Below are 72,089 nucleotides of genomic sequence, written 5' to 3'. Positions count from 1 at the left end.
GAAAATCAAGGAGTATACGAAATCCCATGCACCACTTGTCCCACCACATACATCGGACAAACCAACAGAAGAATAAGTGCACGCATTGAAGAACATAAGAACTCAGTCAAAAAAGAGGAACCAACATCTTCCCTGGTCCAACACCTTAAAGCCACAGGACACGAAATTGACTTTAAAAATACCAGAACCATTGCCAAAAGTGAACATTTTAATAACAGAATAATCAGAGAAGCCATCGAGATAGAAAAACGCCCACACAGCATGAACAAGCGAGATGATACCTCCCGCCTACCAGCCATTTGGAAACCTGCCCTTATTGACAAACGACTCCCTAACCCCAAAATCTTAAACCCCTCTGCAACTCAGACTAACCTGAGCACAACCAAACAGAACACTCCCCCAGCCAATCAGAGCACAGCCAAGCCCCTAACCATTCAGAACACACCTCCACCCAATCAGAACACAGCCAAGCTCCCATCCAATCAGTTCATACCCTCACTGGCAGTTAAAAGGAAGAAACAGCTAAAACCACACATTGCTGCTCAAAGCAAGAAGCTAAAAACACCAGCCTGAAGATGACGAATGTGACTTCGTCGAAACGTTGCCAAGACACTTCCAATTTTACGCGGGAGAAAACCCGAACAACCAAAGACCTATATACAAATACCCGCGAAAACCTCAGAAAACAAATATATATATATATATATATATATATATATATATATATATATATATATATATTTACATTGCCCCCAACAATCTGGGTCCTCATTTTACCTACCTCAGAAGGATGGAAGGCTGAGTCAACCTTGAGCCAGTGAGATTTGAACCGCTGACCTGCTGAACACAGTCAGCTAAAGTGGCCTGCAGTACTGCACTCTAACTGCTGCGCCACCTCGACTATATCCATACTAATGTATTCTGCTTGAGATAGGATGACCATCTTAAAATTTCTTTTGATTCAAACTTGATCTCTAGTGACTTTATGAATATATTCATGTAGGTTTTTATATATATATATATTGCAACAATGTGGAAGGAATGTCAATAATGCCAATAATGTTTTTCATCTTTCTCTTCGAACCTTTAATCCTGAAATTCCCCAGCGGCATCCTATTCAAGTACAGCAAGCTAAGCCCTGCTTAACTTCAAAGTCCAGAAAACTCAGCTGGATTCCACCCCATGCTCAGATAGTATCATCCTAGTTTGATCCTATTCTGAAAATTAGGATGTTGCACAGGAAAAAAAAATCCCAGCATTGTTAAAATAAACAGTTCTTATAGTGGCTGCAAATGCAGCAGTTTTAGGCAGAATTCCTCTGTCATCAGTTACTGAATTATACCTTCTAATATTCATCATCCAGTGCTGAAAAAGAAAGGAGGGAATGGGTTGCTTTTTACAGCTGCCCCCCTCTTCCATCTACTTATTTTACTGCTACCTAACTGGGAAGGATGTTGTGAAGGATATGTAGAAATAAGAGTGGAAAAGCCCATGTTTCTCTCCAGATACTGGAAGGGAGAAAGGCTCATTGCAATTCAGGATGACAGTGGGAAGACCTTTGGAGAACTTATTCCTCTGTAAATTTTAATTTCATTCCTTCACAGGATCAATGGAACTCCCTTCCCAGAATATGTAAAATACTCAACATATATCTTAATCTAACAAACCCATCAGGCACACTGTTACAGTAAAAACGACTGCAAACTTAGTTTCACAGGACAACCAAATATCGTGTTTCCCTGAAAATAAGACCAGGTCATTTTTATTTATTTATTTATTTATTTGCCTACAATAGAGGTACCAGATCTTATTTTTGGGATAGGTCTTACCAAACCTCCAGCACCGACAGCCCCACCCAGCTGGTCCACCTCTTCTGGGGCTGAGGTTCTGCAGCTGAATTCCAACCTGCATTTTGCAGTCAGGCCTTTCTAGAAGGCCTAAGCAGCTGAGTAGGCCTTCCGGAAAGCCCTGCGTCTGAGAAATGCAGGCCTGGCTGCAAAAGAAGCCTCAGAAGAAGTGGGCCAGCAAGGAGCGGCCTGGCTGCAAGGTAAGTGGGTGCAGGGCAGGTGGGGCAGCCCTCACCCCCATCCTAGCTTGATTTTTAGGTATGTGCCTCGCTCCAAAACTAGAGCCTATTTTTGGGATAGGCCCACCCCAAAAATCAAGCTAGGGCTTATTGTTGGTAGGGTATGTACAAGTATGTACATAGTACCTAGCCTCCACCTGCAAAGACATTCATTGCCACCAGAATCAAATTTATAATATATAGCTAGATATCCAGGAATTTTGTGGCCTCACTTTTTTCGTCATGATGGAGAGTTCTAATTTTAAAAGATCCTGAGTTTGACACGTATAATTTCCATGCTGTTTTTTTATTAAGACTATAGCTACTAGTTCTGAGTTTTAAGACTCAAGCCAACTCCTAAAGTCTATCAAAGAGATCTCTGTTGCTATCTATTTGGGCAGAAAAGATTTGGGAGCCCTGTTATAGATTACTGCCAACAACATGACCTCTTTGTAAAGCATTGGCTGAAATGAAATTGCAAGCAGCAAGAACCTTTGACGAGAGACTAACAGTAACACACATGCCTTGCAGGCAGAAGGTCTTCTTGGCCATCTCATCAAAAACCAGCCTATTAAATGAATGACCTCTGTTTCAGATTGAAGAAAGCTGCAGCCAACTGAGTAACTAATAAGAGATAGGACGAACTAACTTGGAGCTTCTTATGCTTCAATTAACCAGAGTATCAATGCAATCTACTTCATCTATTTTATCTAATCCATCCATAAGAATACACAGCCAAAATTGGAAAATGCAAAAATTAAGTGGTACAGTTATTAGTTTTTTTAAAAAAAATCAGTTAAGAATTTAATTAGCTGAATAAATCTAATTTACTGAAATCAACTATAAGCTGTTAAAAAGGTACTTTTAAGGTCAATCCTATGCTCTCCTTAGAGACAACTCTGTGTTATCGATACTTCTTACAGCCCTTAATGATTCCCCCCATCATAAAAATAAAAAACGTAACTTCTGATCTCAGAAACAATTATCCTTTCAAGACTTTATTGCAGCGGCCCCCAATCTTTTGGGCACCAGGGACTGGTTCCATGGAGAAAGGTTTTTTTGCAGACCGGAAGGGGAGGCGTAGTTTCATGTGCTGCCTGCATCCACGATGGGGCTGCACTTGTTTGTGCGGCCCAGTTGCCAGCATGCCGCAGACTGGTGCAGATCCACAGACCAGGGGTTGGGGACCCCTGCTTTATTGTTTGTTTAAGCCAGTTAGCAATTATGCTTTACAGCTTTGCATCTTTATGAATTTGGCCAATTGCAACTTATCTAGAAAGCCATGGATAACTAATCCATAACTTAGCAAAATAATACAATCACAGTTTCCCTTCAAGTGATGGCTTGGTACTATATGCAGGAAAAAAAATGCACAGGCAGCACAGTTAGGTAAAGCTTTGAAGCAGCGTGACTCAGATGCAAGTACAACTCAAGTGATGCATACAACACTATTTGCTTATGCTTTCTTTAATGGGTTTACAGATGCAGCTTAGCTATCTTCATCAAGTCCTGCTGTGTTGAAACAGTATTTGAATATATCTATGCATTGTTTCCCCTGCAATCTTATCTTAAAACGTTTTGCAGTTGAAAATAATAATGTAAATACATTACAATAAATTAAACAATAGTTAATTTCAGCAACCACCAGCTCAATTCAAGGTGCTGGCCACCACCTAAAGGATCTTTTATGGTTTGAGCTTTTGCTGTCTTTGAGATCTGCATCAGTTGGAAAACGTCCATCCAATATATATTGGCAGGACAGAAATGTTTCAGATTACTACACCCTGCAATTTAGGGAGACTGATCCAGGGAGGATGGCCAAGAAATCTTACAAGCATACAAATTATTGTATACATAAATAAAAACTGAAAATCGTTTAGTAGAGGGTGGGGGGCAAAAATAACCATTTATCCAAAGGTGTTCTGGATAAAGAGAGACATAAAAAAGATGGAATTTATACCAATTTACACATTTCAGATGGGGAAAGCATTCCAAAATGGGGAAGCCCCCACAGAGAAGCCCAAGATGCCATAAGATAAAATAACACAACACTCTTGGGTCAATATTCCGCATCTCCAATCTAGACTTTTAATCTCCTGCTCTGTTTAAGGACCAGATCAGAAAATAAATGATGAACAATGGATGGGAAAGGCAATGGGGAAATGACACAGGGATAAGAGAACCTAAGTGAGACAGAGAAGTTCAACTCTCAAAAACTATTGTCTTTATGAGAGAAAAGATGGAGGTAGAGAACCAAGCATAATGTATTATTAAACCTCTATGGTGCCCATCTTGTCAAGATGACTCTAAGAGGCTTGAGCTTCAAACAAAAGTTATAAACTAAACAAAATTGAGATAATGAAAAGATGAATAGGCAATAGCAAGCTATTTAGAGGGTCAAATTTAAAGAGAAAAGGCAAGAAAACTAACCAGCAGAAAGGACAGAATAACTGGAAAAAGGAAAAGCAGCATAATAATAATAATAATAATACAAGAAAGACCAAATGAAGAACAGAATAGAGGCATGGGAAGACAAAGCACTACATGGCCAATACATTAAAAAATTAGCTGGGAAAGCAGATAATAACAAGATCTGGCAATGGCTAAGAGCAGGAAAATTGAAGAAAGAAACTGAGGGACTAATTCTGGCTGCACAAGACCAAGCCTTAAGGACAAATGCATATAAAGTCAAAATTGAGAAGACAGCAACAGAAAGTAAGTGCCGCCTATGCAAAGAAGCTGAAGAAACAGTGGACCACCTGGTAAGCTGTTGCAAGAAGATTGTACAGACTGACTACAAGCAGCGGCATGACAAAGTAGCAACAATGGTGTATTGGAAGATCTGCAAAAAATATCATTTGCCTGTAAGAAAAAACTGGTGGGAATCATAAAATAGAGAAAGTCATAGAAAATGATAAAATTAAAGTGCTCTGGGACTTCAGAATTCAAACAGACAAGCACCTGCAACATAACACCCCAGACTTCACAATTGTCGATAAGAAAGACAAAAAAGTCTGGATAGTGGACGTGGCAGTGCCTGGAGACAGCAGAATAGACGAGAAAGAACTGGAGAAGATAACAAAATACAAAGACCTACAAATAGAAATGGAAAGACTGTGGCAAAAGCAAGCAAGGGGAGTACCAATAGTAATAGGCTCTTTGGGTGCAATCCCAAAACAACTGGAGCACCACTTGGACACCATTGGCATTGACAAATTCGCTATTAGTCAATTGCAAAAGGCGGCCTTACTAGGAACTGCTTCTATCCTGCGATGATATCTGTAATACCATCAAACATCCACATCTGCCTATCCCAGGTCCTGGGTAAGGACTCAATAGGTAGACAAAATGCCAAATCCAGTCTGAACATCTGGCTGACTGTGCGATGATCCATAATAATAATAATAAAAAAGTTGGAAGGGACCTTGGAGGTCATCTGGTCCAATCCCTGCTCAGGCAGGAAACACTATACCATTTCAGACAAATGGCTGTCTAGTCTATTCTTAAAAACTCCCAGTGTTGGAGCATTCACTGCTTCTAGAGGCAGGTTGTTCCACTGGTTAATTGTTCTAACTGTCAGGAAGTTTCTCCTTAGTTCTAGGTTGCTTCTCTCCTTGATTAGTTTCCATCCGTTGCTTCTTGTCCTGCCTTCAGGTGCTTTGGAAAATAGCTTCACTCCCTCTTCTTTGTGGCAGCCCCTGAGATACTGGAACACTGCTATTATGTTCCCCCTCATCCTTCTCTTCATTAACTAGACATACCCAATTCCAGCAGCCGTTCCTTATATGCTTTAGCCTCCAGTCCCCTAATCATCTTTGCTGCTCTTCTCTGTACTCTTTCTAGAGTCTCAACATCTTTTTTACATCGTGGTGACCAAAACTGGATGCAGTATTCCAAGTGTGGCCTTACCAAGGTATTGTAAAGTGGTATTAATACTTCACGTGATCTTGATTCTATCCCTGTTAATGCAGCCTAACACTGTGTTGGCCTTTTTGGCAGCTGCAGTACACTGCTGGCTCATATTTAAATGATTGTCTACTAGGACTCCAAGGTCCCTCTCACAATTACTACTATTGAGCAAGGTACCCCCTATATTATACCTGTGCATTTGTTTTTTCTTGCCTAAATGTAGAACCTTACTTTTTTCCACCATTGTATTTCATTTTGTTAGATAGTGCCCAGTGTTCAAATCTGTCCAGGTCCTCCTGTATCTTAAGCCTGTCTTCTGGAATGTTGGCTATTCCTGCCAGCTTGATGTCATCTGCAAATTTGATGATTTCAGCATCTATCCCCTCGTCCAAATCGTTGATGAAGAGGTTGAAGAACACTGGGCCCAGAACAGAGCCATGGGGCACCCCACTACACACTTCCCTCCATATAGATGTGGTTCCATTGAGGACCACATGCTGAGTACAGCCAGTCAGCCAGCTACGGATCCATCTGGTGGTGATGCTGTCTAACCCACATTTTTCTATCTTATCAAGTGAGTAGGTTATGATCTACTTTATCAAATGCCTCACTGAAATCCAAGTAAATTATATCCACAGCATTTCTCTGATCCACTAATTTTGTCACTTGGTCAAAGAATGCAATAAGATTTGTCTGGCATCATCTGTTTTTGGCAAACCCATGTTGGCTTTTAGTAATGACTTTGTTTGCCTGTAGGTGTTTGCTGATTCGTTGTTTGATTATCTTTTCCAGAATCTTCCCAGGTATTGAGGTCAGGCTGATAGGTCTGTAATTTCCTGGGTCCATTTTTTTCCTTTTTTGAAGATGGGAACTACATCAGCTCTTTTCCAGTCCTTCGGTAGTTCAATGGTTCTGAGATCACATCTGCCAGTTCCTTGAGAACCTTGGGGTGTAATCCATCTGGTCCTGGTGATCTGAATTCGTCTAGGCTGGACATTTTCTTGCCTATCTTAACTTGCGTTTCTATTCTGCTTTTATGGCACTATTTTTGGTAGGTTGGTCTGTTTTTTCCCCCATTGTGTAAAGACAGATGCAAAAAATGAATTAAATAATTCTGCTTTCTCCCTGTTGCTTGTCACCTTCTTGCCACTTTCACCCACTAATGGACTAATCGTTTCCTTCACTTTTTTCTTGTTTTTTACATGTTGAAAGAAGGTTTTTTTTTGTTATTTTTGACTTTGGTCACAAGCCTTAGTTCATTTTGAGCCTTAGCTTTCCATCTTTGCAGGCTCAGTCTATTTGCTGATATTCTGACTTAGTTATGTGCCCCTCTTTCCACTTTCTATACTTGTCCTTTTTATCTTTCAATTTATCAGAGAGTTCTTTATGCAGCCATGCTGGTTTCTTTTGAGAGCTGTTATTTTTCCTCTTTGTTGGTATTGTGCTAGACTGGGCTTTTATTATCTCACTTTTCAAAATTTCCCAAGCTTCTTGAGTTGTTTTCCCCTTGAGGATTCTCGTCCATGGAATCCTTCCAAAGCTCTCTCTAAGTTTACTGAAATTAGCTCTCTTAAAGTCCAAGACTCTAGTTTGACTGTGTTCTATTACTTGTACTTCCATAATGTTGAATTCCAATATTGCATGATCACTTCCTACCACTGCTTCATAAAGTGATAGTCCCTGACTTGTAACCATTTGCTTAATGAGTGCTTGAAGTTACCATTTGAAATTATGATAGACATCCACCCCCAAAAAAGCTACTTACAACCCAGTTTTGGCTATGGCCACTGCTGCACCCTTGGAGTTATATTTACAAAATTAAGGTAATTTACCCTTACAAGTGACCGCAGGGATGCTATAGCACACACACACATGCACACACACACCGCCTATCTCTTCCCCATTGTTGCCTCATATTTTAGGCTTATTAGCATTTTAAAAGGTGATATTAGCACTTTTAACATGGCAATCTGGGCCTCTTTTTTAACTTCAAGCAAGCATGTGTTTCCCTTCTTAGCCAAGACCATTTCTTTGGTATGTGTAGTTTTTCAGCAACTACAACTTCAGAGCATATACATTTGCAACTTTCAAGAAAGATACAAACCTAGCTGGGGAAAAAATTGTCACTTGTGGAATGTTATTTAGAATCAATGTTTTCTATTGTTCAAATTTCACAAGCGTTCAATGTATTTTATAATTTGATCATTTGCTTACTGATGTACCAATGTACTGAATGTACAGTATGTATCATCTGTCTTTATATCCTATAAAAAGACTTGACACCCCCATTAATAAATACTTTTTTGATTTCTGTGAATTACCCCTTTGCAAATTTAAAAATGTTTTCTCTCCCAAATTTAGAAAATAAGTCTTCAGCTCCACACACTTGGGGTACCTGAAGTTTGAAGCAACACCATCCAAGCCAACATGTCCCTGCAGGCCTTGGGTCTGCTTCCCACCTCACCAGGTCCCACCCCATCCTCCCCAGACCGATCACCAATCACTCCCTTACCTTTTGTAGAGCTCCAAATTGGGGAAGAGAAGTAGGCCACTCTGCCTCTTGATATCTCTAGACCGTGTGGGTCTATCCCAGAAGCAGGTGCCATTCTTAGAACAGTCACAATGATTTATGGCCATGCCAAAAATGGTTCCCTCTACTGAGATTGCACCACACAACTTGTAAACATGACGGGATAGAGAGGCTTGCTCCCCTTCCTCAAGGCAAGCTTTACATGTTGAAAGAAGATAAGGGAGCAATTGGGGAATAGGGACAAAAGTGTGGGTGGCCACATCCCTTCTGTGGATCTGTGGTTGTTCCAGAGATCTATCAAAAGCGAGCAACCAGTGACAGAAGGTGGAGAGCGGTTGTCAGACCTGGTGAGTGATAAAGCACGCCCAAGGCCATTAGGGACACCAAAAGGCTGAAAATGAGGTAAAGGGTAAAACGGGTGGGAGATCTGGAGGGATATGGGAAGGGCAGGGCTGGGCTTGCATTAGGCCTCCCAGGGCTTTTTCCATCCCTGAGGCACTTGTGCTCCACTTAACCACCCAAGTGGTCACTTAACAGCCCAACTGTGAGAGCACTGGTCGGGATCATTAAGTGAAGCAATCACAATAGCTTTCTTAACAACCATCATGACTTACAGGCATAATGGGCAAGATCCATTACTCTCATATCTCAAAGACTACCTATACTGCTTTTGATTGCTGATCATGCATCTTTTTGAAGGTCTCATCAACATTCTTAATCTAAATCAATTTTCTACTTGACCCAATCAACCTTCTTTCATGTATCCCTTCTTCCATCTGATCCTTATTTGTGTCCTGTATACAATAAACCACTTCAACTTTTTCCTGGTCAATCACAATTGTCTTCAGTCCATTTTCATTCAATGCTATTTATTCTTTTTTTGTAAATCTGTCACATTTTGGGGATCAACTCAAATGTGAATATACTATGGTGAACATACTTAATGCTCCTACTTCCTATTTTCCCCACAATAACAACTGTGTGAAGTGGTTTGAGTGAGAGAAATGACTGGCCCAAGGTCACTCAGTTGGCATTTATGCCTTAAGGAAGTTTAGAACTCATAACTTTATTTATAGACCAGGATCTTAACCATTACATCAAACTGGCTCTCTTTATGTTTACCCCACTTAATACTACATTCTACATTCTCATGGCATTGAACCTACTTTTACATTTCACCAAGCATATTCAACTTTCACTTCCAAGTAACAAAGCAGAAACACATTATCACATATAGCCATTTTTGCCTTCTTCACAACAAACCATATACTATCTACAAACATTTGTATACCTTATAATTTCTCCATCTATTTTTCTATGTTTAATAAACCATCTATCAAGGTACCCAAATATATATACTAGCTCAGGGGTTCTCAACCAGGGACGCTCGCATAATAATATGCATAAGGGTACGAGAATATGTCAGAAGCGTTCTAGGGCTGCGGGATATAAAAAAGGTTGGGAACCACTGTACTAGCTCTACTTTTTTACCATTTGTGGATAATTTAAAAGCATTCACTCATCTTCTCTGTCTAAAAATCTAACTTGCTTTTTGGCACACTGATCCACATTCCTTGTGGTATCATATAGTCTACTTAATACTCATGGCAGATAATTCATGTTCCGCCAAGAGCACTACATTATCTGCATACAAAAGTTCACAATCATAAAGTACATTTATTCATAAATGTAGTAAACCAACTGGACATTTCAGGTCATTGTCTTACTTCCAGCTCAGTTTGAACCATTTCCTAGCAATTCCACTTTTTCTTGCTTTAGTTGTTCATCAGGCTTTATTCTTGCTAGCTGGAGAATTCTGGGAAGCAAAGTCCATACCCCATAAAATGACCAAGTTTGAAAAATATTGGTTTAGTTCCATCATACACTTTTCCTATCACATTCAGCAACAAACCATCATCTCTATATTAATGCAAAAATTTCAATAATTCATGCCTAGTCACATCATAAGCTTTTTTGAGGTACAAAAACTCTATTTTTTACAATCATACATTTTTCAATGTCTTGCAAAGTAGCAAAACTCTGCTCGGTAATCCTCCTGGCCACATAATTATCCTTCTCAGATTTTGTTCATCATCATGTCTTGAACGCTTTGGATCAAAATTCTCTCAAATGCTTCCCAAACCCTTAATAAGCTAATTTCTCATGGTTTTTTAATTCTCTCTTGCTATCTTTCCTTTTGCACAGAGAACAATAATGCTTTTTCCCAATCCTTAAGCAAATTCAGTTTTCACACATTAAATAAATAATGCAGCAATTCCAATAGCAAACTACATCCATATATTAATCTTTCTTCAACTGCATTATCTATACCTGCAGCCTTATCATTTTTTTTCTGGGCATTAGCATTTGTAGTATTTATTTCAATTCCACTTGTTGATGCATCAATATTATTCTCTAAAGTTCTCCTAGCATTCCCTCACTTCGGTTTCATTCTAAATCATTACTTTGTTAAGGTTTAATTCCATTCACTCTGCTAGAAGCTGGTAAGATAGTCCAGACCGCTATTAAGAAGTGTTATGTGAAAGCATGATTTTCTCTCTACTTTTATTATGTTCAGAATGGCCAACGTGGGTACAGAAGAGCAATGTTTGTATGACTGGTTTAACTACTAGACCAATAAAAGACCTACTGGCTGAATTTGCCAAATATGTAAAACTGGGGTGAACAGGGAGCTTATAAACCCAAGCAGTTTCAAAAATAGAGTTGCTGGGAGTCAGGTGGCATAGACACACATACCAACCAACCTACCTGTCTAAATAAATAAATCCAGTGTTTTTGTGCAAACCACAATATGGAATGAATCTACTGTACAATCAAGCTACACAAAAGCAATCAATATATATTTCAATAAGGAGATATTATATTTTTTCTTTCTTTGTCTCTTCATTTACTGAAGTTTACTTGGTTAAAATGTTTTCAATAAAACACATTTTCCTCAACTTAGGTCCCTGTATATATGCTGAACAGCAGCCAGGATTCCTGGCCGGGAATTATGGGAGCTAAAATCCATCCCTTGGGACCAGGATGGAGAAAGGCAGAAAAATATGAATGTTATTTTTGTTCAAAGGCTTAACTTTAACTCTCCAGAACTTCTCAAGGCTTTTCCTCAAGTCACTGTTTCTTAATCTCAACAATTTTTATATGTGTGGACTTCAATTCTCCAAATTCCCCAGCCAGCATGCAAAGACCAAAGCATGCTGTATGGAGAAGTTTAGGACATAAAGTACCCACATCTTAAAACTGTTGAAGATGAGAAGCATCACCTTAAGTCATGGTGAAATAATGCATGTGAGCAGGTGCAGAGTGCATTTCCTGGATGGTGGGCAAGGAACCATAATAGATCTGACATAAAACAAACATCACAGACTTCTTGTAAAATTAAACGCTGATTTCAGTGTAGCCTTTGGTTTTGGACCGGATGGCAGCAATGAAGCAAATATTTCTATCCATTCATTACCATTTACTGGTTTCCCGGATGTTCTCAGCCCTCGCCCGGGAGCCGTTTCGTTTCAGCGTTCACATCATCCCGGAAACACGAATGTTTATCTCAACTACAGCGTGGATGCTCTGCTCGCCCAGCTGGACGAGAGAGTGCGCCCTGAAAGCGCATCGGGACGAGGAAGCACCGAGGAAGCGGCTGAACTCTCGCTTCCCCCAAGGAAATAAGGTTCCCAAGTAGCCCCTCGCCTCTACATGACAAAAGAACTTCCCGGCCAAAGCAGAAAAACACGATTCGCGGCAAGCATAGTATCTCTAAAGCGAAGCAGAGATTTTCCCACCGCCACGAACATCCTCTCCTCTCCTTGAACAGTTTGAAAAATTACGTCCCTCTCACTAGGCAAGGCACAGGAAAGAGGTCGCAGCGAGGAGAGGGCGGGTTGGCTTTATGGTTCAGGCAAAAGCGAAGCCCGAGGAGGTTCAAGGGCGCCAGAAGATGCGCGCGCGCTCCCTCCCCCCCAGCCCAGGCCAAGTCCGGCCTGGTCAGCGCTTGGAGCGCTTCGCCGCGGCCAAGCGCTTGCTTGCACGCCCGCCCCGATCCCACTGCAATGTTACCCGTAGGAGGAGCGACGATCCGCGCTCGCTTGCTTGGGGCCCCCTTCCTCCGTGTCACTTTGGGTGGCGTCGGGCCGCTGCCAGCTCTCGCTGGGCTTCTCGTCTCGTGGGGCGCGCCTCGCTCATGCGCTTCGCGGCGGTGGCGGTACTTGCGCGCTGTGTGCGTGGAAGAATAGGCAGCCCCCTCCTCCCGGGTATGGCCCTCCCCCTTTTGTTCTACGCCGGGCGGAGAGCACTGGCCACGCAGGCTCTGCTCGACCTTTCTCGCTCTCTCTGCCCCGGGAGTCGCGCCTCCAATCGGTCAAAACAGCTCCGCCGCTCGCCAAGCAAGCGAGGGTGATAGCACTGCAAATACTGTATTCCTTAGGGTAATCCCACGCACGCTTAGCTGGGAATCACCCTTATTGAATACGACGGAATATACTTCCGAGTCAAGGCCACATAAGGTTACGATTTACGGTTCTGATTTAGTGTTTGGAGGCTAATTATTTTCTTCGTTCCCTTTCATTTCTTCATTTCTTCCCGGCTTTCTGCTTCCTCATTTCTGCATTTGACTTCCTCCTCTTTATAAGATAGACTGAATTCTCTGGCCAAGATTAAGATAGAGAGATGGGACACCTTCCCATTCAGTCTATCATCCTCAACAGAAAGCTTTGTGCAGACTCTAGCCATTCATTAATGAGGAATCCCCTTGACATGAAAACAAGAAAAACGTATAGCATTTTTCCTTTCAAGACAAACTCAATAATCCTCAACAATCTTATAACTTCCAGGTATGTTTAGTATGGTTCCCTCTACAACCCTATAGTGATAAGAAGGTTGGAGATTCGTTTTTGTTTTTATAGTATTGATGTTAAAATTAATGTGTAATCGGTATCTTATGTGCCGGTATGTACACACATATAGAGACACGGACTTGTTTTAAGGCTATATTTGTTTGATTTCCAGTTTTAAAAATTCCAGCAACTTAATATTAATAGCCTGGATGATTTTCTCCTTTTTCCACTAAAAATAATCAAGGGAAAGGTGTAGTCCTGGAATTCCATACCAGTATGCATGGAAAGTTGATAAATGAACTGAACTCACTGTACAATTTATACTGCATTGAACTTGTGCAATGATGTTTCTGCAGCCCCAGGCATTAATTGCTTGACTTGGTTTGTGATGCCACAGCATAATCAGAAATAATTAACAACATCAAAGCTCTTACATTTACTGTTTGCTTTTCAGAGAAAAGCAGAAATATAATTTTGGTTGGCTCTGATACCATGAAAACTGCCAAAACAGAATCATATCTTACAATTTCTTGCTTTAACAAGAAGTGAGACCTAAGCAAAACAGCATGTTAAGATGCAGAGGGAAGTGGGATAAATATATTTTACATACCACTGTAAGTTAATGGGAAGAGCAAACTACAGGTTCAGTCAAGAGCAGAATATTTCTGGTTACAAGTAAAAAAAGTGAGTATCAATAATCAAAAAGTAACATCCGTGATAATTTATTTAGTCTGATTCACCAATCACATATGCTTTATGGGTATGCATTCTTCAAAAAAGCTGAAAACTTCAAGTATTACAACTGCTTTTGTTCCCTTAACACATTGGTGTCAAACTCACGACATCACGTGATGTGTCACGACATATTGCGACTCCCCCCCCCCGTTTCCAGTAATGGGGTGGGTGCGGTTTTGGCGGTTTTGGCATCCAGTCCACAGGCCAGCGGTTTGACACCCCTGCCTTAACACTTCAAAAATATATGATCATTCTACAGCAACACAACTAGATCAACTATTTAATAACCATGGAACTCTACTTGCTTCATTTACTAAGGAGTAATTATTATATCTAAATACAGAGAATCCCATAGCCTATAGCATGGCCAATAATTCTCTTTGAACATCCTTACAGTTTGATATATGTTTTTTATGTGACCGATAATGTCCCTATTTCTTCCATTATTTTCCCTTATATAAATGTTTATTTCTCTGAAAATCTGCAAGAGTTGCCCAAAAATGGTATGTGGAGTCAGGCTTATCTCAAGGGAAAGTTTATCTTCAGATCATTCATGAACAAGGAAAGTTGTACAATTCAGACTCACTGAACTTTCTTACCACATCACATTCGACAAAAGAGATTTAAATGACACAAATATCACTAGAGTGTTTGGGCTGAGCACATACTCCATTCTTTTGCAATATATCACTCTTCCCTTTATCCTATAATAGCAAAGTATCATCCAGGGGTCCAAAGAGATGTGAGTAATCCATGATACAGTTTTCAGTAGGGCCATTGCATGAAGGATGCCAGGAATTGTAGTATTAACACATGTGGGAGGGGGGGGTTGGTTCTCATTTCCAGGATTATAAGTCTTGGGTCAACTTCATATCCAATCTATTATTTTTTTCTCTCCTCAGATAGCTTATAATGGAGAATACCACATTAATCTTTTGGAAGGAAAGATCACAATAACAAGAGAAAACATGATGGAGAATAGCCTTGAATTGATGTACACTTAGGATGCTAAGAAATCGCCTCCAGCAGAGAGAATGGAATTAAAAATAGAAAAGATAAAATAATTTAGAATGAAATGTGAGGGGATGCTGGAAGGAGCATTTTAGAAGTCTGTATGCTAATGTTAGTGGTATAGCAAAGAGTGGAACTAAAATGAAAGCCATAAATATTAAGAGAAAAAATGATGAAAATGAAGTAATAGAAGTTGTGAGAAGCCTGAGAATGGCAAGGTTGCAAATATAGGTGGCATAACTAAACAAATACTAAAATATAAATAAGTTTGATTATGGAGTGGACAATTTCTTTAGCATATTCATGAGGATGGCACTGAAGACTGGAAGAATGGAAAGCAATGGAAAGGTATCAAGAGTGAATGCAGAAACCATAGAGGAATTAGCTTGTTAAGTAGGCTTGGGAAGATGTTTGGTAGTATTCTGAATGAAAGGGAATAAGAAATTTAGGAAATGCGATAAGGGTGGATAAAGGGTACAAAGATCCCATTTTTGCTTTGAGAAGTATATGTATGCACATAATTGAATTTATTATATGCTTATTGACGTAGCTTAATAAAGTGAATAGGCATGAATAATGGATGTTTTACAGAAATACTGAAAGTTGCTTACTGAGTACAATAAGAGAAGTATATAATAGAAGTAAACTATGCATGAGTGCCTAAGACAGTGATGGTGAAGCTTTTGGCCTTGGCATGTCAAAAACTTGAAACATGTCTAACTTTGCTGGCATGTCACTCCCCTCCCTCCGCCCCAGACAAAAGAGAAACAATTCATAACAAACAGTAATAAATTAAATTATTTACATTTATAAATAATAAATAAATGTAAATGTTTTTTGAAATGTTAACTCAAGGCAACCTTGGGTCACATGAGATGTGGAGAATGCTCTTGTGTGGCCTTGCAGCCTCCAAAAGGAGCTGGAAAACATGCCTCACCCACTTTGGGTGAGCCCCCCCCCCCCGGGGCTTCGAGAGAGCAGGGTTCTCTTGAATAACCTCCAGAGGATCTAGAGGCTTGGCATGTCACCAAAAATGGTATGGCGTGTCACCATCACTGGCCTATGAAACAGCTCAGTGCTGAGCTAGAAATAACACAAGGAGATGTGGTTGCACTCTGTTGTTACTTCTGTAACATTTCCTGAACACATGAATTTTCCTGAGTCTGTGTAGCAACTATGATAGGACAGGAAATGATGCAGGATGCTTTAAGGAACTGCCAATAATTCCTACTGAATCTGAAGCATCCTTCTAATAACAATATTGCATTCTTCTCAATCTGAAAACTAGATGTTGAATGACATAAATATGGTGGAAGTAAAGGCTACATGAAAATAAATAGCATGTTTAAGGAATGGTTCAACAATGAATAAGACAAGGATGTGTGATGTCCCCATGTACTTTTAAAAAAATAAATATATGGCTAAACATATAATAATTGCTTGGGATGATATTGAAGGGGTCTTCATTGGGGATATTAATGTACCACACGTTTATAAGCTGTGTTGTTGGATGGATGGATGGATGGATGGATGGATGGATGGATGGATGGATGGAGAGAGACAGACAGACAGATAACCTTTATTGTCATTTTTTACTGTGGGCACAATGGCACACATTAAAAATGAAATTTAGTTACTGCTCTCAAAGTGTACACATACATAATACACATTTAAACATACTATATACAACATATGTATAGACCTACACCCTTACATATAAGTAACATGTAAATATAAATATTTGAGATCCCAAATGTATAGTGATACAGATATAGATATCATATATAATAGTGATATGGATTGTATGATGCAATATATTGGATCAAATGGCAGCAAACCAAAGTAGCCAAATTCAGTTGATCCAAAAGAAGAAAAGCAGGGTCAGTTTGGACTAGTACTTAGATAGGAGTCCACTAGGATATTCCAGATTTAGATTTAAAAAAAATACTCAAACAAGACAATGACAAATCATTTCTCTATTTCTGCTATGGAATCACATGGAATTGAGCTTGGCTTAAAGCAATCTTTATCTTTAAATTCTGTTTTCAGGATAGTATTTTGTTCTATTTATTTTACCTTCTTGTATCTCTGCAATTATTTTGTTACAGCTGGCTGGTAAGATAATATTAGTGGCTATGTCTTCGCAGCAGCAAATGTTCCACTATAAGTTGCTCTTTTTCTTTTGTAGCATTAAAATATGTTATGTGGTGTTTCATCTTCCATGCATGAATTTTGCTAACTTGTTTTATAACCAAGTTCCTTCTATCCTGTATTAACTTCATTGTGGATTCATTGTGATTTTTTTTCTGTTTCAAATCAAGTGGCAGAAAATAATACTTTTTTAAAAATCTGCTTTTTGTTCTACTATGGAGCAAAATAAATAAATAAATAGACTCTGCTTCCAGAAATGATATGTCATCTGTATATGTTTATTTGGTATATAGCAGTTTATTCTGCATCCAATCTGGCAAGTTTTTTTGCAGGGCCTTTAAAAATTGCAGAATTAGCTTGATGATCAGGTTACTGCCTGGTCAGCCCTGTATATATTGCATGAGTAACACAATTTTATTTGGGTTCAGTAATTTCCAGTATATTTTAATTTGAAGCTACATGGTTAATTTCTCTAAGAGGGCAAAACTTCCATAAAGAAACAAAAATCAAATTACAACAATGATAGCATTTTGGTTGAATTATGAGCGAGGGGAGGGGTAGAAGAACAATGCATCTCGGTTTCTGGAATGGTTACCATGTGAGGGAACCTGTGCTACTGAAAATAAATAAATAAATTTTCATGGTTTTATTTTTTTTTCTCCCAATCTGGTCTCTTGAAATGTATCTTGATGATTAGTTACAAGAGAGATATAGTCAAAGATTTGGCTGAAAGGGTTACCATAGAGTTCTTCCATAGTAGCTATCAATTTTGCTCATCTTGTTTCTCTCTTTATCATGGGGATTTCCTGGCTACAGAGCAACTCTCTGATCTCCATTTGTGCATTGAAGTTTTTAGCAACAGGAAATAATGGTCTCCTGCTTTCATCAGATCTCTTCAAGAAGTTCCAGTCCTTAGTTTCTGGCAACTGCTGCAGTTCTCCAATCTAAATATCATGTAAGTGGCAGATTGGATTATCCATTTAAGAATTCTCTGTTAAGACTACTCACAAAGAAATATGCAGCTGTCATGTTTTTCCCTTTTGGCAAGTAACAGCATTCATCTAATCAAAGTAACCAGTCTGAATTTGTTGGAAATTAGTTGCCACACCTGCGTTCATGGCCACAACAATTCTTCCTTTCCTCTATCAAGTCCAGCTTCCTTTGCATTTCTTTTCTCTAAAACAATGGCAGAATGCTTTTTTGTCTTCTTGCTTGAGTGTCCAACTTGACAAATGCCTGGAAAAATGGTTGAGATTTTATTCTTTGATATTTTAAGAGGAAGACTAGGGTCAATGAAATGCATTGCTGGCTTCTTGTTAAAAAACAACAAGAGAAGCAGGTATTTCTACTCCGCTGCCCATTTTTGTCATGGAACTTCATTTTCTGAATGTCTCTTTCCATAACACAAACAGATATACCTACAGCTAGTTAGCTGAGTATTGCTCAAAATCTTTGAACTGGAATCAGTATAAGCCAGCATGACTTCAATCAGATTTCCCTAAGTCAGAGATGGACATCCTGTGAATTCTGGTTTTAGTGGCTTTTCAATTCTCCTCTGAACACAGTGATTAAAAAACTAACTATCCTCTCATTTTGATACAGGAAATACAGTAACTGTGGAGTATATCTGAAAATAAAGTTAAAAACAGTCCCAAACTCTCCCCCAAAATAAAAAAGAAAATGGGAATCCATTTTGCATGGTAACCATCAATTGTGTGCTTTACTCTTCCCCAAAAATGTTGCAAACAATTCCCAGCCACTAGATGTTTGCCTAGCCCTTACTAAAGTTTCCATTCTTTATAGGCTCAGGATCTCATATTCAGTAGTCACAAATGTTTGCCAGCAGACAAATAAAAAGTCTTAGGCCACAGGCAGAGGCTGATTCTTTTAAGAACACTCCCCATTTACCAATGGGCAACTGGTTGAAGAAGGAGCAAAAGTCCAGAGTTACCTTGGCAGGATGGGCGGCATAGAAGTCTAATAATAAAAGCTTAAAGCTAGTTGAAGCAAGAATGTATGGAGCTCTCCAGGGTCCTGCAACTCCTATTGGATTCCATCTGATTGGTTTAATTCTTTTCCCCTGCTGGCCTCCATCCTAGTCAAAGCAAGACAATATCTTATTCTGTACTGCCAAGGGAGGGGGACCTTTAAGGGAACATATGGGTAAAACTTTGAGTGTATTATGTATATATTATTAGAGCAACCTTCGCTAGCATGCTGTCCTCCAGACATACTGGATTTGTAAAATTGGCCAAAGACTACTGTTACACCTATATGTTTCTCAACCAATCTGCCTTAATCACTCATCACTTGCTTGGAAAAAAATAATTTATTTTCATCACTTGGTTGTTCAGTTTATGTATTTCCAAAATACACAAGAGAATCATCCAGTCTAGGACTTCATTATAAGTTCCTCTTGTCTTGAACTTGTCTAATCACAAGCGCACTGGGGTCTGCAGGGGGAAACAACAAATTCCCTCATTCCATCAAGACCTGCTTATCTATCATGAATTTGACAACCAAATGCAAAATGTTAACATCCAGTCATGGTTAGATCCCATTTGTTTTGACAATTCCTTCCATAGAGCGTCTTGATGCAGATTTATAACACACTCCTTGAAAAGCCTCATTAATCCCTGCAGTTGCAGACTCAGCAGATGAATGCCAATGGGATTATGAACTAAAAATCCCCTTGGAAACAAAAAAGAGGAATCAGTATGTCTTAGGGGAAAAAAATAGGGGAAGATATAAGGGAACAACAGATAAACACCCACATCCTAGCAAAGAACACCATGCTCAGTAAAAACACAGTATTGTATATTTGTGGGAATTGAAAGTAAAAAATCAGAAATGCCTAAAATAGTGTGTCTTGAACAGTATTTTAATTAACCAAAAGGCAATTTGGTAATCCTGAATTTAAACAATACTGCCCTCCCCACTTTTCAGGGAGATTAGAAAAGCTAATAGTTGTGTTTACTGTAATGTATTCTCATTTATCCTAAGATGATCCTATCACAGTCACTTATTTTGGAAAACATAGTATTTCTATAGGTTCATACAGCAGCATACATATGAAGTAGCTACTTAAAATTCTGAAAAGAAATCCTTCTATAGGCCAAATCATTGCTGCATTTTCAACTTTTAATTATTGTTGTCACAGCTATTCATGCTCCAGTGACTACCAGATTAGATTAGTATGTTATTCTCTGCATAGGAGGTGGCTTTAGAACAGTGTTTTTCAAACTTGGCAAAGTTAAGAGGTGTGAACTTCAACTCCCAGAGCATGCTGGGTGGGGAATTCTGGAGTTGAAGTTCACTTCTCTTAAAGTTGTCAAGTTTGAAAAATTGCCTAACACACTCCAAAACATGATATGAACTATAACAAACCATTCCAATTATAGACCAATTTCCAATGTTGGCAATGGTTACTAGATTTGTTTCCTGAGTATATCACAATGCTTCTTTCGACTCCTAACAGTTGGCGTGGTTTAGAGCTGTGATTCATAATCTGTTTTTTCCCTATATGGGGACTCACAATTTTAATATCTACCAGCAGTGTTTTCCTCCCAAAACCAATCCCCCGGGGTTTTGAGATTACTTTCTACACCTAGCAAAGTCCTTTTGGTGCTTTCTTTCCAACACAGCGCAGTATACTTTAAAGATTAGAATTCATAAAATGGAAGGTTTTTCTAATGAAATGTATTTACTAAATTCATGGAACTAATACAGAGAGAGGGAGGGAGGGAGGGAGGGAGAGGGAGAGAGAGAGACTATATATAAAACTTGCCATTTTCACTCCACCACATATTAAGGACAATAATGGAAGTCAGATTAAATTTTAAAATCTTTAGCTTATGGAAACAGTTACAAGATAGCAAAGAAAATGTGGTTAATCAATAAGGTAATTTATTTCATTTCCTTGACAGAAAATAACTTCATTAGCACAGAAACAGAAGCTGAGTTCACAGATTGTGCCAAGCTTTAGTTAGTTTTAATTCTGATTTGTAGAACAAGTTATAGTAGCTTGGAACAGACGCCTTGGCTTTCAAATACAGTGGCTATCTTCACACATAATGCTATATCCAAATCAAAACATTGCATTATGGTTTGGTGTAATGTATGAATCAGGCAAGAGTGGAATCAGGGTGGCACTTTCCAGAGCAAGCAAATCCAGCAGGAATATTTTGGGATGCACGAATAATAAGAAATGTAACAAGCTTGGCTCAACCTAATCAAAATCTTCAGATTCAAACAAGGCTGAAAAATGCTAACAAAACTCAGAACACAATGTTTTCTCTTTTTTTTCTTTACTTTTTTTCCTTTTCCTTTTTTTTCTTTTCTTTTTTTTTTCTCTTTTAGCTGAAACAAGAAAAGGGAAACCAAAATTGGGAATAAAGACAAAATGCAAATACACAGAAATCTCACAGCAATCTCAATCTAATCTTTCATAAGTACAAATATATCATACAAAAGTTTCATATCTCTTGCTTCTAAGAGAGCGCAAGAAAATAGATTGAAATGGTTTCCCCATGGGTTCTCTTAAAAAGACTTTTTAGAAAAATGTCAAGCATGACAAGCCATGTAATATTTTGGTATGTAGAACTATATATCAACATCTTGCCATTCAGGTCTGTTTTTAGGGAATCAGCCAAGCATTAAAAAAAAAAAAAAGGCTGCTACATAAAAGAATTCAGTCTCTGTGGTGCCATTAGATGCATCTGTGCTTCTTATTCATTGGATTACATTTTTAGTGTATATTTGAGTATTTGTAAAAGAGGGCACTTTATTGAGGTTTTTTTCCCCAAGACATAATGGCTTTGAGCTTCAAACCTGATCTAGAGATAATGACTGTTATTATTTCACTAAATGTTTTCCAAGCCCAAGCCTTTTCCAGGTAGGCTTGCAATATAATAAAGACAACAGAACAAAATATATAAACATTCAAAACCAAAGGGATGTGACACCAGAATTAAAACTAATTTTCTAGGCCTGCCTCTATCTAGTCCCTGAACCCATAATCAGTGTGGCTACATTTAATCTGGGAATAAGTAACATAGTTCTCTTAAAAGGCACATTCTCTCAGAGGGAATTTATCAGGCATGATTGGGGCGGGGGATAAGAGGACAGTATCATCAAGGGTACCATAATGTTGTTATTCAAATGATGCAAAATAGATTGTCATCATAGTATCCTTATGCATTTAAGTCATTGTAGCTTATACCACATGCCTATGTTGTTCTGATCTACAAACAGCAGTGGGGCTTTTGGGAGAAACTATTGTGGGTGGGGTGGAAGCTGCCCTCCAAACATGTGCAAACATACTGTATCTTAAGATCATCATCTTCCTATAATTGTGGCTTAAGAATCTCAACTAGAAATTGTTTAGAGTAATAATAATCTTAGAAAGAACTTCAGTCTTTTTCAGACAGTCCATTCACCCTCTCCTTTTCTCAGTCTCATATACAGAGAAAGAGAGATTGGATGGATCCATGCATAGATAGATGGATCCATGCATTTCCCTGTGTGAACAGGGAGCTGCTTCTCACTCGTATAGGAAATACTATTAAGTATGGATGTTTCCAGATCTGTATCTTCAAATTGTTTTTTCTCCCCCAATTTTACAATCATCATTCAAAAGGCCATGTCACTAAACAATGGCCATGTCTTAAATCCCAACAACAGAACTTGATTTGTAGCTGATACTTTTGGTGATCTTGCCCATAATCTTAAATCATGCTATTGATATCTACTTTGTTTCATTATAAATTGATGTCTTTGATCCAATCTGGAAGTTTTCTAAGATGACATTCATCCTTCCCTTCTGTCTCACAAATCCTTTTCATTAACAAATAGTCCATTTAGAATAGAGATTCTAAGTTGTTACTCAAATTCTATGAAGCGTATTTCTTTTAATCTAGTACAGTATATTCAGAATAACAATGCATCCATAGCCTTGCTTTTTAATGCCAGACCTCAATTTTAGAAGATGATGATAATAATGATAATAACGATAATGATAACTGGATAATGAATGTGACAGTACCTGGAGACAGCAGAACAGAAGAAAAGGAACTGGAGAAGATAACAAAATACGAAGTTCTGCAAATAGAAATAGAATGGTTGTGGCAAAAGAAAGCAAAGGTAGAACCAATAGTAATAAACAGCTTGGGTGCAATCCCAAAACACCTGGAGCACCACTTGAACACCGTCGGCATTGAAAAATTCACCATAAATTTCAAAAGCCAGCTTTACTTGGAACATCTTGCATTCTGCAATGATATTTGTAACTTCATCAAACACCCAACTCTGCCTGTTCCAAGTCCTTGGGAAGGACTCAATAGCTGAACAAAAATGACAAATCCAGTCTGAACATCTGGTTGACTGTGAGATGAACCATAATGATAACAATGATATACTTTGAAGCATAATAAAAATGTCTACATTACTGTATGATAAAATAAATAGAACTGATTAGATTTTACTGGATAAGGGCACAGCATCCAAGTCAGAAACAAACAAGAGCCCGATTTTTAAATCTGAAATTAAATTGGCAAAATGCAGGGACAAAGAGGATTTGGAGAGATAAGAATATGAGGTAGAAAAACACTCCCTTCAGGTAAGAAGAAACATGAAGTAGAGAACTAATAGTGTACTGTATGTGATGGTCTCCCTGCCTGCTGTTTATTCTATATTTTTAGCTGATTTATAAATGAACAGGATTACAGCAAAGGGTCTCGGAAATAAGAATAAAATAAAAGATAATCAGATAGGTTGAAGTAGAAGTCGCAGTGCACCTTCCAGCTAATGCTAGAACTCTTAAGTTCCTCCCTACACAGACTTACCAAGTATTTTCTAGGGTTGAATTAAATAACTATAAAGGTTCTAGAATACCCAGGTGATTCCAAAAGGTTAACAGGAGAAAGTTCATGTTCTTAGCAGGTTCGTCCTCCTTCAAATCATCTGGTCTTTTTGCTGACAGTGTTTCCTCCAGGGAGGAACTGGCTTGATTTGCAAAGAAATTAGATTGAAAACCATTCCATACTCCTGGGACCCCTGCTGGCAAGCAAGAAACAAATACATTTTGGAAGTGAAGGAGGCTGGTGAGAGAAAAATGTGAATCTGATTCCTTAAAACGTTTTAAGCTGAGAAATAGTTATAATGCATTTTATAGTTAAAGTCAAGTTTTGAAAAACTATTTTAATTCAGAATGGGATATTTTCATATCTTTTTAAAATTGATTTTAATTGATAATAAAAAATAAAAGGAAAAACACAATAATAGCGATGCTGATATATACATTGCCAAAGAGAACAAAAAAGAACACATAAAAGTGCTATAAAAAGTGAAAAAAACACAACAAAAAATAAACATAATATGACATGATATAATTATAATTAAGATGTATTTTATAGTTAAAGCCAAGGGATTTTTGAAAAATTAATTCAATTCTGAGTGAAATATTTTCATATCTTTAATGGCCAGTTGTTGTGATACTAGTACTGATAATCCTTGTTCTACCCCTCCACAAACAGTACGTGAGACTTGATCCATTGTTCATACATTGTGGTAAGTCATAGTTTCCTTAACTGTGGTAAAGGAATAAACAATAATTGAGTGGAGAAGCAATAAATTCATTTTCCTTAAGAAGTCTGAAGGAGATTGAGGAATGGATTTATCACATTTAACCGGAAAACAATTTCATCTGGATTTTTTTTCAGAAGCTAGACAGACTTTGGAGATTGGTCCTATGATGGTATTTAATCAGACAACAATAGATAAGAAATGGTTGTAAGAAACAAACATGGACATTTGATCCAGGACAAATCACTGTTATCTTTTGGGATGACTTGGCCATGATAAATTTTCTATTGAGTTGATTTCAATAACATTTTGTTATCAGAGGGTTTTGAAACTTTAATGTTATCTTTTTTATTATTGTTGTTCTTCTTGTTAACTACTTGGTCATTAAAATAATATATAGATGACAGGCTAATAACTTGCAAATAGATTTAGAAGTTTAAAAATGGGAGGGGCTGTTTTGCATGAGTGGAAAACTAATATTGTAGTATATTAATCAGTCAACTTACTGATTAATATACTACAACATTAGTTTCCCACTCATGCGAAACAGCCACCCCATTTTTAAATTTCTAAATCTATTTGCCAGTTATAATAATATAAATAATATGTGTATTATGCACTTTTTAATGCACTTTTTAAATTTCTTATTTTGTCTTTTTTCTGTGGGGTTTTTTTTTTTGAAAGACAACAAAATTTTGAAGTTTTGAATTTGTATTTTGTATTTTAACTGTTTTTTGGGTAAAACAAAAACAGAATAACAAAAAGGAAAACCCAATAATTGACAAGAATCACTCCAGCATAGCAGAGGATATACCTATTATTCAGTTAGCAATACTATATTTGGGCCAATTTTCTGTTGGCAACATTCAGAGCAATTTGCATTCAGAAGATGGGTATGAATAAGTGATAGTGGGAAGCATAAAAAGGGCTCAACATTTAATTTTCATAGTAATTTATTTATTATTTATTAATTCAGTTTAATGTAGCAACCCATCTTACACATGTGAATTTGGGTGGCTTACAATAATTCAGATAACACAATAAGCAAAATATAAAAAACCTAACCAAAATGTATAAAACTGTATTAAAAACCATAGAACATAACAGTGGTCTACAAGGAAAAAGCCTCAGAAATGAAAGTAGCTAAATTTTACCAGAACTGGGTCACTAATAAAAGAAAATTAAGTCCTGAGTATTAATTGGCTCCAGTTTCCAAGATACAGCTTCAGGTCAAAACTGCATCAAAATAATTCAAAGTTATGAGGGGTGTGTGCAATTATGCTCCCTAACTTTTCTGCTAAATATGATATAGCAATGAGAATGGTTTCACACCAATTATTATAAATTTATTTTTTTATTGATACCAATAACATAACTTTCCATTCGTTTATTGGTTTTTCATGTAACATTTTCATGCTTTTTCACTCTGCAAGAAGTTCCACTGTTTTAATCTGGAACCCAGTAATAATAATAATAATTAATAATAATAATAATAATAATAATAATAATAATAATAATAATAATAATAATAAAGTTGGAAGGGACCTTGGAGGTCATCTGGTCCAACCCCCTGCTCAGGCAGGAAACGCTATACCATTTCAGACAAATGGCTGTCCAGTCTCTTCTTAAAACTTCCAGTGTTGGAGCATTCATCACTTCTGGAGGCGGGTTGTTCCACTGGTTAATTGTTCTAACTGTCAGGAAGTTTCTCCTTAGTTCTAGGTTGCTTCTCTCCTTGATTAGTTTCCATCAGTTGCTTCTTGTCCTGCCTTCAAGCGCCTTGGAAAATAGCTTCACTCCCTCTTCTTTGTGCAATTCCAAATCCCTAACCAGGTCATTTAGTTCACTCTGTGAAATTAGATGTTGTTCAGGAGGAGCATACAGTGGGCTAGTTTGGGTCTTCTGACATTGATGGTCCCAGATCAGCTGCATCCTGCTCATCATCTTTATCATCATCTGAGTCTAGAAAGTAGGATTCTGGTGGATCTAGAATTGACAAGTCCTCACCATGGGGTACAGGATGTAGTGCGGATGGAATGTTTGGACATTCCATGGTCCACTTCCTCTTTCTTGAGATCCCTTTTGCATTTGGGGGAACCATGCAAAAACAGCAATCATTACTATGATTGGTGGTTTCCCTTCACCCTATTGGGACCACGAAAGGCATGGATTTTTTCTTCTTGTTTAGCCAATGGTGCAGATAAGTTGCACATGTAATGCAACAATAATGAGCGGCCCAAATCTTGTCCTGATTCCCTATTTTGCATCCAAAATATACGTGGTATGCCTTTTTTATCACAGGACATCATACTGCATTTTTGAGATGCACATGTAACCTTGCCACAAGTGTAGCAGAAGTTATCTGCATTGTTTACACAGTTTCGAGGCATCTTGGCTTCTGAGGAAAAATATCATGTAATTGTTCCTTGGAAATATTAGGCAATTACACTTTCACTTTTAGATGATACGTAAATCTGACCAAGACAAATGTGCCTTGCAATAAAAGAACAATAAATTACAGTTAGGCAGCCAAGAAATTAAAAGACACTCCTGGGGAGGAAAGCTATGGCAAATCTAGACAGCATACTAAAAAGCAGAGACATCACCCTGCCAACAAAAGTGCATATAGTCAAGGCCATGGTTTTCCCAGTTGCAATGTATGGATGTGAAAACTGGACCATAAGAAAGGCTGAGCGACAAAGAATTGAAGCCTTTGAACTATGGTGCTGGAGAAGATTCCTGCAAGTCCCTTGGACTGCAAGGCGATCAAACCGGTCAGTCCTAGAGGAGATCAACCCTGACTGCTCTTTAGAAGGCCAGATCCTGAAGTTGAAATTCAAATACTTTGGCCACCTAATGAGAAGGAAGGACTCACTGGAGAAGAGCCTAATGCTGGGAAAGATTGAGGGCAATAGTTGAGGGCAAGAGGACGACAGAGAATGAGGTGGCTGGATGGAGTCACTGAAGCAGTAGATGTGAGCTTAAATGGACTCCAGAAGATGGTAGAGGACAGGAAGACCTGGAGGAACGTTGTCCATGGGGTCGCGATGGGTCAGACATGACTTCGCAATTAACAACAATAACAAATAATCTTTAGTCTCAAAATGAAAATAAATCTATACACTTCCATGTGGTACCATTTTCCTTGTTCTACTGTAATTTGTTAAGAAGTTACGAGGCATCATGATCATTAGACACCTCCCTCCCTTGTAGGCAAATTTACTCGCCTGTATCATTACACTTTATCACCTGTTTTCTAATTCATCTAATCAAAATATGTAAGAATTAATACATTTTATCTCAGAGTTCAATAATTTCCCAAAATTTGTAGACCAGTGCAAACTGGTGCAGACTTACTCTACAATCCATCTATAAACATATATATAGATAGTCCTCAACTTGTAACCACAGTTGGGACCAGAATTTCCATTGCTAAGCAAGGTGGTTGAGTTGCCCCTGATTTTATGATCCTTTTTGCCATGGTTGTTAGTGTCAATCACTGCAGTTGTTACATGATTCACACAGTCATTAAGCAAATCCACTTTCCCCATTGACTTTGCTGGGAAAGTCACAAATGAAAATCACATCACTCTGGGGCACTTCAGCCATTGGTGAATATGTGCTGATGGCCGAGCACCAGAATTTTGATCACAGTGTGGGGGGGAGGAATCTGCAACAGTTGTAAGTGTGAGTACTAGTTTAAGTCAACTTTTCAGTGTTGTTGTAACTTCAAACAGTAACTAAACAAATGGTTATAATCAATGACTACTGAACGACCACTAAAGAGGCCCTATAGTTCTTACTACCAATTCATTCTTTTCTCTTAAGCCCAATCTTCTCTCTAATTTAGCCTTCAAAATAAAAATAAAAAAAATCAGAGAAATATAGCATGATCATTTTGTGGTGAGGATCAGATGCTTAAACAGGTTAAGTAACCCACCAAACTCTGCAATCCTAACTCATTTTGTTTCTGAGCAACTGTTTGACCTCTGTTCCACACCATTTCTCCCTCCCTATATAAATGCTTAAAGTTCCTCCCATTCTCATGTATTCTGCCCAGCAAAAAGTCCATCTAAGTATTTTACACATCTAGCATCAAAGACTTATCTGTATTTAAAATTATAATGTGAGACTCAGAGGAAACAAGCTAGAGAAATAATTTGAGCCAGGAAAATTAAATGGAGGAAGACTTCTAGCCAATTGGCTAGAATTAAAGATTTCTAGACAATCATCCTCTGTAACTGGTGGCCCTTAGCCTTACAGTCACCAGTTTGAGGATGTAAATGTTTGCAAAAATGCCTATGTTGTTCATCTGAAGTTCCAATCTAGAAATATCCATTTATTATGGGCAAAATTATTCTTATGTTTAGAAGGCATCTTACAGTCTTTGTGGATCAAAACAATATTTTTTCGCTCCAAATATTATTTTCCTCAAAAAATGGCTGAATTTTCCCCCTACCAAATAATTTTACATTGTATCCAACTATAATGCTTAAGGGAATAAAACCGAATAAATAATGGAACTGAAGCATTTCTTCAAGCAGCAGCTTAATTGGATCAGACGATTAATGCCCTTTTTACTTGAGTGACTTAAAAGCAAAACTAGATTGCCAAATGTTATAATCCCCACTCTTATAGCAAGATATAGTGGCTGTCAAAACATTGTTGAAATGGCCGTTTATTTTGCCTGTAAAATACATAAAGATGCTTGCATTTATGGAATTGTGGGTTGCAAATGATGCACATGGATTTAAAGAGCTTTAAACTGGAGATGCGAGTTGGCTTGGACTATGGAAGAAATGTCTTTCAGCAGATGCTGTTCACCAAAGATCGGCAGAAGAAAATAATACAGGAGACCACAGTTAAGATCAGGAACTGGACTCTGAGTTGACTGCATTTCTCCCTGGTAGGACAGTATCTCCTAGAGTCCCGTCCCTACAGCCATCTTAAGTTTAGACAGATGGCAGCTCTAATGCCACTAAAAATTTTGCTCTGCTCATGCTCAGAGGTTTTTGGCCACGATTTTGGCTGGCTCAGCCCTTGGATGGAAGGAAGAACCCTAGCCATTTTTCATTGCCCCCTCTACCCCACCCCAGAAACAGCCCCTTCGGGGAATCACCCGCTGCGCTTCCAACTCAGAGCCAAGCTTTGCGCGTTCTGCAGAGTAGGGTAGGGAGGAAAGAGAAGCCGGGCACTGATTCGGATTTCTTCCACTTCTCCGTTCTCGTTCTTACACGGGGCTTGAGCCATTGTGTAGTTCGGTCGCATGACTCACCGCTGCTCCACGGATCTCGCTCTTCGCCGCCTCCCGTCTCCGCTACGGGATCCCTTCAGCAGTAGCAGCAGCGGCAGGCGCCCAGAGCCACGGGGATCGGGCGGAAAGATTAGACCCATTGCCGGTCTACCACCAACGTCCGCTGGAGGCCGCCGGCAGCTGTGGATGCACTTTGCCGGGGGGACGAACGATCACGGCGAGGAGCCCCCACAGCGCCCAGAAGAGGCAAGAAGAGGCGTCCTGGATGGGTGGTGGTGACAGCGGCCGTTAGGGGGCGGCGTGGAGCGCGGTCAGCTACTCGCCAGGCTCGCTCGGAGCTTTCGGCCACAACCTGAGACTCGTTCAGCGCCTGCCTCCCAATTTCTCGCCTGCCCAAGACCGGCCACTCGCTACAACCGCCGCCGCCGCAGCTGGGCAAGACCGCAAAGGTGAAGTTTCTCAGAGAGCTACTCCAAGCGCGCCGCGACAGGGGCTGAAAGAGGGGAAGTAGGATTCGGGCAGAGGCGGGAGACGAGGCTTTCTCCTCGCTCGCTCGCTCGACCAGCCCGCCCGCTGTCTCACGGTGCTGTCGTGGGGCTCAAATCCGCGCGATTCGAGTAGGAAGCCCCGAGCTTCGCCAGGTGCCGCCTGAAGGGAACTCCCATCCACGAGAGGGGGACAGGCGTCCCCCTCAGGAATTCCGGGCAGAGAATCACTGAAGAAAAGCAACCGAAGCAGCACTTACTCCTTCAACTGCGAGTACCCCGTCGGCTATATCCTGGACATTGCCGCGGTCGAGCACCTGAGTGCAGATTGGTTACTGCAACCCAGTTCCGGTTACCGATAAGGCGCACGAACCTGGCTGAGTTTGATCCCAGGGCTAGAAAGCTTCATTCAAGAGGGCACCGCCAAGGCATCTACCTACTTCTCCACTCTCACATCTGCAGAACAAAGCCTGGCTTCCTGCTGGTGTTGCCTGCAGACTTGGTGCTTATAAGACTGTGCTAGATAGCCTGTGCCATTCCACAAGGAAGCCACCCTTCGCAAGACAATTAACCAGCGACCACCCAAAACGTGCAATAAGCTGACCTTATCCTATCTCTTGTGCCAGTCCACGGGCAGCATAAGAGAGTAGTGGCCAAACCAGTTGGGTCCCTTCCTTGTGTTTCAGTGTTAGTTCTGTGCCTCCAGCATCATCCTCTCCTAAGACAATGTTTTAAATAATCAGATAAAGATTGTACAATCATCTGGATTTTATTTGTGCTATCTGGCAGTTACCCAAGGCAGTGACACAGAAAGGACCTCTCCAGAATCAGCTCCACTGATCTCCAACAACTGCCCATGCCAAGTGGAAGAGGCCACCAACGACTATTTTCTCTGCTAATATTTGCCTATATTGGGTCTATTGCATGAAACAACAGAGTTTTCACACTGAAACCAGCCTTAGTTCTACTACTAACCACACAGAGTGTAAGTAAATCTCCTTCTCGTCAGGATGTCAGTTGTGCGAAGAAAGTTTGGGGATGACTATCAGGCAGTGGTGGCTGCACCATCGCATCGGAAACGGCAGCGCTTTGTAGACAAGAACGGCCGCTGTAATGTCCAGCATGGCAACCTGGGCAGTGAGAACAGTCGCTACCTTTCCGACCTCTTCACCACCCTAGTAGACCTCAAGTGGCGTTGGAACCTTCTAATTTTCTTGCTGACCTACACTGTTGCTTGGCTGGTGATGGCCTCCATGTGGTGGGGAATTGCTTATTTGCGTGGGGACCTAGATATACACCAGGGCCCCGGTTCAGGACATAACCCATGTGTAGCTAATGTCTACAACTTTCCCTCAGCCTTCCTCTTCTTCATTGAGACAGAAGCCACCATTGGCTATGGTCATCGCTACATTACTGAGCGTTGCCCAGAAGGAATTGTGCTTTTTCTGTTCCAGTCACTGCTGGGCTCTGTGGTAGATGCCTTCCTCATCGGATGCATGTTCATCAAAATGTCCCAACCCAAGAAACGTGCTGAAACTCTAATGTTTAGCCGTGCTGCTGTCATCTCACAGCGAGATGGAAAACTCTGCCTTATGTTTCGGGTGGGCAACCTCCGCAACAGCCACATGGTCTCAGCCCAGATCCGTTGCAAACTCATTAAGGTGGGTGAAAGGATTCCCTGGAAGGGAGGGAGGCTCATGATGGTTAAGATTCTTGCTATCTTCTTGCATGCAGATCTTGGCATCTCTGCTCTAGGGTATAGCAAAGGCCTATCTTTAAGCTTCAGATTAGCTTCCTATTCTGAGACTATTTATTTTTCCCTCTCTGCAAAGTAGGAACAAAGAGCTGTTGGAGAAGGCAAGCATATTTCATATATGATAGCTGATGGCAAAGGAAAGCTGCTATATAAATAATACACATCAGTGGATATTAAACCGAGAATAAATGGGTTCTAAAAAAGATGCTGAAATAGACTTAGGGAGTTGTAGCAGGGATACAAGGATAATAAATGTTCACTGTTACTAAAATATATGCTTTGTGATATTTGGTAAAACATACACATTTCCAGATTTTGCTTTGGATATTTAATTTAGAGGATAAAACTAGAGACTACAGACTTACAATTGTGGTTTTTTGAACTTATTAGGGAACTGTTTCCAGTAACTTCATAGGATCAGGGCATATCTTAATTTCAATAACTTCAGCTTTTCACAACTTCGGCTTTAAAAACAAACAAACTTCAAAACCAAGCAAACATTCAGCTAGCAATCAAGTTAGAAAATGTAACTGAATTTTTGCAAGTTACATCTGTGCTACTATAAGTCATTAGTGAACTTTCCTATTGAGTATCAATTTTGTTAATACACAAATAAAAATTAGGAGAAGAACATGCTAAGATTCCATCCCAAATGCCCTATGCTTTTGAGTTTGGGTTGCATGATTTAAGCAAGGTTTTAGTCCAAAATGTTTATAAATCCAGTTCTGAAAGACAGAGAAAACATGCTAAATAGAAGAATGTCTTTAAGCACACGCAATATGCTTTTCCACTTTTCCTCTGCTGCCTTGGCTGGTGCCTACATATGTTCTGCAGTGCCAATAAATGGTCAGTGCTTTCTGTTTTGACCCCATCAGTTGGAAAGAATAGATTCTAGGCCTTTCTTTTCTTGCAGGAGGTTGGTGCTACTGCCACAGCTGCCATCCCTGACAATCTGTTCAACATAGAAGCCCTCGCCCAAATCAATTTACACCCAGCCCACTCTCTTCCAGGTCAGAATCACTGTACAACTGCAGGAGCAAACAATATCCAGAACAGCAGCCAGGAGGAAAAAATAACACTGAAAGTGCTGTGGGCAGGGAATCAAAGACAGTATTCTCTGGAATTGAATATTTCCTATCTATGAATACCTTCCAACCTCTGAAGGCAGGTCTGTCCTTGGCAATGAGGAATTCAAAATATACTTCCTCTTTGTCATAATTTCATGTAGCATGAAAGAAACAAGTTTCCTATCCGAACCTAAGACTAACATTAGGCTGGGGCCTTTGGTGTAGAAATTTAGGCTTCCACACAATACCGTCTAAAGAAGAAAGTTTTAAACATCCAGAGTCTAAAATTATATCCAAGTCAGTCAATTACGAATCTACAGTACCTGAGAAATCAAATGATTACCAAATAATACCCTTATGGCAGAACCTGTCAAACAGATCATTATCGTAACAAGTTGTAGAGTAACTATTATTTATTTGTACAACAATATAACAGCTCAGTGCAATGTACTTCTTTCCACCAGAAAAGAAGAAAAGAACTAAAATAATTCCGATATTTGTAAGCAATTTATTGACCCCACAGAGAAGGGGGTTTAGAACAGCTGTTTTTGGAAAACAAAGAGGAATCCCCAGAGAAAGAAACAGAAGGAGCAAGAAAATCTGCAACTATATTGATTTAATCTTTTTCCTGCCCTATGCAATGCTGTTCATAGCAAACATGCATGGACATAGGAAATTATAATAGTCACCATTTCAGAAGCTAGCAAGACTTGAAATCTTCAGCAGGATGAGTTCCAATTAACCAAATCAACTACCAATCATGTCTATCTCCATTTTGATTTTTTTTATTTCCTCAGACAGCAACATAAATACTTCTTGTGTCTTATTTTCCTATAGTTTGGATCTCTCTTCCAACTTGTAAAGAGATGGCCTGTTTTTAAGCTTCTCACAGTTTTTACAACTTATATACAAGTGATAAATATATATGTGATAAATATAATGGTGGACAGTTATTGCTGAATGAAATTTTGTAGCATTACAGAAATGGCTGCTTTTGTTCTTATCTGGATGCACTTTCTGCTGCTTCAATATTTTTCAGAAAATCAAGCCCAGTACATGATGTTCCCAGATGAAAAAAAGACAGATATCATTTTAAAAGAAAGCATCTAAACTGAGTGTTGAGTGTAATAAAAATAATCCTACTTAATGAAAGCATCAGTAGAAATGTTGACCTTTGACAATTCAAATGAATTTAGGGTTGTTTTTTTAACGATAATAGTATAACACTAATTACACTTTGAATGTAATATCTTTCCGGAGCCTAGTGCAAGCCAATAAGTATTGAATTATGTCTTGAATGTTCTCTTTTACACAATCTTGAATACTCCTAAACCACAGTGACACTGAAGAATCTGGACATTAATACCCTTGTATAATATGAATAATCTAGAAAATCTCTGCACAAATTGTAATAATACATGGATATTTGACCCCCATACACACAAAATTAAGTATTCTTTCCCCCATAATTCTGTCATCAGAGTTCCTCGCCTATAACATGATGTGAGTAGTAGATTTACCACTACTTAGTAATAGAACTGGAATAGATGAAAACTAAGTGTGATGAATTTCTAATTAAGCCTGGGTCCAACCTGCTAAGTTCCTTCTCCCACAATTCCATTATAAGTGGCACTTTCCAGATTTACAGTACAGATAATCCTTGACTTGCAACCATTGTTTAGTGACTATTTGAAGTTGCAATGGCATTGAAAAAAGCGACTTACAACCAGTGCTTGCATTTATGACCATGGTAGCAACCCCATGATCATTTGATCAAAATTCAGGTGCTTGACAATGGAAATGCATTCACAAAGGTTTCAATATGTCAGTGTCATGTGATCGCCATTTGCAACCTTCCCATCTGGCTTCCAATGAACAAAATCTATGGGAGAAGTTGGAGTCACTTAATAACCACATGATTCACTTAATGGTTGCAGTGATTTGCTTAAATAACCATGGCAAACAAAAGTTGTAAAATTGGGTGCAACTCACTTCCCCACTATTTTGCTTTGCAATGGCAATTCTGGTCCCTATTGTGTTCAAATGTTGAGGGTTGTTACCTCTTACATATTCTAATAGGCCCTTATGGTTACCCATTTCTTGTTCATAGCAAATTAATTGTGGACATATTAAATGTCATGATAAATCCTGTTGAATTACATGGGGTTCTTTCTTGATTTTTGTTTTTGTTTGTTTGTTTGTTTGTTCCTTTAAATCTGTCTTGATTCTTAGAGATGGCTGGACTAGTCCCTGCAGTTGTCCTGGAACAATTTTCATAAATGGTTTGCCCTTGCCTATGTTGTAGGGCTAAGAGAGAGTGACTGGCTTTAATATCTAAGGCAGAACTGGAACTCACACTCTCTCAGTTTCTACCCTGGTGCTTTAATCACTATACCAAACTGACTCATCACTCTTCAGTACACATGCATATATTTGTATTTTTAATAGTTACCTGTAATTAAATCCTACTGAAACCAATAAGACCAGTTAGTGATGACAAGCCTTATTACTTTCAGTGGCAATAAACTGACCCTCTCTTTCAGTCCATAGTAATTTCTCATAAATTTTTGGTCATGAAATGTATCCCATAGAATAATAAATAGCATCCCACCATAAAAATAACTAAGGCATTTAATGGAATGCAAAGAAAACTGGCATTCTCAAAGCATTATGCTGGTCTACATCCTATAATAAAAGAATGCTGATTATTATAAAGGGTAATGCTAATAATATTGTGTTATTGTTTATCTTTTTATTTTGACGTACAAGATACTTGTAGCAATGTACAACATTTTTATCTCATCCTTCCCCGTGACAAGAATTATCTTGTCAGGGTCATCTCTCAAGTTGTGAAACTGAACATTGCTTTCTTTCTTTCTTTCTTTCTTTCTTTCTTTCTTTCTTTCTTTCTTTCTTTCTTTCTTTCTTTCTTTCTTTTTTTTCAAACTGAATCAGCCATACAAAACTCAGGATGAATTCCAAAGTCTGCTCTTATTGGAGGGTGGCATTTGAAGGAAATCTGCAGCTAGCCAGCCCTTATTCCTCCTGGCAAGAACTGTTTCCTCCCCATCCTGCTGTAGCCATAGCACAAGAGTAGGAAGTGCCTCAAGCTGTCATTCGTGTTGGAACGAGTTGTTCTCTGACTTGTGGCCCTAGTCCAAACCAAGTGCTTTGACTATCAAATGCAATCCCTGGTGAGTGCTGGAGACTTTTGATAGCAGGCAGGTTGTGGCAGTTGGCAGCAGCAGGCATCTCAGCACTTCCTAGAACTGGATTCCAATGGTGGCATTTGAAGGTCAAAAGCAAGATAGGGGGTGCATTTCTTCCTTTCCAGCAATCTGAGCATTTCGACTTTTAGAAGTCAAGTTTCTAGTTCTTAACATGCTTCTAATACCCAGCATTCCAGAGTAAATGTAAAGATCTGGAATCTTTTCTCTCCCGTGTCTTTAACAGTTCTTAAGGGAAAGTTGCGGTCACATAGGCATTCATGTCAGTTGGATCAAGCTTAAGGTTCTGCTATGAAATATATTAGTTTTATTATGTCAGTTCTGGGAGTTAAAGTCCACGCTTCTTAAAATTGCCAAGTTTGAGAAGCAATGCTGTTGCTTATCTATCTCAAATAAGTGATTCTAAAAGAAAGTGAAATGCTGGAATTCAAGCAAGACACCTCTTTCAGCTAGCTCGAGCCTATCTTATATTTCAGATCTTGTAAAGAAATTACTTTGCAGATTAGATAAATATCTGGGCTACAAAAAAACCCACATGGCTACCAATGATGGCCAATAACCCTACTGATATTTAATGGCATTCTAGATTTCTGCAACCAGCTAAATAACAGTAGCTCTCTTCAGTGTATACTCCACAACAGTAGAGGGAAAATAAGAATTAATCATTTCAAACTTTGGACTTCAATGATTTTAGATAGTTTAGGATGGATTTAAGGCTTTCTTTCAACCTCCCAATTCTGCATTTCCTAAATATGTAGAAACTCGGAGTTGTTCCTTCTTGTTCTGTTCATATCTTGAAAAAGGTCTCAGATTAGGCTTTCGATGGTCAGAGAGCATTTTCCACTGAAATTCTTCAACCACTCTCCCGGAGAAGCTGAATCTTTCCAAAGAAAGCTACATTCATAAATTATATTAAAACATAGGTTGTGGTTTTAATCAGAAATCAAAACAAAGCAGGCACATCTCGCATCTGTTCAGCAATCTTTTTTGCATTAGGATCAAAAAAGCAATACTGAGCAAGCTCCTGCCTATAGATTAGATGAGCTTCCAAGCTGTAAAGTGTTCAAAAGATTGTTATTAGACAAGGCAACCAACAATAACAAAAAAATGTTGTAAAAACAAGAAGGAATATCTGACTCTTAGGAGGCATACGTTAGGTTCCAAAAATTAATATTTTTATCTGAAGGTCTGCTGGATTTGAAGGGAGTGCACCTAGTGCTATGCCATCCTCCTATGCATATTTACAAATAAGCAACATACCCTGATTCATAGCCAGAATGGCTGGGCTTACTCATTGCACCAAGTCACCAAAGCCAGACAGAAACACATTATGGCTTACTGTGATTGATTTTTGTACTCAGTGGAGTGGCAAAAAAGAGTTGGAGGTGGGTGGGGAGGGAACCCAAAGAAGAATTTTCCTTAGAAACCTGAAAAACATCTCAGTGAAGCAAGAAAACCTATGAGGCCATCAAAATGCTCAAAAGGGGGTTCACACCACATATTAATCAGGAAATTATGTTAGCTTTAGCTTTGCAGTGTATTGCAAATCTAGCCATTATGGCTTATAATTGTAATGTATTGTCTGTGGATGTAGCCTGCTGTGGTTAATATGGAACAAATAGGGTTATTAGTTCTAGGTTATGAAAAAAACAGACAACGATAGGTAGCAGACATGGTTTCCAATAGGTGTCTGAATTTTTGTGGCACAAATGAGAGACTCAGCAGTAATAAAGGCATAAAATAGTTTAGCATAAAATGTAAGCCCAGTCCTTTTATTTAAAATGATGAAAAAAGAACCTTTGGGTATGAAGCATTAGTTGCTCTGTTTGAAACTGTAATCAAATCTACCCATTTCTGAATACAGATTAATTCAATTTTTCTTAGAAAAACATGTATTAATTTGCTTTTGGTTTAGCAAATTGTGGGACTCCAATCCATGTGGTCTGTATTACTGTGGTTTTTCTTTAATCTGTTATGTGAATTCAGGTAGTATGATTTATCTTTAAACCATGGCTGAGCAAAACATGTCTACTTGTCCAGGAGGAAAAGGATACTGCTGTGCTTGCCCTGTCACCCTAAACTTGATCAGCAAAGAGGCTACTTCAACTGTCTCTGCAAAAAAGGCATTTTTCCAAGATCAGCCTGGAAATAAACTTTGCTTAGTCCTACAAATGAGCACAAGGCATGCAAATGCTCAGTTTGCAATCCCACTTAAAATCCAGGATTTACAATCAAATGAACACATTAGTAATGCCATAACTCAGTTTTTCTCAACCTCAACAATTTCAACTCTTATAATTCCCCAGACGATGTGCTGGAATTCTGCGAGTTGAACTCCACACATCTTAAAGTTGCTGCGGCTGAGAAATACTGCTGTAACTGAATCTACCACCTCTTTGTCCTCTTGAGTTTCCCTACCAGATCTGGGCTCATTTATTGAACCTTCAGAGGTAACCTACCCATTATTGGCCATTCTGATCATGCCCTTCTGAGATTTCAGTCAGAAATTATTCAGTCAGCTAACTTGCTTTTGTTTTTAATGAGATGATGCAGAATATCTTTTGTCAGCAAACCATGGGTATTGCTACTAAACTACCCAACTGTTTTTATTGCCTTTAATTGTATTTAAGGCAATGCTTTAAAGCTCATGCTACTGGAAGTGGTTCATCTGAGGACAGGGTTGGGGTTGCCATCCTAAATGCCATCCTAAAGTCAATCATCTCAACTTTTCTGTTGCTAACTCTATCCTTACAGGTAATGTCAACCTTCCCCCTTCACAAGAAAGGCATCCACTAGGATCCCAGTTAACAGATTCTTTCAAAACTGAAGAGAGGATAAACTGTCATGACCTACCCAGTTGAGGTCTGATGGGCTTGGTAATTTCAGAAATGAATGTATCTAACTCACTTTTTTCCAACTTAAGGATCTTTATATATTTCTGGTATGTGTTATTGCTGGGAATTTTGAGCTGAGAATTCATTTGGAGAACATTTGAACTTGGGAAGGCTGGAATAGATATACAGATGGATCTTCTTTCAAAGCATTTGAATTAAATGATTTTAGAAACCATTATTTTTTTAATCCTTGTAACAAATAAGGATGTAAATCACTGGGAACCAAATTAGGCAACTCACAGCAATGCCTGTTTATAAGTGATCTGCTTATCACTTATCACTTTACATCAAAAACATCACTTGGAGCCAAAATCACCAAACAGGCTGTCATACTTTGGTCATGTCATGAGAGCTGATTCACTCTAAACATCAGCCATGCTGGGTGTTGTGTCCTGAGCCTGCTGGAGTAGTGAGCAGGCTCAGAAATGTTGCAAACAGTCCCGGGCAAACCAAAAGCTGCCTGGGACCAGACTGGTCAGTGCCAGCCTTGTGCAGATGCGCAAGGCGCGAAAACAGCCAGTTCCTATTGGTTAACATTGTCTGGGTTCAGGGCCCTATAAAAGACCTGTGTGCCTTTTACTGCTTGCTTGGTTGTAGGAGAAGAGTAATAAAGAGCTTGTTTGTTCACCATGTGTCTTCGTCAATTGCCAACAAATGGAATACACAAAAGTGGCGACGAAGATGGGATCCCTGCAAGCAAAAGGAATAAATAGGACTCACCGAGTAAGTTGAGGACGGAAGACAGCATCCTGCATTCGCGACTCAGCCTGCCAGTACAGCATCGCTGGAGGTTAGCTCGGTAAAAGGACTCTTTCCCCAAAACAAAAACTTTACTAGCTTATAGAGGAGGCAATTAGCGAAGGCCCTAAAAGTTTACAATGTCGAAAATTGGCTGCTTGACTGACTTTGATGTCTCCCACCCAGAGAGATGGAATTCATACATAGCAAGGGTGGAGAATTACTTTAGAGTAAATCAAATCAGGGAAGATGGCCTGAAGGCAGCAACGCTTCTGTGTGCCTGTGGACAGGAAGCATTTGACATCACGGAAAATCTGGTGGCCCCTGCAGTTCTGGAGTCAGTAACGTACGCTGATTTGAAGAAGATGCTGAAGGAACATTTCCAGCCTAAATTGTCTGTCATCGCTTGGAGGCATGTGTTCGAGCAGAGAGACCAGAGGGTGGGTGAATCTGCTGTGGACTTTATTGCTGCCTTAAGACAAGTGGCCAGGCCTTGTGAGTTCAAGGACCTGGAAGAGAGGCTGCGAGATCGTTTCATGTGTGGCCTACGAAGTAGAGAACTGCAACAGAAGATCTTTGCGAAAGAAGTGGTATTGTTTCAAGATGCTTTAAGAGAGGTTGCAGCTGAGGAAGCAGCAGGTGGCGCTGTGAAGGCTTTGCGGCTCGCCAGGAACCCTCCAGCCACCGTCACTGTCCATCAAGAGGACGCTCAAGAAGATTCAGAAGCGGATCCTGAAGAGGAGGTGGACAGACTTCACCAGCCAGCAGAAAGAAAGCCGAAGGGGTGTCCAGACAAGGCCCCAGCATCTCTTCAGTGCTTCGGGTGCAGAGGATGCCACAAGCAAGCTGACTGCAGATTCCGCTCCGCCATTTGCCGGGCATGTGGCAGGCAAGGCCACATTGCCTCCATCTGTTTGGGTCGCCAGAAGGTCCAACCTTGGGAAGAATTGCTTCAGAAAGGTACCAGGGTCCTCAGCCAACATAGGGTGGGTTTCTATGCATCGCGCAGGAGTATTCTGAGGACAGGGACACACAAGCCCCTGAAGAAAAAACTTAGCATTGACGTGAAGTTGCAAGGGGTTCCCTTATTGATGGAGTTGGACACAGGGTCCGCTCTATCAATCATTTCACTTGACACCTTCAAAAGGATTTGCAGCAGTAGTAGCCTTCGAGTTAAACTCAGGCCATCAAATTTAATACTCACTGACTTTCAGAATTCCAAAGTCAGTATGAAGGGGGAGGCCATGCTCAAAGTGCAGTGTAAGGATTTTGAGGGTTTCCTGGATGTGGTGGTAGTTGGGGGTGAATGCACGAGTCTTATTGGACTCGATTGGTTCGAGGCTCTTGGAATCCAAGTGACTGGGCTTCACAACTTGTAAATGTTGGGCCTTGCAGAAGTCTGCAAGGAGTTTGCTGATATGTTTAGTTAGAGCTAGGATCCTATAAGGGGCCCCCCATTGCATTACGTTTAGATCCAACAATCATGCCCATCAGGGTCAAGCCTAGAAGGGTGCCTTCTGCTCTCAAAAGCAGAGCTGGACAAATTGCTCCAGCAAGGCATCTTGGAACCTGTGGACTCTAGTCCATAGGAAACCCCCATAGTAACGCCTTTAAAGGCTAATGGAGAAGTCCGCATATGCGCAGACTATAAGTGCACATTGAATAAAGCGTTGCAACAGCACACATATCGAGTGCCTGTTGTAAGCTACATTCTGGCCTCCCTCAAGGGGGGGCATTTTTTTTTGCAAAACTTGATTTGGCTCAGGCCTATCAACAGCTACCTTTTGATGAGGCAACTGCAGAGGCCCAGACGATTGTAACACACAGGGGGGTCTTTAAGGTTAAGAGACTGCAAATTGGAATTAATGTAGCCCCTGGAATATTCCAAAGTGTCATGGAATGCACACTTCGGGGTATTCCTGGGGTCTGTCCCTACTTCGACAATGTCCTCATTGCTGGGGAGTTATCTCACAATTTAGCAGAAAGGTTAAGTGCTGTCTTGCTTCGTTTCCGCAAAGCAGGCCTTAAATTGAAGCAAGACAAATGCAAAATAGGAGTTACTTCCACTGACTTCTTAGGCTTCAGGATTGATGCCCAAGGCACCCAACCTGCTGAATCGAAGCTTCAAGCAATTCAGCAGGCCCCAAGTCCCAAGTCCAAGAGTGAGCTGCAAGCTTTCTTGGGGCTCTTAAATTTCTATCACACATTCCTCCCACACAAGGCTGCAGTGGCAGTGCCGTTACACTGGCTCTTAGACAAGCAGGCTCCATGGCAGTGGACGAGAGTCCATGAAAGGAGTTTCAATGAGATTAAGGCCTTGCTCTCTTCAAATGCTGTATTAGCGCATTTCAATGAGCAACTGCCTTATGCATCGCATGCGATGCATCTCCTTATGGGGTGGGAGCAGTACTTAGCCACCTGAAGGCTGATGGGACACAAGTCCCTGTAGCATATTATTCAAGGACTCTGTCATCTGCAGAGCGGAATTACACTCAGATGAACAGAGAAGCCATGGCCATAGTGGCTGGCATAAAGAAATTCCATGATTTCTTATATGGCCACCATTTCACAGTCTATACAATCCATAAGCCTCTGCTGGGTTTGTTTACAACTAACAAACAGACGCCACATGTTATTTCTCCACATATGCTGAGATGATCAATTTTCCTGTCAGCATATGATTATATACTCATTCACAAACCTGGAAAAGAGATGGGCCACGCAGACGGCCTCAGCAGATTACCTCTCAAACAAATAAGGCAGATCCTGCTCCTGCTATTAACATTCTTTCAATTCAGGAGTTGCCTGAATCTCTCCTCAATGCGAGGGATGTGGCTGCAGAAACTGCCACTGATCACACACTCACACACATGGGTGTTGTCAGGATGGCCTCACACGTGTCCAGATACAGAGTTTCAAAGTTTCTGGCAAAAGCATGAACTTTCCACTTTCAAAGGGTGCCTGTTATGGGGTAGTAGGATAGTCATCCCAGCCTCATTGAGGTCTAGAATCTTGCTCTCTCTTCATGAGGGACATCCAGGTATAGTAAGGATGAAAGCGCTTGCACGCAGCCATCTCTGGTGGCCTGGACTTGATAAAGCCATCGAGGCACAGGTGCATAGGTGCCAAGTGTGCCAGCAGTCAAGGCCTGAAATGCCTCAGGTCCCAGAATATAGGTGGGAGGAAACTCAAACCCCATGGTCACGGGTACATATAGATTACTCTGGGCCCTTTCAGGGGCAATTCTTCCTTCTCCTCGTTGACAGCCATTCCAAGTGACTAGAGGTTGCTCCTGTTTCCTCCACTACTACTGCCAGGACCATCCAGGTGTTGAGAGGACTGTTCGCCTCACATGGACTTCCAGATGTCCTGGTTTCGGATAATGGGCCCCAATTTACCTCTTTTGAATTCCAGGCTTTTCTTCAGGCCAACATGATCTGGCATGCAACTTCAGCTCCCTTCCACCCATCTTCTAACGGTCAAACAGAGAGGATGGTGCGCACTACCAAAGATGCTCTCAAGAAACTGACGGTAACTGGCATAACAGGTTAGCAGATTTCCTTCTTGCACACCGCACCACACCTTGCACAGCCACAGGGAAGAGCCCAGCAGAACTCCACTGGGGTCGCCGCCTCACCAAACTGGACAGGTTGCACCCAGACCGGGCGGCTTCACAGGTGTCACAACCACGGGCATCTAGGAGACTTCAGGTGGGCGATCCGGTCTGGGCAAGGAACTATAGGCCTGGACATCTCTGAGTCACAGCAAGGTATGCAAGGTCTCTGGGCCACTGTCATATGAAGTAGCCTTGGATGATGGATGAGTTATTCGCAGACACATAGATCAACTGCGCTGGAGGCTTAACAGCCACGTTTCCGCTCCTGGCTCTGCTCTGGAGGGGAGGAGGACCATAATATGCATTCTGGGCCACAGGTTCCCTGGCCTAACAATGTCCCACAAGCTGCTGAGAAGGCTACTGAGGCTGTTTGGGGGTCATCCCAAGGTTCAACAAGTGCACCAAACAGGAATTCCCCAGAAAGGGGGTCACCCTGCACATCAGTTATTGCTCCAGACAGGGAGTTGCACCGGGGGTATCCACATAATCCAAATACTTCAGATAGTGCTCCAGACAGGGAGTCATACCGGTGGATACCCCCATCAGGGGCACTCTCACAGTTCAGCTATTGCTCCAAAAAGGAAGTCTGTAGCAAAGGGGGTTGCCATGGAGGCAGCCCCTGACTCTGGCATCTCTGGCACATTCACGGGGCTAAGGAGTACTGGGGCACTTCCGCAGGCCACTCCAACTGCTCGCCTTGGGCTTGAGGGACAGTGTTCCCAAGAGGAGTCCATTGTGGACTTGGGGACTTCTACCCCCCCCCCCAAGGTACACTGGCTTGGACTCAGAGGGTCCAGCCAGTCAGCAGCTGGGTGGGTCACTGGGTATTTGGGGCATCAAATTCCTGGCCTGCCTAGCCTGGCAGGCGAACAGGTAGGCCAGGCACACTCACCGGCCATTAGAAGGTCACAGCGGGCCAAATGCCCACCCAAACATCTGGGAGATTATGTGAGGTTTCTGTCAATATGAAGGGAACCTTGCTAGTCTGTAGCAGGATGTTGGATAACACTCAGCACAGAGTGTCATATACTATTATGATCTTGGGCATTTTGTTTAGTTAAATAATCCTTTGTCAAAGTATTTTCCCTGTGTGCAGGCCAGTGTAACTTCATTCTCCCTGTCCTTTTGAACAATGTACCTGTGTGTCCATCTAAGGTGTGTTTTATCTAGGGGGGAGGGGTGTTGTATCCTGAGCCTGCTGGAGTAGTGAGCAGGCTCAGAAGGTCCTGGGCAAACCAAAAGCTGCCTGGGACCAGACTGGTTGGCGCCAGCCTTGTGCGCTTGCGCAAGGTGCGAAAACAGCCGGTTCCTATTGGTTAACACTGTCTGGATTCAGGGCCTGCGTGCCTTTTATTGCTTGCTTGGTTGTAGGAGAAGAGTAATAAAGAGCTTGTTTGTTCATCATGTGTCTTCGTCAATTGCCAATGAATGGAATACACAAAACTGGGAGTGATTGGAGGACAAAGAAGGGCCGCCCTAGTACAGTACCTGCTGGCTGGACACTCTAAAGCAGAGGCCCCCAACCTTTTAGACACCAGGGACCAGTTCCGTGGAGAGAGGTTTTTCCGCGGACTGGAGGGTGCATGGTTTTGTGTGCTGCTTGCATCTCATGGATGGGGCTTTGCTTGTTTGTGCGGCCCAGTTGCTGGCATGCCGCAGCCCAGTACCAGTCCATGGACCGGGGTTGGGGACCCCTGATCTAAAGGATGACACCAGGATGATCATGGCAGATCTGAAGGAGGTGATGCAAGACTGAGGAGCATGGAGAGTGCTGATCCATAGAGTGGCCGAATATTGGACAGGACTGAATGACTAACGATGACGATGCTGTGCCCTACCACTTGTGCTTGGAGGAATGGGTCGTGTCCTTCATGGAGAATATGATCCAAACTGCTAAGTAAACTGTGGAAGGGGGCTGAGTTTAAATCTGTCCCAATAAACTCCATTTTGCCATTGAGTTTCACCTTAAAATCTCTCTCAGGTTAATTTTTATCAAACTTCTGTAGTCTGCAAAGTGCTTTGAATATTACTGAAAAGAGTTCTCTTCCTTTTGCTGCTGTAAAATTAGTTCTTAATTTGCTGAGATTATTTCTTTTTTATTCAATTTATCTTTAGTCACGACAGACACCAGAAGGTGAATTCTTGCCACTAGACCAATGCGAGCTTGATGTTGGATTTGGAACTGGGGCCGACCAACTGTTCCTCGTTTCTCCTCTAACCATCTGTCATGAAATCAGTGATAAGAGTCCTTTTTTTGCCCTCTCACAAAGATCCCTAAGGAGCGAGCAGTTTGAAATTGTCGTAATCCTTGAAGGCATTGTTGAAACCACGGGTAAGTGATACAATCAGGTGCCTATCAGTGTAAACTTAATATTGGGGTATTATTTCCAAGCATATTGCATTTTCTATTTATGATACCTTGTAAGTAAATGCAAGGTTATTGTAGATATGGAAAGAGGGAGACAAATGTAATGCTATGTGAGAATGAGAGACAGCAGGAAGAATGCAAACTAGATAACTGTCATGCAAAAGGTATATTTTTAGGCTGCCACAGAAGTGTTTCAGAAGAGATTCCCCCTAGTTTTCTGGGAAGTAAAAGTAAAGGAGGAAAGAAATATTTTCAGACTTGCAAGTTTCTTTAAATGTAATCTTACAATAATGGTAGAGTTAGTATTCATAGTTGTGCTTCTTGTTTGGACTACCTCAAAGGGTAGTCCACTTTACAATCATTTGTGTGTTAGAGCAGAGGTGAAATAGGAACTAGATTCTTAGCATTTCTTAAACTCAAATCTGATGCACATCCCAAATAATTAATTTGTCAAGTGGGGAAATATATAAGAAACATTCTTATTTCTTTTTTATTCTTACTATTTATTATTACATAGCTCAGTGGCTAAGTGAACATATGGACATCTAGCCCAAGGCTATTCACATTATGGAAATCTGCAAATGCCAGGTCAGCCCTGATAGCAAATCATAGTTAAGAGTCTTGGGTAGACCTTAAAGTTTGATTAATTAAATAAATCACAGTTCAGTTTAGTGTAGAGAACTATTATGTGAATACAATTTATAAATTCTATCTACGAGCTAGTTAAGATTCTTCATTTGGATTCTAACATGCTTGGAAATCAGCCTTTGATCTTGGAAACTGTTTAGCATTATCTGTGACTATGATGATTTTTTCAGTATTGAAAAAGAAAACTATTGCCACCTGCCCCCAAACAGTATTTTTATATGGAAGCTTTCACAAGCTTTAAGACATGTCCTGTATTAGAAGTACATTCATCTTAGTATTGAATTCTGGCTCAAATTTATCTCTCTTCCTCCCCCTCCCCCATACAGCAAGATGGAATATTTTGCTGATGAATAATTTCTCAATTATAAGATAGGGAATTCTAAGAGAAGAGAATTTGTACCTCAAGATTAAACTGTGAGATGCTTGGTATTCTTTGAGCTTGGTGGCTTTCTTGCAGACATTTCATTACCAAACTAGGTAACATCATCAGTGATGATGTTGCCTTGTTTGGTAATGAAATGTCTGCATGAAAACCACGAAGCTCAGAGAGCACCAAGGACACCACAATTGTAAAGTAGCTGGACAAATGAATAAGAAAGAATTTAACGCCTTATTAAACCTTTAAACCAGCTACACTTGGAAGAAGCTGCTTCATTGTGCATAATACTTTGATCAGCCCTAAGTATTTTTGATGCCAGCTGCCTGCTGTCCGGTATTGAGTCCCCCCCCCCCCGTCTGTTCAGTCTTTAAAGATAAGTGGGATATGCAACCAATTCATTTGCAATGAGCGAGTGAAATACTTTAAAAGAGTCAAAAAGGTGATCATGTCTATGCAATGAACTCACCCCCTCTTTTAAATGCCTTATGACAGGGATCTTCAAAATTGGCCTTTAGGACTCGTGGACTTCAACTTCCAGAATTCCTCAGTCAGGCATGCTGAATGAGGAATTCTGGGAGTTGAAGTTCAAAAGTCATAAAAGGGCCAAGTTTGAAGATCCCTGCCTTATGACAAATGCAGGTCATGGATGCCCCTTCCCCACTTATCCTATACTCACCATTTAAGAATAGTGGAGAACCTCTGTTCTTTGTGCTGAGTTCCAAGACTCAAATAACAAATACAGTTGTTACAGAAAGTTAGTTATGTGATCTGTAGCAAGGCCATTCTGATTTAGTGGCACATATTTAATGAAGCAACATTAGAAGTATGGAGATGCTTTTTAAGTTCTGACATATTTACCATTGTTAAAATAGAGGGGACCTCTTGCCTTTGAAGGTAAGAAGAGGAAGAAACTCTCCTCCCACTGGGTTGTAAATTATTCCAGGGCTTAATCTGAGCCAGCTGTCTCCAGCTGCAGTACCTGCCTTCAAATTCTGCAAAATCTGTGCAGGAATTATACTCTTTGGAATGGCTCCTGTTAAAAGATAGAGTACCTCTAAAAGGGGGGAGGGTAGACACAGAAAAGTTCCTTTGCTGATTACTGTACATTCCCATTTTTTTTTTACTTATTACTCTCTTGGAAGCAAAACTGCTGGGAAAAGATTGCCTTTTCTATTATTGCATATTTTTGTCCTTGCTGGAGGACAAGATGGTCCCCTGTGAGAAATTGTTCCTGGCAGCTGATGATTCAATGAGAACCTTCATTAACCTGGTGCCCTCCAGATGGGTAGAAGGTCCATCACTCCTGTAATTCTTCTAAACCAGATATTTTAGCCAGCTGCCTAGAAAGTAAGCAACTGGAAAAAGATATTGAGACTCTAGAAAGAGATCGGACAACCATATGTCTGAAATGGTATAGGGTTTCCTGCTTGAGCAGAGCCCACATAGAGGGGATCAGGGTGGGGAAAGGCATTGGGAACTACTAGTGGTTCTTGATTAGCATGTTAGCATTTCCAGGATTTTATGCTGGGTTATTATCATCTTCCAATTGTAACCTCATGATTACAATCATTTTTTGTTTTCAGATGCTTTCTTAGTGAACTTTGTCCTTAATGATAAAGAAGGGCAAGATAGAATAGCTACTCAATACTTTTCAATTGAATCTTAACTTGGAAGATAAATAGGTCTTGGTTAGGTGTGGGTTGAACTTTGCTCTATGTACAGCTTGCTAATATACCATATTCTTCTTCAGGAGTAGTGAATCTATCAAGGAAATAGGGCAAATTCAAACAAAACCACAGTTTGCCCGACACAAGGCACACGCTTAATTCTCCCCCCTCAGTCTTCAGAAACACAATCATGATTGTGTGACTTAGAATTGGGCATAAAGTTTCATTCAGGAGTTCTTATAATTTATATATCATATTTTATTTATCATATTTTGAAACTGCCCATTTCCCTCAGTGACTCTGGGCAATAAAATTATTAATTTAAATATTGAATATAAAAGTATAATAAAATATAAATGTATTTCAGCTGTTCTGGGATTTTCAACAATTCTTTATTGCAGCCTTTAGGTCAAAAAGATTTCTGAGATGTTTTACACATTCCTAAAAAGAGAGAAGCCAAACACAGTAGATTTAACTTTGCCTAAAATGCTCTTTGCCCTAAATTCTGGGGAGGCAGATGTTGCCCTCCAGATGTTTTGTATCAATTCCCATCAGCCCCATTCAACATGCCCAGTAGCAAGGAATTCTAGGATTTGTCAGAAGGAAATGCAGAGCAAGAACAGGAAATTATGACTGCAGGTAGTTCACAACTTACAATCATTCATTCTGTTACCATTCAAAGTTACAACAGCATTTGAAAAAGTGACTTATGACCAGATTTCTCACTTTAGGACCGTTGCAGCATCTCCATGATGACATGATCAAAACTCGTCCGCTTGGCAAAGGATATGTATTTACGATGGTTGCAGCATCCTGGGGTCATGTGATCACCATTTGTAACTTTCCCAGTTAGCTTTTGACGAGCAAAGTCAATGGGGGAAACTGGATTCACTTAATGACCACATGATTCATTTAACAAGTGCAGCAATTAACAACTGGCAAAAAGGTAAAATGGGGCAAAATTCACTTAACAAATACCTTTCTTAGCAATGGAAATTTTGGGTTCAATTGTGGTCATAGGTCAGCGACTACCTATAGTTGAACATCATAAACTTTTGTGGCTCTTGAAATTGTTGTTCCAAAACTATGCTAATTCTCATAGGGCCAGGCCAAAAAAAAAAAAAAAGAACAAATCAGGGTGTACCACAAACAAAGGCCAGATATAAACAAGCCAACCCATTCAAAAGAGGAAGCTAAGTAGGCCATTGGCTAAGGTAGAATGAAAAACTAGTCAGAGGAACCTCCTTTTAGAAAAAGTAGATAATTTTTCAACATGGATAGTCCTTGACAAGATTGTTCACTTAGTAACTGTTTCAAGTTACAACACTCCCCCTCCAAAGGTACTTACAAATTAGTTCCAATGTTCAAATGGCTGGGTATTGCACACACACTACTCACAGTCACATGAACATCTTGGGTGCTTGGCAACCAGCCTGCATTTACAGCTATTTGTAGGTAGTCATTTTACCACAATGTATGATGTTTCTGCCAAAAAGCAGTATCTACTACTGCTTTTAGCAAAAATGTTTATAGTGAATAATAGGTTTGCTTAAGGACTGTGATATTCACTTAACGATCACCACAAAAAAGGTTATAAAATCAGGTCAGTTATGTGGGTGATTCGCTTTATCACTGTTATGATTTACAACCATAATTAGCAGGCTCCATTGCAGTCATAAGCTAAGGACCACCTGTAACTTTAGTTCTACAGTTCTTTTGGTATTGCCTTCCTACTTTCTTTAGTAAGTATTACTTATTCTCATGTTGGGAGGAATTCCCCCGTTTGGCTCTTCCAGCCGGGATTCTCCTTGACGGCGTAGCGCGGAAGAAATAGATTGTGAAGCCAGCTACTGGAAAGAGAGATTTAATCATGGAGATCAAGGTTGAGTGACAATGAATTCCCGGCTAGCTAGACAGAATGGTCTTCAAACATGAGTTTTTCCAAACTTGTCACTTTTGATTGGTGAGTTCAAATCTGTCTTCCCTGATTTGCTGGTCAGTGACTATTGTTGAGCAAATTTCCTTCCTAATCCTGCCTAAAAGGTGTTAATTACTTTATTGTCGTGTATTTGTTAATCCTAATTGCTGCTAGCCAGTTCTCCATTCAGTGTGTGTTAAGTATTTGCCATCCAGCCTCAGGCTGCTGCTGAACCAGGTTAGTTCCTATTGGTTTTTTTCCCTATGTTTGCCCGGTCATTCCCTCGTTGGGGTGGGGAGGGGGTGTCAAGCTCTTATCAATTCCCCCATTTTGGGCTATCACTGGTGTACCAGTGATTAGCCCAACTGGTTCATATATACGGTAGCGTGATCAATTTGGCACATCATGAGAGAGGTTTTCTTGCTCTGTTCTTTGCCTCTGATGGGAGTCATGCAGATCTTTAGGCACTTTAATTCTAAAGGAATTGATTGGCATAGGCAACAAAGGAGGGCTCCACCTACTATGACTGTGATTACGCTAGCAATGAGAATTTTCAACCAATGGAAGTCTGGTAACCATGAGAAGAGCCAGGAAAGGTTCCAGGATGATTGGTTGTGTCCAATGTTCTGTGCTAGTTCTTTTAAATGTTTGATATCTTGTTCAATTAGCCCAGATTGGTCAGATAGATTGAAACAGCAGAGCCCACGGAATTCTTCACAGCCATGATTGTGCCTTAATAATAAGTAGTCAATAGCTGCTCTATTCTCGAGGGTTGCTTCTCTGACTTGCCTTAATTCTTTGTTCAAGGCATCTAGAGCATGGGAGGTGGTGTTTAGACTTTTGGCTAGGGTACATGCCAGGCTGTTTATATTCCTTGAGTTCCGTGCTGCAAGTCCTGGCACTCCCACTAGAGAGACAGCTAATGCAATATATTCAGCTTTGGTGAAGAGGGAGGCCTTTGAGTCACAGTCAGGAGGTAACGTGTGGAAGCTTCTCCTTTGCCGCCTTTGCAGGGAGGGCATTAGCATGGTTAGTCACCCTAACATGCAAGGACCCCCTGTGGAGTTTGCTGGCAGGTAGGAATAAGCTTTTAAGCCACACAGCAGAAACCATCCTGTAGGAAGTTTCACATAGCCGTATGAGAAGATGATGGCCCTGATGTTGTTGCAAGCCAGTTCAGTGTTAGTGAGGTTGTAGCAGCTGGAGACCTTAGGCATGTGGCATCCGGTCAGTGTGAAGCAAGTAGCTGCTTGAGTTACAGTTGCCACTTGCAATATATGCATGCTGCTATCTTTTATGTTTGTACTGGTCCCCCAATCAAAAATATTGTAGTATGAGGCTGTCAGTGGGTGCCCTCTTAACTTAGTGTCATTAGTGATGGCTTTTGGTGCTATTGCTACTCCCGTCAGGCATGTGGTTAAGATGTGTTTTACTGATCTACGCCCAGCAAGGCAAAAATCTGTGGTGTTTAGCACTTCCCTTGCTAAATACTCCCATACATGCCCCTTTTCTGGAAATAATTTTGGTTCCATGAACCCAGAGGTACATTTCAAATACAAAAATACAATACAAATAGTATACAGGATTTTAACAAAGATGAACTTAATTCCCTCCCCCATTTGTTTCAGTTTCAAAAAGTGTTTTTAGTGTCCACTCTTCAGTTTCTGGGTTCTTTCCAAGCCTCAGGGGTGGAACCTTTGGTGTTGCCTCAGGTATAATGCTGTGGTCTATGACTGCTAGTTTGATGTGCGTCCAGTGGATCCAGGCATTCCTTTCAGCTATTTTGATTGCTGTCTGGGTGGTTAGCAGCCATTCCACTTTGGTTGTAGTGATGACTTGCGGCTGTATGATTTTATCCAAATCCAGTCCCCTGGTTCAAAACGATGTAGGTTTTCTTCTAATGGTAAGGTCTGTGTCAGGGCACTTTGCTTCCACAGTTCTCTGAGCCCCTGGTGTAGTGCTGTAAGATAGGATGATAAGACTACCTCCCCTTTTTCTAAACAGAGGGACTGAGGGTCTAGGCCTTTGAGTGTGTCAGGTGGTCGACCAAACAATAATTCGAAGGGAGAGATGCCTATGTCTCGCCTTGGCCAGGTTCTAAGGTGGAACAAGGCTATGGGTGGTGCTTGGGGCCAGGGAAGGCGGGTCTCCTGACAGAGTTTGCCTAGGAGAGTCTTTAATTCTCTATTCTGTCTCTCTACCCCCCCCCTCGAGGACCTGGGGTGTCCTGGTGTGTGTAGGTCTTGTTTAATGCCCAACACTTGGAGGACATGTGTGATTACCTGCAACACAAAGTGTGTGCCCCTGTCCATGTCTAAAATACTTGGGACTCCAAACCTGGGCACAAGTTCTTTTAATAGGTGCCTTGCGGTCTCCAGGGCAGTGGCATGGCGGCATGGGTATGCCTCCACCCAGTGGGTGAGCTGGTATCTGCAGACTAGCACATATTGGTAACCATTGTTCTTAGGGAGCCGAATGTAATCTAGCTGGAGTTTTTCAAAGGGGCGTTGGGCCCATGGTCTCCCCCCTGTGTGCGTTGCCTTTCTTGAGGAAGCATTGTTTGCTTAGCATATTTGGCATGTCTTGGCTATCCGAGTGGCTTCACTGTAGACCCCTGGGGCATACCACACTCTCCTTATGGCATCTACTATTGCCTGTGTCCCACAGTGTCCTTTAGAGTGTAACTGCTGACAGATTAGCTGTAGCAGACATCTGGGGGCTATGGGTCTCCCATCCGGGACCCACCAAAATCCTTCTCTATATATTGCCTCGCATTTCTCTTCCCACGTTTTTATTTCCCCAGGTTCTAACAGATCTTGGTATTGTACTTCTGGTCCTAATTGTAATGTAGGGAGAGTAGTGAATGCTTTCAGGGGGTGAGTGGCAGCCCACTTAGCTGTGACGTCAGCAAATTGGTTTCCTTTTGTGACCCTAGAATCATCCTTTTGGTGTGCTCTACAGTGGATGATTGCTAGGGATGAGGGTAGTCGGATAGCTTTCAATAGGTCAGATATGAGGTCCGCATGAGCAATCGGCTGGCCATTGGATGTTAAAAAACCCCTCTGTTTCCAGAGAGCACCGGTCGCATGGCAGACTCCAAAAGCGTATCTAGAATCTGTATATATATTGGCCTTTTTTAATGCAATAAGCTTGGCCGCTTGAGCGCTGTAGCATGGAGGAAAGGGGGAAGCCCAGACTGACTCATGCAGGGAGACAACTGCAGCTCCTGTTACACGGGTCCCATCAAGAAGGTAGGAGGAGCCGTCAGTAAACAATTCTAGGTCTGTGTTCAGAAGGGGATCATCTGTTAAGTCAGGACGTGGTAGTTCAGCGTCTTGGACTAGGTGTAAGTAGTCATGTAATACTTTGTCTGCTAGATTAATGGGCAATAATGTTGCCGGGTTGAGCGTGTTGCAGCGTTCAAAGGTAAAGTTTTCCAAAGTGAATAGTTCTGCTTCGTATTGGGACAGGCATTGTTGGGTGAATGCCTGAGTCTGCAACTTTAAGAGTATTGCAAATACATCGTGGGGAACTCTTAAAATAAGGGGGTGTCCTAAAACCAGGTTCTTTGATTGTTTAACTAGTTCTACGGTAGCAGCTACGGCTCTTAGGCACGGAACTGCTCCTCTGGCTACAGGATCTAATTGGACAGAGTAGTAGGCTACCGGTCTGAGTGTTGGGCCGAATCTCTGTGCCAACACCCTTGAACCACCTTTATATTTGTGGACAAAAAGGAAAAAAAGCTTTCTGTAATTAGGGAGACCCAGAGCTGGGACTGAGGCCAGGGTTTGCTTTATTTTTTTGAGGCTATTCGCCAATTCCTTCATCCATTCAGTAGGATCTGGTTGATCCTTTGCGATTAATTGGATAAAAGGTTTCGCCAATTCCCCGAAAGCTGGAATCCACGGGCAGCAAAATCCCAAGACCCCTAATAGGGCACGGACTTGGCATTTTGTTTGCAGATGTTTCATTCTTAGGATGGTCTTGACTCTCCCGGGTGCTAATTTTCTAATCCCAGGGGCAATAATATACCCTAAGTAAGACACCTCCTTTTTTAGGTATTGTAGCTTAAAAGGTGATGCTTTATGCCCCTTTTCTCCTAAACATTTCAACAGGTGGTAGACATCTGCCCTACAATTTTCCTCAGTTTCAGAAGCTAATAGTAGATCATCCATGTATTGGATTAGAGTGGATTTGCATGGTAGGAGAATGGAAGCAAGGTCTTCCTTTAATATTTGTGAAAATAGAGTGGGGGACTCCATGTAGCCCTGTGGCAGTCGAGTCCAGGCATATTGTTGCTTGTCCCACGTGAAGGCAAAGAGGTAGTGTGATGCAGGGTCCACAGGAATACTAAAGAAGGCTGCACAGAGATCACCTACTGTAAAATGGGTGGCTGATGCCGGCATGTCTGTGACTATGGTAGCTGGGTTCGGCACTATTGGTGCTCTTGGTACCACGTGACTCTTCACAGTTCTCATATCATGTACAAAGCAATAAGTAGGGTTCCCTTCACTGTCTAATTTGGATTTTCGAACTGGAAAAATTGGGGTGTTGCAAGGGAAAGTGCATTTACGCAGCACCCCTTGCTTTAGGTATGCTGTTATCAGCTTTATCGCTTCCGGCTGTAGTTTGTACTGGGGGATGCATGGTGGTGGTCCTGCTTTCACTTGGATTGTAACCGAGGTAGCTGCTTTCAGCAATCCTATTTTGGCAGGATCCCACCCCCACAGAGAGGCCGGTAAGCTTCTGAGATCTATAGGCAGCTGGACCTCCTTTCCAGTTGAACATACCATAGTAAAATGTGCCAGTGGTCGGCCTGCGCCGTCACTGCCGCTTGCCAGCTACACCTCGGCCTGCGCGGGGGTGGCACCACACATGCGCAGCTCTCCCGGGCCGAGGCGGTTGCTAGGCGATGGCCATGCAGTGCAAAGGAAGGTGTTTGGTGTGTTGTTGGTGCCGGGTGTAACAGCTGTATAGGGGTATGAGCAAAACAAAGCTGTAGCACGTGCAATATGCTAATATGCTGTGTTGTGACAGTGTGATTGGTGTGATGTGGTCACAAGGTGCATATAAACCCACCTTCTGGTAACACAATAAAAGGGATGCTTCGGCTTTGTTCGGGGCTCCCATCCCGAGGAAACCACGTGTTCGTGTCTGTTCTTCTACACTCATGGGAGACCCACTGGGCGCGTGAAAACCCACATGCTCCAGCCACAGGAGAGGAGGCGGAGCGTGCACGCCTCCTCCTGCCCTGCCTGCAGAGAAATACAAGTAGTCCTCGACTTACGACCACATGGTTGGGGGTCGCGGCATTAGGAAGGTTGAGAACCACTGCTCTACCTTTAAGTTGTTTGTAAATTCAACTGGAATAAGTTTTCCCCCCACCCCCATTACATTATCCTTGGCCCCAGGCACTATTGAATCTTTAAAAGGTGCCGTAGTGATAAGAGAGGAGGTGGCTCCGGTGTCAATAAGACATTCATACACCTTTCCCCCTATAGTTATCGTTAAAAGGGGTTCTCCATCGGGGCCGTCCTTTAAGGGAATAGCTAGCCCATGAAACGTGCTTTCTAGTCAAGATAGGTCGCACTCCTGTTGCTCCCATCAGGGCAAATTTTGGTCCCTTTTCTCATTCTGATGATGGATGGTTCCCCTTGGAAAGGGAGGTCTTGGTTGGCGATGTTGCTTCCAGGTATCCCTGTTCCGACCCTCCCTGCAATATCTACTAATATGTCCCTCCTTCCCACAATGGAAGCAATGCCAGCAGAAAGTTTTTTCTTCGAACTCGCATCGCTGGCATTTTATTCTTCCTGGGGTGGGTTTGTGGTGCCTTCTCCCATTATCCCTATTTATCATTACAAAACCTTGCAAGTCCTCCCTCCTTTCCGTTCTATGCCTCTTTTTTCTCTCTCTCTCTCTCTCGTTCTGCTTCCTTCCTTTCTTTCTCTTCTTCTGCTAATTTTTCCCTCTGGTAAAATACGAAGTTTGTGATCCTGCGCAACTCCAAGATGTCTAAGGTCAACCAGTTAGAGACTATCTTATGGAAATGCCCCCGGATATCGTTCGCAGATTGATTAACAAAAGCGGCAGCAAGAATGTTTTTGTGTTTCTGGCAGCCTATATCTAAATGAGCGAACTTGGTTCCGGCTTCCAAGAGACGGACCCAGAAGGCATCTGGGGTTTCCTTGTCCCTCTGCATTGTCTTTTGGAATTCAGCCCAATTGAGGGGCTTTTTCCCTATTTCCTGGAGGGCTTCCATTAAATTAATTTTTGCCCTTGTATAGTCATCCCAGTGGTTCTGATTGTTATAATCCCAAACTGGGTGGTCGAGAGGCCAGGCAACCCTAGCAGGGGCTACTTGCCCAGGCGCATTTATTATAGAATGCCTGGCTATCTCTTCTGTTTTTTCAAAAAGTTTCATCAGCTCATCTTTGGTTAAAAACACATGTAGTAGTTGGGTCATGTCTGCCCAAGATGGATTGTGGGTATCCACAATAGATTTTATAGTTTCTATGATCGACTGGGGGTCCACTCGGAAGGTGGGAGTGCCCTTCTTCCAAAAAACCAAGTCAGATGGGGAAAAGGGAGTGTGGCCCCTCAGTTGCCCGGGTATGGGCCTGTTCAATAGGGGGGCCATGAAGGTTGGTTCAGGGTAATCTAAGGGGAGCTGGGGTTTTAAGTCAACTTGAATCGGGTTTTTCTGTCTGGACAGTTCAGCCCAGCAGTACCAGTAGGGTAGTTGGGTCGGTTCTATCCTTGATCTAAGCGCTTTTAGTGTTTTGAGTTCAAGAGTGCCACCTTCGGGCCAAATTTGTCTTCTGCACTCATCTTTAAGCAAAGCTCATATTTTGCATAATTCCTTTAACCATTTCTTTTTCATACCGGCCTGGACAGGTAGCTGATTCCTGTCTCAGGCTTCAAGCAAGCTCTTTACTGGGGAACCTATCTCAACCCTTGAATTGGAACCTCCCATGTTCTCCTTACTTCTATAATGGGGGGGGGGTTCCTCTAATGCTATCGGGCACTACACACCGGAAGCCTCCTTGTGAGACTTCCTCCTTCCGCCACGGTTTTGTGGGTCCAAAAAGGGGACTCACTGAGCACTCTGGATCCCTCTCAGAGTACGTGGGCTCTTGGAGGGATCTGCCATGTTTTCAGACCAAAAAGGGGTCTGTAGAGACACTTCTGGCTTCTCCTCAGAAGGTACCAGTTACTTTCCAACCGGCCGGCTTCACCACCACTGTTTTGCAGACTTCGAATGTCCATGCGGACCTCTGCTTGCTTTCAGAGGTAAATTGGGCTATTGCCTAAATACTTGCTGACAGAAGGGGTCCTGACTTACCCAAAATAGAATCCTCTCCCTCTTTCTCTGCCCGATCGGTTCTCCTCTTTCACCAGAAGGTCTCATGCTCTGATGCCCCCCCTTGCTTTCCCGAATTCCGCCGGTCACAACTCCAGTGGAGCTAGCAGCAGGCCGGGGTGCTGTTAGAGGACATACAGAGGGAGTGAGCTCCAGCTGGCTCTCAGAGGAGGGTGCCCCATACGCACATTCATACACTCTTCCTTTCGTTTCCCAGACCCTTTAACTTAATAAATTTAAATTTGGTGGCACTTACCCTCTTTCCAGGTAGCTGTTTGAGCACAAGACTCAAAAACTCCCTTTAATACCCGTTGCTGACTGGGCAGGGTCCGTGGAGGCTTCCCCACGGAACAAAATGTCCACTGCCAGCTGGGTGATGGCTCTTCCAGGCCCGGTCCGGTGGCTGGGTGAGCTGGAAGTCCCTTCGTGGTCGCAAGATAATTGTTGGGAGGAATTTCCCCGTTCAGCTCTTCCAGCCGGGATTCTCCTTGACGGCATAGCGCGGAAGAAATAAATCATGAAGCCAGCTACCGGAAAGAGAGATTTAATCATGGAGATCAAAGATGAGTGACAATTCAGCATGAATCCCCAACTAGCTAGACAGAATGGTCTTCAAACATGAGTTTTTATACCCTTTCGTGGTTTCCAAACTTGTCATTTTTGATTGGTGAGTTCGAATCTGTTTTCCTTGATTTGCTGGTCAGTGACTATTGTTGGGCAAATTTCCTTCCTAATCCTGCCTAAAAGGTGTTAATTACTTTATTGTTGTGTATTTGTTAATTGTAATTGCTGCTAGCCAGTTCTCCATTCAGTGTGTGTTAAGTGTTTGCCATCCAGCCTTAGGCTGCTGCTGAATCAGGTTAGTTCGTATTGGTTTTTTTCCCTGTGTTTGCCCGGTCATTCCCTCGTTAGGGTGGGGAGGGGTGTCCAGCTCTTATCACTCAGTTCTTGGGTTGTCTTGTGAGTTTATCAGTTTGATTCTAGCTGTTTCCAGTCAAGAGATGGTAAAAGCCCTTGGACACCATTGTCTCCTACTGCCAACTCTGAACAGGCATTGGAGCCGTACTCTGCTTGGAACAAAATATTGAGATAAAGGGTTTTGTTACCCAGGAGATTAAAAGGGTTTTTTAATCACTTCTCTGAATATATTCTGTATCCATTTGTGTATTTTATCCTCAGGACCTCCTAAGCACATAAGATTCTTTAACAAGCGTAGTGAAACATATCTAAATAAATTGAGCTAAGTCAACAACTACTAAGAGATTGTTCATCAGCAAATGGAGCCACAGGTTGTTTCTTACCTTTGCAGAAACTAGACTTGATGGATGAATGGTACAAACATAGCACTTGCCCTCCCCACTCCTAGATTGCCATATGGCGTTCTCCTGACCTTTCTATGGGTTAGATATTAGTTATGCTTTAGCTCTTCCGAAACAAATAGGACTAAAACCACTTTTTTCAATGTGGCAACATCCAGAATTCCTAGCCAATGTGTGTACACTCTGAGAATTCTGGGAGTTGCAGTTCTAGACCATTTTGGGAATGGGAAAGGCTGAACTGAACCAGAACTGACACAGAAACTGATTGGCAGGGGTTAAAGTACTGTACTAGAAAACAGGAACTGTACGTTCTAGGCCTCCTTTAGGCATATGTAATGGCATGTGGGAATGACTTTAAGAGAAAGATGGAAGAGCCACATCCAAGGCAATTGTCATCTAAGAGGTTGTACTTTCGAACTTACAAGATTCTATTAATGTAAACTTAGTAAAATTAAGGCTAGCATTTCTGGGTATGTTTCTTGTTTGGACTATCTCACAATACTGACATCAATCTTGTAAGTCTGAAAGTACATCTTTTACTCTCATCATTGCAGTCCAAAAAACTAGGGAAGGTCCCTTCTAAGAGATGCTTCCATTCCATTTGTCTGATCATTGTCTAATCTGCAACTCTTCCCCCTGACTCCCAAGGTCATTTCCATATGCCATTACAGCATAAAAACTGGCTGGGTGACTTTGGGCCAGGCAATTCTCCCTTAGCCCAACCCATCTGTAATGGTGTGACCTTGGGAAATGGGGAAGAGTTACCACCAAAGGAATGAAAAGTAAGAGGCAGAAAGAATGTGGACCCAGCAAACATCCCAGAAGGAACCCCTTTCTAGTTTTTGGGGCTGTAAAGATGATCAAGGAAAAAGGTACTTTTAGATTTGAAAAATTATAATAATGCAGCCTTATAATAAAAGTAGAATTAGTTCATCTGGGTGTACTTTCTTTCTGGATTATTTCTTTGGGTTGTTGTGGGAAAAAGAGGAGGTGGAGCATTATGTACACTCCCTTGAATTATACAAAATAAAGGTGGGATATAGCAAAGAACTTCATTTATAATAATAATAAATTATTATTATTAGGCAGGAAACCCTATACCATTTCAGACAAATGGCTGTCCAGTCTCTTCTTAAAAACTTCCAGTGTTGGAACATTTACCGCTTCTGGAGGCAGGTTGTTCCACTGGTTAATTGTTCTAACTGTCAGGAAGTTTCTCTTTAGTTCTAGGTTGCTTCTCTCCTTGATTAGTTTCCATCTGTTGCTTCTTGTCCTGCCTTCAGGCGCTTTGGAAAATAGCTTGACACCCTCTTCTTTGTGGCAGCCCCTGAGATATTGGAACACTGCTATCATTTCCCCCCTTGTCCTTCTCTTCGTTAAACTAGACATACCCAATTCCAGCAGCCATTCCTCATATGGTTTAGCCTCCAATTTAGATTATCTTCATGATTATTCTTTTGCAGAGGTTTGTGGTGAGTTTGCCACCAGTGATGTTTGGAAAGGATTTGCCAATGCTATAATTTAAGAAGGTGTATGGAACAGAGAAGGAAGTTTACAATCCAGCTATCAGAGCAGTCAGTACACTTCCATTATTTGTAACATAGATTTCTAGTCCTTAAGGCTGTTGAGATCCGCCTAAAAATGTGTGACAATCTCAATGTACGATAATAATAAAATCTGCAGCTGTGTTAGAAGTGTAGAATAGTTTAGTTTTTCTCTTTTTTTTTCTTTTTATTATTTTTTTTATTTTCTTTCTTTTCTTCTTTTTCTCTTTCTGTTTTTTTTTATATATAATAGAGTTAATGTATTTAACAATTTGCTCACTGGATATAATCATATTTGTTTGTGGTTTATTTGAGTTTATAAGCTTTTTCTACTAAGTTTTAGTTAACTCTGTATCTAGCTCTGGGAAGAATGGGGGAGGGTTTTGGGGAGGGTTGGGAGGGATTGGGAAAGGGGTTTTTATTGTAAAATTGTAAAAAATAATAATAATAAAAAAATCTGCAGCTGTGCAGCGTGTCTTTCTGCACATAGCACAGTCCTTTGCTGCTTCTCTTCCTTACAATTGACAGAGTAGAACACATTATGCAATAATTGCGTTAAAAAACTCCTTATAAATGGTTAAAAAATAAAAGAACCTGTGATGAAAAATAGAACCGCTATACACTATATTATGCAAAATAAGGGAAGATGCTACAATGTTTAATTTGCATAATTTGTACAGATTGCCTGGTTTAACTTTTCTTGGCTGAGAGTCTAGATGGCCCTTGTGTATAATTATTATTTATTTGGTTATTTTAAATTTAGAATACATGAAGCTCAGGGGATGCACTAACTGCAAAGACTGCTCGGCATTGAACAACTGATACTAATAAAACTTATCTCCTTCCCATCCAAAGAGAATCATGGAAGAAATGAAAGGGCTCGCATACCTTTGTGACCTGGTGTAATCCTTCATGGCTGGATCCAAAGGGAAATTGTATTGATGTGTGTGGGTTGCCCTCAACTGCTAAATGTGTATAGATAGTCCTCGACTTAGAACAGTTCATTTAGTGACCATTCAAAATTACAATGGCACTGAAAAAAGTGACTTTCAACCATTTTTCACACTTACAATCACTGCAGCATCCCCATGTTCATGTGATCAAAATTCAGACATGACTCCTATTTATGACGGTTGCAGTGTCCCAGAGTCACGTGATCCTCTTTTGCGACCTTCTGACAAGCAAAGTCGACGGGGAAGCCAGATTCACAACAACCAGGTGTTAGTAACTTAACAACTGCAATGATTCACTTAACAACTGTGACAAGAAAGGGCATAAAATGGGGCAAAACCCATTTAATAAACATCTCACTTAGTCACATAAATTTTGGGCTCAATTGTGGTCGTAAGCTGAGGACTACCAGTAGTTATAAACAAATTGTATGTTGTTTGAACAGAGCCCCAAACTGCTCTCACAGAATCATGGCATATATTCCTTAATCTGCCTTCATAGTTACTTGTTAAACTGTGAATTTGAACAGCCTAAGACGTATTAATAGCTACTTCTTTTTAGAAAAAGAATTCCAGTGTTAATCTCCTGTAGTGCAATGATTATGTTCAAATAACAGAAGCAAGTACAGCTTTTCCTTACTTCCATCCAAACCAAATGCATTTCCTGGCCAGATTATGGTTGCACAAAGCTATGTCTTCTCTAGGTAGCACAGAGGGAGTCCAATTCCAGGTCAGTCAGGAAAAGGCCTATTTAGAGCCTAATCAAACCCCGCAGCAGTCAACCTAACGAGGGGGGGAGGGGGGCATGGGACAATACAGCAAAACTGCCAGAATGGCTAGATTAGCAGCATGCAACATTTTTGGGGCTGCGGGCAACACAGTTGTGTGCCTGGGCCTCCACACTAGAAAAATCATATCTGGTGCTCGGACAAAAATGACATTTCATCTCATTTCAACTTGCTTAATTATGTTCAGTTGGCACATGTTCTTCTTCAGTAATTTATTTAATGATTTTCCCCTTCTGTCGCATTAAAACTTTATTTTTTTTTTCCCCAGAAAATATGTCTTTCAAACTGGAAGGACATCTTAGATTCAGCAAAAAAAAAAAAAAAAAAAGAGTAACTGAGGCAGATTAATGTGTTTGTTTTCTGCCTGATTGCCTTTGAAACAGGCAATCAAACTCATGGTTGTCCACCCAGTTTTAGGTTAAATCAGTACAATTTAATAACAATTTGATGGGGTCCCTTGCTCAAGGCTTTTGGGGGTTGTACGTTGCATGAGCCACATCCAGCTAAACAGGCTATGTCACATCCAAGCAGAGCAGCAGGAAAGAACAAAACGAAGAAGGAGCTCCAGGCAGAGTCCTTTGTAACAAATGCAATGGGTTTTCCTTTTCCCAAGAATTCGAATAGTCTTAAAAATAATTTCCCAAGACTTTACATTATTTCTGGCCAAAGCAAACTGCAACACCCCTTTTAATTTTTTAGATGTGGCTCCCTTGGCACTAGAAAACCACATTCATGTTATCTTCTGTAATGTCAGAGGAGAGGAAAAAAGGAATGCTTGAACATGCCACACATACATGCAAGTCAGTTCTCTGTGCAGATGTAGGAAATCACAAACTTGAGGGTTTTTTTTTTTTTTAAAAAAAGGAGAATGGCTAAGTGGGACTGTGGTGTCCAAACCAATACATGAAATATTCTGACCCACACTTGTTGTGTGAACAACAATTTTGCAGGGAGTTAAGGAGGAAAAGTAGAAAGGAAAATAGTAGAACAGGTAGACAGAGGGGACCAGTGGCTCCAAAACTGAACACAAATTGCACTAGAGGAAGCAAATGCAGATTAGCAGTAGTGAGCCACAAATTTTTTACCCATTTTAAAGGAAAATATTTGGGAAGTGGTGGACTGAATTGGCTCCAGAAGCTGGCCAGGTGGGCCTTGTATGGAAGAGCTGTGGAAGTTTTTCTACCCAAGTTGTACTACCATTTCCACTCAGCACAGAATTTAGAAGGAAGTTCATATATTAAATATATCGGTTTAATTGCATTTAACATCTAGCCTGTTAGGTTTTTTATAATAATATTAATGTTTTAATTATAGAGGGATTTTTGTAATTACTGTTTTTGTTGTACACTGCTCAGAGTCACATTTTTTTGAGATGGGTAACATAAAAATATGATATATAAATATGTCCAAGTAGCCCCTACTTAGTTTGCATTTCCTGCTCCGTCCATGTTTAGGTGGACCCACAAGGATGGTTATATCTATTGCCACTGCTCTCCCTCCCTGAATTCAGGTCTTTTCTCCTAACAAAAATCCTTTGAAGAGCCAGACTGATTGGTAATGTAATTTACCAATCTAAATTTGATTCCTTCACTATTTTCTTTTCTTAGGAATGACTTGCCAAGCCAGAACCTCTTATACAGAAGATGAAGTCCTCTGGGGCCACAGGTTCCTCCCTGTGATGTCGCTGGAAGATGGCTTTTTCCGTGTGGATTATTCTCAGTTTCATGGCACTTTTGAAGTTTCAACTCCTCCCTATAGTGTGAAGGAGCAAGAAGAGAATTTGGCTCTCCCATCACCTCTGAACACCCCTACTGGGAGTCATAGGAGTCGACGGGAAAAGATCTCCTCTCTTGACTGTCTTGAATTTTTTGAAGAGAAAAGCAGCCATCTTCCCATCAAGTTTCAGAAGATTTGTTCTGGGAAGGGAGATATCCAGAGAGGTATTCCAAGCCTTTGCTCCACCAGTGTTGAGAAAGCTTGCAGCACGGGTGACCTCTTGAAAATCCAGCAGATCAGTTCTGTCTGCAACATGGAGGAGGAAGGTGAAAAGCTGAAGTTGGCAGCCTTCAAAACCAGATCAGAGCTCCTGGCTCGGTCCACTGGGAACCTTGAATTCCAGCAGAGACCTCAGCTCTTGCATACCCTGGGGGCAAGACTGGAGGATCATTTGCCTGCCAAGTTACGAAAAATGAATTCAGGTCTTTTCTCCTAAAGAGCAGACAGATAATCAGGTTGCATTTTAAACTTCTAAAATTTTCACAGTGTTGTTAGGAAGAAGATTCTGACAAAGCTGATCTGTGCTGCTACGCCAATTCAATTTCATAACTTTAGTTTAAAAACCAAAATTAATTCAGTCAAGAATAAATTGGTAATAAAGTGTGGGGTAGGAAGGAATATACAGTAGGTGAAAGGAGAAAACTATATTCTCTTAAATATAGATTATTTGTTTTGTTTTTCTTTTTAAGTTCTATCCTTTCTTCTTTTGAAGCATGCTTGTTTATTAATGTTCATTTGGGGATTTCCTCTTTGGAAAAGTGGACTGAAAACAGATATTATAAAGCAAAAATACTTCCATGTGTATTCTGGGTATTATTCTGTTTCCAGCTGAACAGCTGCACAAATTTTACACACATCAGGAACCAGGCAGAAGCATCTGCAGGGAGGCAGGTGAAAATATATATATAAAAATAGAGTGGGAAAAAAACATAAATGAAAATAGAGGTCCTTTCATCATGATGGTGCACTGTTGCTTTCATTGTTTTAACCAAAGGATTGGGTCCTGCAGACATTTCTGAAATCCAGGCATGTAGCAGGATTACTATTGGGCTTCAAAAATTTACATCTTTTTTTTTTTTAAAGAATCAGTGCTAAAAGCAAGGAACTCATAGCCTATGTTGGAAATTATCCTTAAAAAGCTGTCTCCCTGGGAGTCCACCTCTGTCATTTTTGATCCGCCTTCCCCAGCCCAGGTCTTTTCAGATATATTTGATAAGAATTCCCATGGGTCCGAGCCACAGTACAGACTTATTTCTGCAAAAACATCTTTTCAATATTGAGAACTTGACTTTCTTGCAGCAAAGATAATTATTGGGGTTATATAAAAAAAATAAGATTCCCCTAAGTTAAGTTTGAGTTCTGGTATTTTACCTGGAAATGTTACAGAATTGGGTATCTTGGGTGTTCCTGGAGTGAGTAAGATGAATTCTCCATTTACTGCTAAGCTGTATCTCCCTGCATCTCTTACTGTTAGCTGTGTTGACCAGTGGTGTTGGAATCAAAAAGTGAAGATAACAACTGCAACCATGTTTTTGAAGCCGCCATCTTGACTTCTTTGAAAACTGCCTCTTCCATGCACACCTCTGTTTCAGGATCATCTAAAAACACACATCTCTGCCCCATTTTTGTCTTAAAAGCTTTGAGGATCATCATCTGCTTGGTACTTTGGCCTGAATCTCCGGTCCTGATTGTTTTTCCTGTCCTCTTCCTTTACATACAGTAGCTGCCATTTCAGTTCATCCCTATTGTAGGAAATGAAGATTGGAAGTGGTCTTCAGACCTATGGACCTGAATGTAGTCAGGGTTGATTTAGCATCTGGATTTCACTAGGAATTACTAAGGCCCTCTGTGGACTTGGAGACCAACACATGACCTCTTGTTTGCGTCCCCTAGAAAAAGAGGCCATCAAAGAGAAGATAGCCATTTGAATTTGCAAGAAAGTTGGAATTGCCAGTGCCAAGAACTAAGGCTTTGTTGGAGCATTGTGAGAAATGGAATGGCTGCCTGCTGTTGCCAGATGAGCCTACTTAGGTGAAGGTTATCAATGCCTGCTCCATATACTTGGCTTAGATCTGCTTCAGATTTGAAGCTAACAAAAGACTTACTGTTTTCATTTTTTATTCCTGCCCAATAGGACAACAAGAACCAGTTTGGTGTAGTGGCTAAGGCTAGAAACCAAGAGACCGTGTGTTCTAGTCCCGCCTTAGGTACAAAGGCAGCTGGGTGACCTCGGGCCAGTTGGTCTCTTTGAGTCTCGGGAATGAGGCCATGGCATACCTCTTCTGAAATCTTGCTAAGAAAAATGCAGGGACTTGTTCAGACAGTCACCAAGAGTCCCAGCTCAGAGTAAAATCTGATTCCTCCACCTAAATATGTTCAATATAGATGAAACAGGCAGTGCCATGCCTCATGGTGGTCATTATAGCTAGGGATCAGACTTTTCCCATTTGCAACAATGTCAGCCTATCTGTTGGAGATTTCTTTTTCCTTTCTGATGTCTTATTTTCCTCACTTTTCCTTTTCCATCTTCCTAACAGTGTATGCAAGTTTCCACAGCTGGGGAATAAGCCAGTCTCCTCCGAGAGGCGCCCTTGAGATGGGTGAGATGAGATTCCTGTCGTTATTTTCATGAGTGTTCTGGAAGATGCTGAGCTGACAAAAGTTGGATTTGGGAATGACTGTATGAACTCTTTTTCCTGGGTGTGAAGTTTCTTCCTTTGGGAGATTCCTCATAATTTCAGCCTTTGAACTTTTCAGAGGTAATGGTCTGATTTGGGTGTTCAGGTTAAATTAGGAAAGTGTGGAGATTCTTTTGAAGGGGGTCTCAGTTCCTAGTGACTATGTGGAATCATCTTTGACCTCATGTGGAAGTGGTTTTCCTGTTGCTTCCAACTGGGATTTTTTGGACCTCCTAGTCTAGCCTTCCCGGTCTTGGGCATCCCTCATGATATTTCATCCAACGATGAACAAGTCTCTCCCTGCATAGCTTTTCTGAGATGAGCCAACATCAATTAGGAGCTGCCATCTGCTAAGGGCTAAGTGCATATAAACCTCAATAAAGGGTCAGGATTCCAGTGGTGAGGGGGCATAAGAATCACTCAACTTTATTTCATTCATCCAAAGGCAGACCTCTGAGTCTTGCTGATCATTCCGAATTAGGTAGCACCAGCCAAAGTCATCTCACAGAAAGATTTTCCTGTGATGGGAATTACATGGCAGACTCAGATAATGTCAAATAAAGTCAGTTTTTATCCTTTCCCAAAGGGGCAAATGATTTCCAAAAAGAGTGACCTTGTTTGTCTCAATCAGTGTAAAATAATTGATGTGGAATCCCAGGATGGCCATAGGGCAGTGTTTCTCAACCTTGACAATTTTAAGGCATGTGGACTCCAACTCCCAGAATTCTGGAAGTTGCAGTCCACATGCCTTAAAATTGTCAAGGTTGAGAAATACTGCCATAGGGGAAGAAATTGTTTCTTTTGGAACCCAGCCAGCAAAGGTTACAGAAAAAAAATGCAAAAATGCCTCCAGAACTTCTAATGTTAACTGATTTTAATTGTGTCAAAGTGGAAAAGTTACTACATGAATGAAATTGATCATACTATCTGTACTGAATTAATTTAATTTCCATTCAATTTAAATTCAATTTAAGCTCCACCCAGTCTGAGGCTCCTTTTTTCATATGCCACCCAAAAGAGAAGGGTGGTCTGAAAATACTTCTAAATTCTTGAAATAGAAGTGGATTTTCCATTTCCTCCATTCCATTATTCTATTCTATTCTATTCTATTCTATTCTATTCTATTCTATTCTATTCTATTCTATTCTATTCTCTATACTCTATACTCTACTTCTCTATACTCTATACTCTATACTTCTACTCTATTCTTCTTGCATTTAACTTTTCTATTCCATTACTACTAACAAAAAGGGAAATACTCTACTTGCAGAATTGCCATAGCTGCCATCCTATTTAGCCATTTAGTAGAATGAAAATGCTTGGGATTCAAAAAACCAAAAACAATTTCAGCCAGAGACCAAACAAAATCATAGGAAGTGAAGCAACAGGGAAGGAATTCTTCATCACAGACCACCAGAGAGGTCTCTGCAGCATTCCCTTGAGAAACATAACATTTGCCCTAAAGTGACTTTTATGTATGTACTTAAATAATTATCCCACCTAAGGGGCTGGTGCAAACCCATCTGGCAAGCTATAGAGTCAAGGGAGGATGTGAGCTTCGTCCACCTTGTTTCAAGGCAGGCCAGCTTCAACCCCTGCACCTGGTCACTGCATGTCTCTTCCATTCTCATGAAAATTGGTTGAGGTAGATGAGGAGGGGGAAATTTGGGTCCTAAATGCCCCTCATAAATCACTGGTAGATTGGGGGTGTGATTTTGCCTCTCCCAAAAGAAAATAAATGTCCATAACTAAGAACTTCCCCAATGTTATGCCCATCAGCTGGGTTAAGCTTATAAGTCTCACCATCTTTAGCCAGCAAACAAACTGCTGGGTTGATTGCAAATGATGGGAGCTGGTGGACTTTGAGAGTCCTTTTCTTGGATTAAGCTGGGTTATTTCATCAGAGGCACCATCTACAGGCCCTGGATCAGGTAAAAAGATCAAGATAAGTCTGTGTGTGTGTTTGAAGCCCAATCCTTTTCCTTGCAAAACAAGGAAAAGCAAGAGGATGTGGCAATTATACATTTAACTGACAGGCACGAGGCTAGCTTGAAGAAACAAGGGCATCCATAGGGACTCAAAAAGGTCAAGAGGGCAGCTGCATGGGGGAAAAAAACAAGACAGAGTTTTGATTGGGCAGCCGTGTCATCTTGATGAGTGTGTGTGTGTGTGTGTGTGTGTGTGTGTGTGAGAGAGAGAGAGAGAGAGAGAGAGAGAGAGAGAGAGAGAGAGAGAGAGTGTAAATCTAGCCTCAGAGACACAGATAGCTAGGGTGTGTGAAACCAGACCAATCAATAATAAGGGAGCTTTTCATTTGGATGGGAAGGAATAAAAATATAAATACTTGGATTCAGTGTCAATGACATGCAGAAAGGGCAGTCTGAAGCAATTTCATTTAGGCTTAAATATGTGCAAGAAATGTCCCTTCACAGGAACACTAATTTTAAGCTCCAACTGAGTTGTTTCAGACCCTCCTTTTTGGCTTTCCACCCTTGTTCTGCACTAAATTTTTCCAATTTTTGTTGCTCTTTTTTTCAGTATACAGTAAATGACTGCACCACTCCAAGCATTAAGGAAATGTGCCCTAATCAATCCATGTTTATGCCATTATAAAGTGTGTTTTTCTTCAGGTTGTTGTGTAGCTGTTGTATTTGGGGAACATTGTCGGGTGGAGAAGAGAAGGATACCAATTTATGCAAACCTGAGTATTTAAAGCTCCCCCTATGGTTCTCTTTCAAATGTACTGGAATTACAGTTATCTGAGGAATCACTGAACTGAAAAATAATCTCTTGAGGAAGAGATTATTATCTGGATGGAGTAAACTTTCCCTGAATTTGATTATACAAAATATTGAGATATTCTTCTATTCATACCTTGGCAGCTTTTCATCCATTTAGTTACCAGCCTGAAATTGCCCCATTTGTTCATTCGTTCTGTGTCTGTCTGTCTGTCTGTCTGTCTGTCTGTCTGTCTGTCTCTCTCTCTCTCTCTCTCTCTCTCTCTCTCTCTCTCTCTCTCTCTCTCTCTCTCTCTCTATCTCTTTGTCGCTCTCTCTGTGTGTGTAATACGACAAATTCCAGAGGGGTTGCAAGGCAAGTCTGTAACAGCAAAATAACACAGAGATTTGAGGCATGTAAAATAACAACAACAAAAACAGATTTATTGCAATTTGCCATCAAGGCTTTTGTCATAATAAATCTGTTGGTTTATGAGAGACCACAATGTTTTTTTTTGTTTATCCTTTTTCCCTCCCCCCCCCTCCTTTCCATGGATCCTCAGCAGCTAAAGTATCTGCTGCCAATCATGCACTTCTTGCACTGGTGATGTGCTTTTTATAAATGTGACAAGTCATGTATTATTAGTGTGAAATATTATTTAAAATTGCAATCAAAAGAAGAACAGAGAGAAAAAGAATAAAAAAAATCCCCCTAAAATAAATAGGGAAAAAAAAGATTTACAGACATGAGAAAATTAGTAAAAAGTTCCTTTTATGGTGGAAGGGGAAAGGAAGGAAGAAAATTAAAAACAGTTCCCCACCTGTAGGATTCTAGCAATCCATCTTGCCAAAATATTTTTTTCAAAAAAAATACTAAATAGCTGGTAAGGTGCGCCCTCTGGTGATAAAGTGTGAAATGACAGAAATTATATCTATATAATTTATATATATTATACAAAATATGATATCGGAATATTGCCAAAAGAATGTTTATCTTCAATATTCTGATGTTCTTTGCACATCAAAGCAAAGATAATGTCAGTTGGGAAACCTTTTTTCCTGTAGTGTTTGAGACAACTCTAAGGAAATTTTTGTCGTAGGCTAGGGGTAGGCAACCTTGGCTCTTTTATGACTCATGGACCTCAACTCCCAGAATTCCTGAGCCAGCCATGCTGAGGGGAAAGGGAGAGGTTTCCAAGGTGAGCCATGCTGGCTCAGGAATTCTGGGAGTTGAAGTCTATGAGTCATAAAAGAGCCAAGGTTGCCTACCCCTGGGCTATATCACTTATTTCCTCAAATAAGTCTGACTGTTCTCACCTCTATGGGGACTTTTCCCCTCCTGTTTTATTGTCTTCTGTACAGGTAGTCCTTGACTTATAATCACAATTGAGCCCAAAATTTCCATTGCTAAGCAAGACAATTGTTAAGTGAGATTTTCCCCATTTTATGACCTTTCTTGCCACAGTTGTTAAGTGAATCACAGCAGTTGTTAACATGGTTCGTAAGTGAATCTGGCCTTCCCATTGAATTTGCTTGTCCGAAGATGGCAAAAGGAGATCCCAGGACCACCAGGGACCCCTGCAGCCATCATAAATACACCCTAATTGCCAAGCATCTGAATTTTGATCATGTGACCGTGGGGATGCTGCCATCATTGTAAGTGTGAAAAACAGTCACAACTCTCTTTTTTTTTCCAGTACTGCTGTAACTAAATGGTCACTAAATGAATGGTTGTAAGTTGAGGACTACTTGTAACTGTATGTACTTACAAAGCCTCTCTCACAACAACCAACTGCACGCATCTGACTTTATCTATAAAAATCTATAAAAAAATTAGGGTTAGAGTTAGGAATATCCATAAATCAACATATAAAAGCTTGAGAAGAATAGCTGAGTTGCGTTTTTGGAAACTACTGCTTTAGTTAGTGTTTAATTACATTTTACACAGCAGTTAAAAATAAAATAGCCTAAGCTGAGATCTAGGTGTTTAGTGAGAATAAATTGTTAGCTTTATTTATCTACATTTATTTATTGACCAAGGGTATAAGCTGCTGAGTTCAAATCTGACTCTGAGCACCATACAATTCCTCATCTTTGTAAATTCAGAT

At 40.7% G+C, this 72,089-nt stretch overlaps 1 protein-coding gene and 1 long non-coding RNA gene across 4 annotated transcripts; one reads left to right on the top strand and one right to left on the bottom strand.

The window, feature by feature from the left end:
* Positions 1–21,135: 21,135 nt before the first annotated feature.
* On the bottom strand, positions 21,136–30,244 carry LOC120313701. Its single transcript, XR_005558228.1, has 3 exons — positions 30,108–30,244; positions 23,295–23,350; positions 21,136–21,610 (listed from the first exon to the last, which is right to left on the bottom strand). It is a non-coding gene; the product is annotated as an uncharacterized LOC120313701 (long non-coding RNA).
* Positions 30,245–31,544: 1,300 nt separating this feature from the next.
* Positions 31,545–70,231, top strand: LOC120313700 (G protein-activated inward rectifier potassium channel 1-like). Of its 3 annotated transcripts, XM_039355869.1 has the most exons (5): positions 31,545–32,232; positions 45,985–46,201; positions 64,418–64,750; positions 67,124–67,186; positions 69,803–70,231. In XM_039355869.1, exons 1-5 carry the CDS (start codon positions 31,582–31,584, stop codon positions 69,814–69,816), a joined length of 1,278 nt encoding a protein of 425 aa, XP_039211803.1. In that variant the 5' UTR covers positions 31,545–31,581; the 3' UTR covers positions 69,817–70,231. The 3 variants fall into 3 exon arrangements, with proteins under 3 accessions (XP_039211803.1, XP_039211802.1, XP_039211801.1); XM_039355868.1 differs by lacking the exon at positions 69,803–70,231 and having other exon boundaries at positions 67,124–69,421; XM_039355867.1 differs by lacking the exon at positions 69,803–70,231 and having other exon boundaries at positions 64,418–65,041; positions 67,124–67,243.
* Positions 70,232–72,089: the final 1,858 nt, after the last annotated feature.

Source organism: Crotalus tigris, unplaced genomic scaffold, assembly GCF_016545835.1.
Source record: "Crotalus tigris isolate CLP2741 ecotype Arizona unplaced genomic scaffold, ASM1654583v1 scf7180000018762.419966263:882430, whole genome shotgun sequence".
In the NCBI taxonomy this organism is placed as follows: Eukaryota; Metazoa; Chordata; class Lepidosauria; order Squamata; family Viperidae; genus Crotalus; species Crotalus tigris.
Note: the sequence above shows the minus strand (reverse complement) of the source record. Positions and strands in the feature narration are given on the sequence as shown.

Excerpts from the sequence above, each read along its gene's own strand:
- LOC120313700 (XM_039355867.1), top strand. The coding sequence starts at position 31,582 with ATGTCAGTTGTGCGAAGAAAGTTTGGGGATGACTATCAGGCAGTGGTG. Across the intron at positions 32,233-45,984 it reads TCCGTTGCAAACTCATTAAG|TCACGACAGACACCAGAAGG; the intron begins GTGGGTGAAAGG and ends ATTTATCTTTAG. Across the intron at positions 46,202-64,417 it reads AGGCATTGTTGAAACCACGG|GAATGACTTGCCAAGCCAGA; the intron begins GTAAGTGATACA and ends TTCTTTTCTTAG.